At 44.8% G+C, this 71,036-nt stretch overlaps 5 protein-coding genes and 2 long non-coding RNA genes across 13 annotated transcripts; 5 read left to right on the top strand and 2 right to left on the bottom strand.

Annotated features, from left to right (window-relative positions):
- The first annotated feature begins 20,754 nt into the window (after window positions 1-20,754).
- Window positions 20,755-22,440, top strand: LOC125554098 (transcription factor RSL2-like). The gene is made up of 5 exons (XM_048717705.1): window positions 20,755-21,318; window positions 21,418-21,696; window positions 21,791-21,856; window positions 21,980-22,045; window positions 22,197-22,440. Exons 1-5 carry the CDS (start codon window positions 20,836-20,838, stop codon window positions 22,290-22,292), a joined length of 990 nt encoding a protein of 329 aa, XP_048573662.1. The 5' UTR covers window positions 20,755-20,835; the 3' UTR covers window positions 22,293-22,440.
- A 2,914-nt stretch (window positions 22,441-25,354) lies between these two features.
- Window positions 25,355-26,661, bottom strand: LOC125552575. Of its 3 annotated transcripts, none has more exons than XR_007303679.1 (3): window positions 26,605-26,661; window positions 26,212-26,384; window positions 25,355-25,779 (listed from the first exon to the last, which is right to left on the bottom strand). It is a non-coding gene; the product is annotated as an uncharacterized LOC125552575 (long non-coding RNA). The 3 variants fall into 3 exon arrangements; XR_007303678.1 differs by having other exon boundaries at window positions 26,212-26,509; window positions 26,605-26,660; XR_007303677.1 differs by lacking the exon at window positions 26,605-26,661 and having other exon boundaries at window positions 26,212-26,598.
- Window positions 26,662-28,377: 1,716 nt separating this feature from the next.
- On the bottom strand, window positions 28,378-31,409 carry LOC125552574. Of its 5 annotated transcripts, none has more exons than XR_007303672.1 (4): window positions 30,905-31,409; window positions 30,543-30,629; window positions 28,878-30,464; window positions 28,378-28,748 (listed from the first exon to the last, which is right to left on the bottom strand). It is a non-coding gene; the product is annotated as an uncharacterized LOC125552574 (long non-coding RNA). The 5 variants fall into 5 exon arrangements; XR_007303675.1 differs by having other exon boundaries at window positions 28,378-28,737; XR_007303674.1 differs by having other exon boundaries at window positions 28,378-29,416; window positions 29,497-30,464.
- A 4,991-nt stretch (window positions 31,410-36,400) lies between these two features.
- On the top strand, window positions 36,401-38,753 carry LOC125554096. The gene is made up of 5 exons (XM_048717704.1): window positions 36,401-36,701; window positions 37,115-37,237; window positions 37,318-37,390; window positions 37,483-37,548; window positions 38,379-38,753. Exons 2-5 carry the CDS (start codon window positions 37,206-37,208, stop codon window positions 38,445-38,447), a joined length of 240 nt encoding a protein of 79 aa, XP_048573661.1. The 5' UTR covers window positions 36,401-36,701; window positions 37,115-37,205; the 3' UTR covers window positions 38,448-38,753.
- Window positions 38,754-45,857: 7,104 nt separating this feature from the next.
- On the top strand, window positions 45,858-47,291 carry LOC125554095 (putative cyclin-dependent kinase F-2). The gene has a single exon (XM_048717703.1). The coding sequence runs from the start codon at window positions 46,128-46,130 to the stop codon at window positions 47,289-47,291; it is 1,164 nt and encodes a 387-aa protein (XP_048573660.1). The 5' UTR covers window positions 45,858-46,127.
- Window positions 47,292-53,298: 6,007 nt separating this feature from the next.
- LOC125554094 (putative cyclin-dependent kinase F-2) lies at window positions 53,299-54,542 on the top strand. Its single transcript, XM_048717702.1, has 3 exons — window positions 53,299-53,631; window positions 53,776-54,467; window positions 54,521-54,542. Exons 1-3 carry the CDS (start codon window positions 53,299-53,301, stop codon window positions 54,540-54,542), a joined length of 1,047 nt encoding a protein of 348 aa, XP_048573659.1.
- Window positions 54,543-65,295: 10,753 nt separating this feature from the next.
- Window positions 65,296-66,477, top strand: LOC125554093 (putative cyclin-dependent kinase F-2). The gene has a single exon (XM_048717701.1). It carries the CDS (start codon window positions 65,296-65,298, stop codon window positions 66,475-66,477), a length of 1,182 nt encoding a protein of 393 aa, XP_048573658.1.
- The last annotated feature ends 4,559 nt before the right edge of the window (window positions 66,478-71,036 follow it).

Genomic DNA, 71,036 nt, shown 5'->3' with positions numbered 1-71,036 from the left:
ATGGTTGTGTATATCATTATGATGCCGAAGCCGGGGTACACCTCTATTTCAAAAAAAAAATTTAACACGGACACGGCGTCCCAATTTCGTTTTTGTTTTCTGTTTTTGAGTCGTACCCGAGTTGATAACAAAACACACAGACACACACAGAGCCGTATCCGAGTAGAACTTACTCGCTGAGTACCTATCGAAAAAGACTTTCGCCCCGCTTTATAAATAAAGCAATGGCCGCATAAATAAAGGCGAGTACGTACCGAGAACCTCATTACAAAATAAACATACTCCCGTGTGCGTGCTCGATCCTGTACCCCGTATGCTGTAGCCAAAAACAAAAGGAAAAATCCGGAACATCGGAACCCACATCACATCCCAAGCGCTCCCGAACCTGCAACCATGGAGCGTGGCATGAAGATCACCTGCCGGCGCATCACGCCCAACTTATGCGTGGTCGTATCGGAGGATAATGTGCCCATCGAGTACGTTGATGTGCCGGCTCCGAACTGGCCGGAGCACTTCCGCGACCTGCTGCTGAGCGAGCTGGGCGCGGACGTGAGGTTCCGGGTGGGCGGCGAGACCTTCCCGGCGCACCGCTGCGTGCTCGCGGCGCGGTCGCCCGTCCTCAAGGCCCTGCTCTTCGGCCGCGGCGCCGTCGGCGAGGCTTGTCCCGACGTGCACGTCGTGGACGGCGTGAGGGCCGACGTCTTCCGCCAGCTGCTACATTTCATATACACCGACTCGTTGCCGTCGTCGGCCGAGGAGCAGGGCGAAAACGAGGAGGCCGCCATGGCTCGGCATCTGCTGGAAGCCGCTGACAGGTATGGGCTCGAGAGGCTCAGGCTCATGTGCGAGAAGACGTTGTGCGGCCACATCGATGCGACTACGGTGGTGGCTACCCTGACGTGGGCGGATCGCCACCGCTGCCACGGCCTCAAGATGGCGTGCTTCGGGTTTGTGAAGTCACTGGTGAGAACGGGCGCGGTCAGGGCGATAGAGGGTTTGGAGGACTTCATGAGAGGCCACCCATCGTTAATGATAGAGCTGCTGCACAGGATTGCCAATCTGCCGGTTCCTGGCGAAGTAGACGATCAAGAGATGGATGATGAATTAGCGGATGATGAACTGTAATCATTGTTGTTAATTTTGGGGAACCGAGTGAACTATTGCCAAAGTATTTATTTCATGTCACGCATACGCAGAGAAACATAGCGGGGATTTCAATCTCAGAACATGTGCTTCCTTTTTCAGCACAAATATTCGTGGTTGCGGATTTTCACAAAAAAAGGTTTTCTAGTTGAAATAATGCATTGTTTTGAGTTTGAAAACCTCTAGCAATACGTCGATAATGACTAGCATTGTAAAATTCGCTATCCTAAATTTAGAATCATCAATTTGATAGTAAGATGCTCAGCCATTCATCCGAATACAAAGAATAATCCAAATTAACAGTTAATTCAAAGATAGGGCTCCGCCTCCTCCTCCTTCAAAAAAGAAAGTTAGGGTTCATGCCTCTCGCCGGTGCCGGCGCAGGTCCGCCTCGTCTCCGGTGGCCCTAGGGCCATGGAGGCATGGTGGATCCTAGCAAGGGCCGGCGGGAGGGCTTTGTTTTTAGTCTTTTTTTCAATCTTGTTAGGGTTTGTGTCCTACTCAGGAAGGCGAGACGGCGGCGGCTCCCTGAAGATGGAATAAAGGTCTTGCCGTCTAGCTCCCGTTCCGGCGGTGCGTCTAGCATCGTTCGTGGGCGTGTGGAGGTGTGTCTCCGCCAGTTCTATCTTTGGTGGATTTGCTCGGGTCTCGTCGTTGTTTGTCTACGTTCGTGTGTCTTCGGTTTGGATCCTTTCAATCTACGTTATTTTTCATCGGTGGCGGTTGCTGTTCTGGGGTGCTGGTCCTATGGGGCCTTAGCACGACGACTTCCCGACTGTCTACTACAAAAAGTTGTGTCCGGCTCTGGCGATGGAAGGGTGATGACGGTGGCGCGCCTTCGGCTCGCTTCGGTGCTTGTAGTCGTCGCTAGGTGGTTTACGGATCTGGATGTAATTTTTATTTCTGGTGTTCGTTGTACTGCCATGATTGAAGATGAATAGATTGGAAGTTTTTTCGCAAAAAAATTCAAATGCAAAAAATCCAATGAAAAGAAAACTAAAATATGAATTTTTAAAAGTAAACACACTATCTCCCAGCTAGTTGCCAATGATACTGAATGAGATCCTCATGTGGCTGACCTTGAGAGGTTTGATCTTCAATCAGGCACATCTCGAGAAATGCACACAAGAGCAAGTCAAATTTCATGAGATGTTCGGTGCCGTGAGAGGAATGGTCCGAGAGAAGGTACTTCCTCCGTTCCTTCGGTCATTTTTACTCTGCGTATTAGATTTGAGTTAAATCAAACTTTACAAAGTTTGATTAAATATATATTAAAAAGTATTAATATGTACACTACCAAATATATATACTATGAAACTACATTTCATAATGAATTTAACAATATTGATTTGACATTGTGAATGTTATACATTTTTTCTATAATTTTGATCAAAGTAGAGATGCTTTGACTTTGGGAAAAAAAACCTTATATATGAAGACTAAAAAGGACCAGAGGGAGTACAACGAAGGTGAAACCACGGCCAATGCCTGACTGGGACCCCCCCCCCCCCCAAACAAAACCTCGAGGCAGGAGAGGGCTCTGTTCCAAAGGAGCTTTGTAGTTGTAGTGATAAGTGCAATTCCAACGCGGTTCACCAAAACAGACACCACCAAATATCCACAGACAAAAATAGGGGTGAGGCCATCCAACGTCCGACCATTTTCTATGAAAAATGAATAGAACCAAACCAAATGACCACCTCTATTCACTTTGGCAAATGTATCTAGATCCATAACAGTTCAACCAACCATACATTTAAATCTAAAAGCACTCCTCAAAAGATGTACTACATTCTAAAAGATGCTCAACAAGTTTCTTAATTTTATTGATCCCAAAAGCAGCCTTCGTTCAAGCTTCCTGCCCTCGATCTTGAACTTCTTCATAGGTTGGTTGTGTTGTCATGGACACTGAGCTTCATCCAACAATGCATCCTTGTGAAGGGCTTGCACTCCGTCATATGGTACAACCCACACGTGCGCCGGAGCTAGAAAATGATGTGGTCAACAAGTTGAAACATTAAGAAAATCAATGAAATGACCAAAACATAGAGCAACAAGAGGCAAAACTTACAAGCTCTTCGAGGGATGCGCCCCTTGGCTACCTTGTTCGCACTTGTGCATACGCAGTGCGATAGTTGCTGATGACATTTTGAATGGCATGCCATCGGTGGAGTAGTGACCTCACACCGCGATCATGGATCACTTATGTCACAGGGTGTGTAGTGCTTGTGCTCATTGAACCAAAGATGCACATGTTGCCAAAATGACGCATTATGCTTCAAGCCTTGAAACTCCACACCAATGCATCACACCACAATTCATCCTCCTTCACCGAGTATCGTGTTTCCTTCAAAGTCAACAACAACAATGTCAAAATATTTCATTGTGGCATTTGTCCAAACGCTTTTCGGGCGTGGCGACAACAGGGACAGGTATTACCTGGGTGTCAGCGGGATCCTTGGTGGAACGGCGGCATAGGGCAAGGTGGGCAGACATTTTGCTAGATTGGCAGAGGTTCGGTAAGGCATGGGCAACAGTCTGGGTGGTACAACGACGATGTTGGTCACTGAGGATGTGGATACAGAGCAAAGAAGAGGGCCGGAGTGGGAAAAATGGATTCGAGTGGGGTATTTGGATGGTCCGGTGATGTCTAAGGGTCTGATGTGGCGAATGCGCGGACTTCCCCAAACCACTAGGTTTCGCCAGTTTGTAACATTTTGGACATTCAGACCAGTCCTTACAAATTTAGTGGCCGGTGTTGGATGGCAAAAAAATGTCTGGACTCTTCGGGCCGAACATTTAGAAGCAATTTGGTGGACCGCGTTGGAGTTGCCCTAAGGTGTTGACAACTCTATGCAGATTTTGCCTGACCGTAAAGTATTCTCAAGATAAAATGTGTACTATCACATTTAAATTTGCCAGTTTATTAAAGTTGAAAACATCTAGATATTCCCTATGAAGGAAATATGACCTAGAGGCAATAATAAAGTTGTTATTTTATATTTTCTTATTCATGATAAAGGTTTATTATTCATGCTAGAATTGTATTGATCGGAAACCTAAATACATGTGTGAATACACAAATACCGTGTCCCTAGTAAGCCTCTACTAGACTAGCTCGTTGATCAAAGATGGTAAAGGTTTCCTAACCATAGACATGTGTTGTCATTTGATAACGGGATCACATTATTAGGAGAATGATGTGATGGACAAGACCCATCCGTTAGCTTAGCATATTGATCGTTCAGTTTATTGCTGTTGCTTTCTTCATGTCAAATACATATTCCTTTGACTATAAGAGTATGCAACTCCCGGATACCGGAGGAATACCTTGTGTGCTATCAAATGTCACAACGTAACTAGGTGATCACAAAGATGCTCTACAGGTATCTGCGAAGGTATTTGTTGAGTTGGCATAGATCGAGATTAGGATTTGTCACTATGAGTATCGGAGAGGTATCTCTGGGCCCTCTCGGTAATACACATCATAAGCTTGCAAGCAAATGACTAAGGAGTTAGTCATGAGGTGATGTATTACGGACCAAGTAAAGAGACTTGCAGGTAACGAGATTGAACTAGGTATGAAGATACTGACGATCGAATCTCGGGCAAATAACATACCGATGGACAAAGGGAATAACGTATGTTGTTATGCGGTTTGATCGATAAAGATCTTCATAGAATATGTAGGAACCAATATGAGCATCCAGATTCCGCTATTGGTTATTGACCGGAGATGAGTCTCAGTCATGTCTACATAGTTCTCGAACCTGTAGGGTCCGCACGCTTAACGTTCGATGACGATATGCATTATGAGTTATGTGATTTAATGTACGAAGGTTGTTCGGAGTCCCGGATGTGATCACGAACATGACAAGGAGTCTCTAAATGGTCGAGACATAAAGATTGATATATTGGACCATGTTATTCGGACACCGAAAGTGTTCCGGAGAGTTTCGGATAAAAACCCTCCTCCCCCCACCCCCGGGAAGTTAATGGGCCACCATGGGCCTTAGAGGAGATAGGGCCGGCCGGGAGGTGGAGCGCGCCCCCTAGTCCGAATTAGACAAGGGGTGGGGGCAGCGCCCCCCTCCTTCCTTCTCTCCCCTTCCTCCTTCCTTCCCCTCCTTGTTGGACTAGGAAAGGGGGGAACCTACTCCTAGTAGGAGTAGGATCCCCCTTGGGGCGTGCCCCTTGAGGCCGGCCGACCCCCTCCTTCCCTCCTTTATATACGAGGGAAGGGGGCACCTCATAGACACACAAATTGATTTCTTAGCTGTGTGCGGTGCCCCTCCACAGATTTCCACCTCGGTCATATTGTCGTAGTGCTTAGGCGAAGCCTGCGTCGGTAACTTCATCATCACCGTCAACACGCCGTCGTGCTGACGAAACTCTCCCTCGGCCTCAGCTGAATCTAGAGTTCGAGGGACGTCACCGAGCTGAACGTGTGCAGATCGCGGAGGTGCCATGCATTCGGTACTTGACCGGTTGGATCGCGAAGACGTTCGACTACATCAACCGCGTTACTCAACGCTTCCGCTTTCGGTCTATGAGAGTACGTAGACACACTCTCCCCTCTCGTTGGTATGCATCTCCTAAATAGATCTTGCGTGATTGTAGGAAAATTTTGAAATATTGCGTTCCCCAACAACAGGTATGGCAGAAGGTAGGATGATCCTCCGGGATACTCAGGGAAACATCATATTCAACACTTGCCGTGAACTCCGTACATGTGATAACGTGCTGGTCGCCGATCTCGCGTGAGAGGCCCCTGTGAACTTGGTTGTGGCTATATCTGGCCATGGGCCGGGCCTTAAAAAGCCCATGGCAGAAAACTGAGGCACATGCCCTCCCAGGCCCTACCATCGGGCCTACTTTTCAAGCCCAAGCCTGGCCCATCTGGTAAAAAGCCCTGAAAAGCCCTTAGGGCTTAGGGCCGTGGGCCGGGCCTCTTCCTTAAAATGCCAATATGCCAAGCCCAAGCCCGTCCAGGCCCTACTGGTGGGCTCAAAACTCAGGCCCAAGCCCAGCCCACGGGCAAGCCCATCGGGCCTAGGCCCTGGATTTTAGGGCCGACAGGGCCGGGCCGGAGATGGCCAGGACTAGTTGTGGCTGAGTGGCCCCATGAGTAATGAAAATCTCCTTTACCCCGCAAAAAAAGTAAAAGTAAATGAAAAAAATCAGTATTATTATCTAAAAAAGAAGTTAAACTCAGCAAAACTGAAAAGGAAATGTTGTGTTCGAGTCCGGCTCGGACGCCGCAGAGAAGTTGGCACCGTTTAGTGCTGCAAATCCGAAATCGCCAAGAAGAAAGTTCCGTGAGAATCACCGTATATATAGTTGGTGGAGATGGTCGACCGGTTTCAAGAATTTCTCGTTAGATAACATCGCCCGGGATCGCCGCTTCACACATACCGGACGGAGATAGCGTCGAGAAGCGAAGGCATGTCGAAGCGGCGCAGGTCCGACGACGAGGGCGGTCCAAGGTCCAGGCGGTCACACGGCCGGCGGCATCATCTGTACATCGCGGTGGACGACTGGACCGAGGGCTACAGCATATACAAGGTGGACGTCGCCGACTTCGATGGCGATTCTGGCGCCGACTTGGACTCGCAGGCCAGTCGCCTCCCCGTACCGCCGGTCCTTCGCCTGGAGTTCCCCCACGACTATTCCTCGCGCTTCGCCGCCATCGGCGGCAGAATCGTTGCCATGCGCTACAACCAGGAGGGGAACGCCGCCCCCGTCCTCCTGTACGACACGGCGACGGGAGGCCTCGCCCTCGGCCCGCGCACCCCCGCACAAGTACGGTATGTTTCCCACCTTGTGTCCGCCTGCGGCAGGCTATACGTCATGGGCGCTAGCGGGGTGTACAAGGGCGAGGATCACTTTGAGGTGCTCGCCGCCGACGAGAAAGGGGTCTGGGCCTGGAACGCCGTCCCCATGGCGCCCTTCACCATCAGCCAAGCCACCTGCCACGCCGCGCACCCGGACGGCCACACGATATTCTTCTCCGCTTTCAATCACGGCACCTACTCGTTCGACACCGAGACTTGCGAGTGGAGGCGCCACGGCGACTGGATGCTGCCTTTCGAAGGGCAGGCCTACTACGACGGCGAGGTGGATGCATGGGTGGGTCTCCACCGAGACTCTGCCGAGCCAGGTATCCTATGCTCCTGCGACGTCGTGTCTGCCGGTGACGACGAAGGACTGCCGGCCCCGGCATGGAAGCTTGCCAGGGAGAAGATGGTGTGCGAGGAGACGGAGAGGACCAAGACCGTCACGCTCACGCGCATGGGGCGCGGCAAGTTCTGCCTCGTCGAGCACCGGTCGCGGAAAGGTGTGCCCACGGACGTCCTTGACTCGCGTTACCTGTTCTATGCGACGACGTTTAAGCTCCGGTACGACAAGAACGGCGGTCTGCGAGCAACGGCGTGCCGGACTCGCTCTTACACGGTACCTAGGCAATCGAATGGCCTCAACTGGTGGGTGTTCGGGATCTGATCCTTGATCGATAGACTCGCCCGCCTCTGCTGCTATACAGCTTCTAGCCTTCTGCCGCCTAGCACGGCCACATATGTAGTATACTTACTAGTGGCTGGGGCGCGCCTCCTCTACGGTATTGTGCGTACTAATCTTGCTGGAGCATTTGGTAACGTGTTTATGCAGCGCAAATGAGTGTCAATTGTTAAAAGAGAATACATGAAGTAGAACTGCAGCAGCACAATATTAGCTCATAAAGCACGCATGTCAATTTTAACAGGGAGGTGACAGTCTTACAAGATGGATGACTGATCACAAAGCATGGCGATCTGTTGAAATCAAACTCAACATCCTCTAAAAGGTATCACAGAGCATGGCGATCGGTTGAAATCAAACTCTACCATCCTCTAAAAGGTGGGCGATCTCCAAAAGAGAGACATAGTTCACTGGATAATCAGAGCACAGGCATATTAAGTTTTAGAGAGAAACTAAGTACATAGTTCACTGGGTCATCAGAGCATAGACATATTAAGTCATAAGAGAGAAACTAAAGACCATACATGGATCATATGTATAGACGATAGATGCGGCTGACGGTGGTGTGTCTAGAGACGGTGCACATGAGAGAGAGAGGCAGCGCCCTTGCTTGTGCTTGAAAAGGAAGGTGCAGATGTCACCTTGCTGGATGTTTGGGTGGTGGCGAAACTATGATTAGTTCGTCGTGATGGTGGCCCTCTTGTCAGTTCCAAGCATGAAGCGATCGTCGTGATGGTGGTCCATCTCCAAGCTTGACTGGTAGGATATCATCGTCTCCGTGGATGTACTCCAAATTGTTCTCTGCGTATTCCACCTGAAAGTAGTACCGTTGACAAGAGGGAAAAGGAGTGAGGGCATGACAGAACACAATATCATGCCACCATTAGTCTTCTTCCTAGTGATTCAATCTAGCATCCTAAAGGTTTGCAAAGCAATGTTATGCATACCATCTATGCAGCCACTTCTAAACATGTCCTTCAGGGCTTCCCAAAACTTTCAAAAGCTATCCTACGCTGGTGCTTCACAAAAACTTCTCTTGTGTAAATAAATGACATGGTAACTACAACACACTACTTGAATCTACACAATAATTGTAGTAGCTGAAATTGATAAGCAATCATTCAGGGTTAGCCCTATAGCTGTGTGGTTCTCACACTCTCTACGCAGTGGGGGGAGGGAGGCAAACAATTACTCTTTGATCAATTTATCAATTACATTTAAAGGGGGATTCTTAGTTTTGTGATTGCAACTGACAACAGGCACCTCATTCGTATTTCCTTTTTAATTATAATGAAATGTATAAAGAAAATTTATTACGGAATATACCTAGAGCTCTGCATATTTACCTTATACACCTTCAAATTTCCCCCTTAATATTGAAAACCTTGTTGGAGAGGCTATGGCTTTTGCTTCTTGAATGGGCATAATACTCCCAGAGATGTAATTAAGAGTAAAAACAGATATATGCATTAAAATAAAATGGACATGCAGATCCCATATCTTGACTACTATTAAACTATCATCGAAAAAGAATTAAGCATCCTAATCTACAAAATTACCAAAAGATTGTAGAAGAGATACATCACTACTAAATAGGACAGCACCACACATCGCCAGAACGCCCTCTGAGCAGACCATCGCAAATCGAAATTGATTCGAGACTTGTTTGCCAAGTGATGTTCATCGTTGTGGTGTTGCACAGTGGCACGGGAGGTCATGCTTTTCTATAGATGGCATAGATGTATTAAGAATTCAACTACAATTTACAGATTCAGAAAACTGGCTGCCACTTGTGGACAAAGGTTAACTGAAATGTAAATAAGTTCAAGGCTGCAATATTTAGAATGCAAGACAGATCTGTTTGTGACGGTTGCACATGAATTAAATCTCAGAACTGCGAGACCTGAAAAACTAAAATCCCACAAACTCATAAGAAAAGCTTATGATGTGGAAAACTCAGCAAGTGATCACACATATGTGGAAAGCTAAAAGTTCAGGTGGTATTTTCCTTTCCTTCTGAGAAGCTCTGAACCTTTCTTTAAAGAAATGACCATGCAAAACTGGTTTTGGTCCAGAAGTACAGACCTAGCTTTATCCACTTGCACAGAAAAGTTCAAAATGAAAATTGCAACATTTTGTGTTCAGATTATCAATATTCAATGTAGCAGCTGGGTTAAATAAACGGTAGTACAATATATGATCTCATGGACCAACCTAGCTATTCAACATAAACTACACTGAACGATGGGCGAAGCAGAACGGGTAAGTGAGACTGCAAGGTCAACCTAAATTAAGACGGGGAGATTCACTTACATTTAGGTATGTGAAGGGTTTTTTTTCGCTTCCAATGCTTCCATGCAGCATCAACACGCTGAACATCAAGCAAAGGAAGAAATAATGAACAACACAACCAACAAATAAATCTAGTATCAGCTTGATATGAAAAAAGTCATACCATAAAAAATTTGTTCGACTATTGTACACATCAAGAGAAACCCGCTTGATACTGAACATAATGGAATAAGAATAGTAATTAGTGAACTCATAATTATAGGTGCGAGAGGGGAAAGAACAACACATCATCATTTTCAAGTATAATAGTGAAACTCATACTGTGCATATATACATCACTGAATTTTTCAGGTTTAGATAGCCCAAGCTTTATAATTGAAACAAGAAGCAGACGATGTTGTTGCCCGAGAGGCTCCTTGGATAGATTCAATTCGAATAGAAAAGATGTTTTACTTATTAATTCATAGAATGAATTTAATATTGTTCTATTGTTTAAACAAATTCATCATGAAGGTTGCCTCATTAACAACCCATGAGCAAGAAATTTGCATCCACCTCTAGCTTTCATCCTTGGTATAAAATACAGCAGAGTACATGCGGGAGTAGAAATAATCATGTCATGTGTCCTTGCCAGAAACCTGATTATTTACACGCATGGATGCATAACCCATCGGACAATCACCTAGTCATGGAAAACCAACATAAATCATCGCTGCCATGCAGAATCAATTAAGCAAGTGCATGCGAGCTAATAAGTCAACTCCACCGGCCACCACACCTTGGTGGGGTGCAGACTGCTGAAAGCCACGCGGCTTTCCAATAAGTTTTGGCATACAACACACAGTAGAATAGCAACACGAAATCGAGACCAGAGAGGAAGCATGATATCTCACCTGCTGACGGAGACGATAACGAGACGAGGAGGATGGGCATGGGCGATGAGCGCGTTGCTTTAGGGGAAGCTAAAATCACCTCGATTTGATAAGATAACACCCAGGAATCAAGAGGGAGGAGTTGGAAAAAGGAGGGGGCGGGTCTAAATAACTATCGTCTTTCTTTTCCTTGCAGAAATTGAGGAGAAAATTGGAAACTGCTGATTTTGGGCAGCAAGTAACACTTGTTGAGACCTTTAGTGTCATTTTCAGCTAAGTGAACCGACTTACTATTAACTGATACTTTTCCAATAAACATAGAACTGTGCTAAATTAAGAGTAATACGATCAAGCATGCCCTGGACAAAAATGAAAAGAAAATGTTCATCTTATTTTTCTGAACAGGGTAACTCCAAACGCTCGTTTCTTGGTCTTGGGTACAGGAAAGCTATGTTCGTATTTTTGCATGAACTGGAGTCTGAAGGGAAGAAAGCAAATCGGGTTCCAACTTGTGATTAGAGGATTTTTCTAAACTCTGATAAAAATAGATCCGCTGAGATAAAGTTAGAACGCCAATTCTGTACGAGACTTCCGCAAGAACTTGAATTAGAAAAGGGAATCGATACCAAAACCCATATCCACTTACGCCATGAATCAGGCGAGAAGCTCCGACCCTTGCCCTCGAGCCGCCGCCGCCTTCTCCTCCCACCCACTCCTCTCTCGAGGCAACGACGTTGGCGTGGCTGCATGCTCGTCGGCGTCGCCCCTGGGCTCCAGATCCGGCGAAGAAATCGGCTGGACCCATCCTGCTCGCCCCCTTGACTGCCCTCTGCTGCAGCCACAAGGGCCCCTGACGGAAGATGCGGAGGAGAGGAAGAGGTTGCATGTAGGGATGGAGAAGGTGGGGTTCATGCGTACAGAGGCCTTTTTTCCCTTCCCTCGTAAGCTTTCTCTTGGGTATATCAGCCACGACCAGCCAATAGAAAGCAGCACAACTTGCCCAATCGACGAGCACAGTGAATCCGACATGGCATAACGGAGAGAGCACCCTTTGCGCGACTGTTAATGGGTTTAATATAGCTTCTTGATCAAACTTGGAGAGGGGCGAAAAGTGCTCGTGATGGGTACAAGATTGGGTTAGTTTGGTTTCTTTCATGTCTTGTTGCTTATCAGTTCTTCGTGTACTCCCTCCGTCCTAAAATAAATGACTCAACTTTGTACTAACAAATTGAGTCACTTATTTTGGGACGGTGGGAGTGTTATATTATCTGTTCGGTACGTGGAAGGAGGAAGTATGCGAATCTTTGTATTATGTATTTGTTTCTAGTTTTGCTAAAGCACATGTGCTATAAGTATTGTACATTTATGTCCTATATCACTGATCTTACGTGAAGATTTGTGTGGGTATTTTCTTTTTCATTTTCATTTTTGGGTTTGTCTAGGGCCCTAGTTATTTGCACATCCAAGTGACACAATCAAGTATAAAAAAGAAACAAAAAGAAAAAAGGAAATAGCTACACGAATCTCCATGTAAAATCAAAGACATAGGACTTAGATGTGCAATACTTATGACACATTTAGATGTGCTTTAGCAAAACTGCTATATATATGGTCGGAGATACGACGATTCTCATTGAACTTTCTTCTTGGTGGTTTCGGATTTGCAGCACTAAACGGTGCCAACTTCTCTGCAGCGTCCGAGCCGGACTCGAACACAACATTTCCTTTTCAGTTTTACTGAGTTTAACTTCTCTTTTAGATAATAATACTGATTTTTTCTCATTTACTTTTACTCGAACACAACATTTCCTTTTAAGTTGTTTAGGTCTTCTGCTCTCATCTAGACCATTGACAACATTATTAAGTGACCGAATTTTATCTTTTTCTTATGTGGTTATTTTGTCTTTGTTTTCTTTCCCGATTTTCTTTGATTTTTCTATTTTATTTACCTTTATCATTGGTATTCGACATTTCTTTCTCGGTTTTCATATTTTTTGTTTTTTATTCATTTTTATTTGTTTCATTCTCGGTTTTCCTTTTTTTTGTTTTATTTCTTCGCTTTTTCCTGGTTTACATTGGGTTTCTTTGTTTCTTTCCCGGTTTCAATCTTTTGCATTGATTTCTTCTATTTTTCATTCTTTTGTTTCTATTTTTAGTTTTCATTAGTTTTCTTTTCCTGTCGATTTCGTCGGTTTCTTATTTATTCAACACGCATTAACTTTTTCCGGTACAGATTCAACATATGTCTTATACATCAGAAACATTTTTCATATACACATTTAACACTTTTGAGAATATATGATTAACATTTTATGAAAACTTAATTTTTTATGTCTATTTTTTTCATATGTATTTTACATTTTTGGCATGTATCTAATACATTTTTATACTACATGTTTAACATCTTTCAAATACAAGTTTAATAATTTTTAATACATGGTCAAGATTTTTCTAAAGACATTTAATATTCATTTCAAATGCTTGATTAACATTTTTCAAGTACAGCATTATTATTTTTTAATACATGGTCAAAAAAAATTCGGCAGACATTTATTTATTTTGAATGCTTGATTAACATTTTAAAATACAAGATTAACATTTTCTCAAATACAAGATTAATATTTCTTGAATACATGGTCAACATTTTATATACACTTTAACTTTTTTCAAATAATTGATTAACATGATTCAAATACTTATTTAACAATATTTTAAATTCTTGACTAACATTTTTTAAATACATGATTAGATTTTTCACACAAATTTTATATTTTTTGTATACATGAGAAACATTTTCTCTAAACACATTTAACATTTTTCAAATGCTTGTTAACATTTTTTCAAATATATTATGTAAAGCGTTTTGGTAGTATATTATTTAGAATATTTGGAAGTATAAAAAATAAAAAAAGAAGAAGCAAAAAACAAAAACAAAAAACGCAAAAAAAAACAAGACAAAATACGTGGTCATGGCTCTCGCGCGCCTGGGCTGGCCCAACTCTCGGCTCACTTCAGGCGAGCGTTCCCTGTCTCGCATGAAGCGAGACATAGGAGCGCCCCTGGAAACTATGCTGAGTTTCGGACTTCTCCGGTTGGCTGGGGTCAATCACCTTTTCTGGCTAGTGTCAAAGAAAACGTTTTTCAAGAGTGCGAGTTTAAGGGCTGATCGGCATCGATCGACACTAGTGTCATCTGACACCGGTGGTCACACATGAGCTCCGTCCCTAGATGTCGTGCATGGTGATTGACGAGGATGACGATGATGATGTACATTTGGAATGGTAGGTAGGGCTTGAAAATTGTTGTTGGCCTATATATCTTGATGATGTGATACATACTAACCTCTCATGGTGTTGGTGAACTTGCGGTGTTAGGATTACATCCTCTTTTTAGATGTGATGGTAGGATGACACCATAGTAGTTAGGACGAACTTGTGCCGCCTTTTGGGTATATGATCATGCATGTCTATGTTGTTTCTTTTTCAGATGTTGTGTTTCTTTGGATTGAAGGGCCATAGGACGTTCTTTAATAAGAAGTAAGGGGGGTACAAGAGGCAAGACAGTCTAGGCGCTCCAGAGCTGTCTGCTGACAGAGTATGAACTCTGAAGAAACAAAGAAAGCAGGCCCAACCTGAGCCCACACGAAGACTAGAAAAGAGAAGAAATTAAAAGAGATCGCTAACACAGCCAATAGCTCTCCAAGCCCTAATATCATATTTGATTAGATCCAACAACCTGTCAATGTTACACGCCACATGCTCAAAAACTCTGGCATTCTGTTCCTTCCAAATCCTCAAGTGCAGCAGTATGGTAATGGTGTCAAAATTGCGCCGATCGTTCTTGGGAACCTCCTTTCGCGCAGTCAGCCACCAGTCTTCTGTACTGATGAAACTATCATTCAGAATTCGAAAATCAGCGTGTGTCCATTCCCTGGATTTCATCCAAACCTGTTGTGTGTAGGCACAATGCACAAAAAGGTGTGTACAGTCTTCATGAGTCGAGAGGCACAGCGGGCAGTTTCCATTAGAAGGCCAACCCCTACGCTCCAGGTTATCAGCGGTCATGCACCTTCGATGTACCGCAAGGCACATAAAGAATTTGCATCTCGGAGGAGCCTTGGATCTCCAAATCGGCTTGTGGCAAGCAAAATGAACATTAGCAACAGAGAACATGCTATATGCACTGCTGACGAAGATGTTGTGTTTCTTTGTCTGGTACTTGAATCGTTGCTCTCCTATTAATCTGCAGATGAATTGGTAATATTGTGTATAAATGTGGGGTTTCATGAGTATACAATTTATGGTGAACATGCAATGAACAGGTCAAGGGTTACCCATGCTACTCCTTTCAAAGGAGGGTTTAAGACAATGCAACAGGTAGATGATGAGCATCACAAATTCCTACTCGAACAAAACAACAATGATGAAGTTCGCAAGGTTGCTGCTCAATTTACATTGTGTGGGCGGAAGAACGTCGTCATCGTGGTTAGGTTGCTGCTCAATTTAGGTTGTGTGAGCTGAAGAACTTTGTCATCATGGTCCAGTTCGTTGCGATTCTGATGGTGTTTTACTTTTGTGATCGTATGTAATGGAATAAACACGTGTTAGGATGGTAGATGGTAAGCTAACCACATAGGGTACAAGGTTAGTAAAAACCAGTCAAATGTGTGCAACCATAGAGCATGCAGCGCATCAGAACACCCATACGCAGACAACCAAACACGGGACAGAAATTGTTGCCTTGATGCAGGAACGCAATATGCAGACAACCAAATTATATGCAAAATATGCTTTCAAGCCAACATTAGCTCAGCACGTCTCATATGAACCACAAATACAAGGAGGAAAAAAAAATGTACGCAACCAAACAAAGCCTTTCAGCTCTAGTAGGATTATTAAGGGACGCCAAGTTCCATCTAGAAAAAAGGAGGCGCCGTTCAACAGATCACATATTCGAAAAGAAAAGAAGTTCAATATAGGTCGCATACTGTCGCTGCAGGTGAACAACTACTTGGACACTAATTGAAATGCATTGCTTCTCCGTGAAGGGTGTTTCGTTGCTCCCTGTGTCGGCCTTATTCCCGTTCGCGCCAAAAACGGAAAAAGAAAGATGCGGCCTGAAAGCACGAAGTCAGAAACCCACGTATCTACCCTCCCGCTGCAGATATTGTACGTGTACGTGTACGTCTACGTGCAACTGTACATGGCCGGTGGACAATTTTCTGCATCACGAATCAACCTGTAGTTGAGTTGGTTAGGTGGACAGTGGTATCTCCAACCCACAAGGATTTAAATCCGTGAGAGGAGACGTTTCCGTCGACGACGAGGCGCCTACGTAACTTCGTAAATCTCAAGATGATATACATCTTTCGGAGGTGCTCATAGGGATAGGGTGTACGTCTGATACTCAAAAAGACAATTTTCTGCATCGCGCAAGATGACAAGAATCTCGTCGGGAGTAGACCAAATATATGGCCCCAGTTTTCTTCCCATTCTTTTCTCTTATATGGTTGTTGGACGTGGCTATAACGTGGCACTATTTTCATATCTGGCTGCGGTCTTGTCGATCGTACGTTAACAAGTTAACTATGCGAAGACCAGGACGCAGTGCCAAGGCACTGCAGCTGTCGAACCCCAATTGGCTCCGAACCCTACCGAGAACTGTGGGAAAATATTCAGAGGATAAAGTACTGTACTGTCGCCGAAGTACAGATTTGCCAGCTCGAAAAGAAAGCAAGAAACAACAAGTTTATACATTTATCCCAACGAGAAAGCTATGCAAGTACAAATATTTCTGAAAACAAATACGTATGCGATCACATTTGGATTTACGGACTGATTAAAGTTGTAAACAAGTAGTCCCTCCGGGGACATCCGACTAAAAGAAGTTGTAAACAAGTAGAAGCATTCGCTTATTTTCTTCTTCTTAGCTGTTGCAATGGCAACTCGACTAAGCTCGAAAGTTCAGTCTGGTACAACTAGTTGACGGTGGGGGTTCGACAGCAATGTACTTGGCTATATATTGTGTTCTGTGTAATAGTGCAAGTAAGATATGCAGAAAAGGAAATATATTCACAAGGTGTTACAATTTTGTTTTCCAAAACAATGAATTGTAGGGAATATGAGCAATTTTCCATATATTATATTTATTTTAGAAACACAGTAGATAAAACATGATGAACATAGAAGCCATGATAATCGGACCGGCGAAAGTACTAAGAGCATCTACAACCTGACTGTACAAATGTGACCCCCTAAACGTCCGCGAGCATGCCCAGGCGCGTCTGTGGACAGCGCCAGCCCGCCCCTCATTTGTCATGCAAACACATGCCCAATTAATCACCAATTCAATAATTCAACAAACGAAGATAATCCACAATTCAACCATTCAATACATGCCAAAATGAAATCCATCAATTCATACATAGGCATACACGAATGAATCAAACGGCTCTCTTTTTGTGCTCATTGATCTCCTTCCTCTCGTTGTTGAACCACTTCTTGTTTTCCTTATCCAAGAGGCAAGTATCCTGCAACATGATCCTCGAATCCCCGTGTCCCTCACAAGCCTTGGTTTCTCTTTCTTGAGCTCAATTGATTCCAATGTCTTCGCCTTTTCAAGCTCCCATTTTACCCATTTTTCTTGCTTCTCTATGTCTATTTTCTCCCTCTCAATGCTCAACCTCTCCCGGACCCTCTCTCGGCCAAACAACATTCTCTTCCTTTGCACATCCAAGAAGAGCTTCTTCTTCTCCTTGGTGGAAAAATGTATGTCCATGTGACAGACATTTTTCTTGTCCCACCGTCACGCGCGGCCCTCTCCTTCTCCCACTTCTTTCCCATCACCCGTCGTTGCTCTTTGCCACGACCTCTTTCCCCCAGTCCCTCCACTTGGATCATCATGTCCATCCAATCCAATAAATTGATGGGAGCTTGAGCCATTGTTGTTCTTCATCTTCTTGGTGGGGTTCCTGAGCTCATCATAAGGGGTTTGCCACTTCAGTTTTCCAATCATAGTGAATGATTTGGTTTTCTCAATTTGTTGGTACAAAGTGGCGGCCAACCCCATCTAGCAAGCAACAATCACTCAAGATAATGCAAGAAGGGAAGCAAGCAATACAAATGATGACAACGTGAAGCAAGTCAAACTTACATGGCTTTGGATTCCAATGCCACTTTGGTTTTGTCCAACCACTTGTGCATAGAAACTGCAAAATTTGTTCATGCACTCTTGGATGGTGGCCCATCTATGTTGGAGAGAGCCCTCATTGTAGGTGGTATGGATGGATACCAATCAACTCCACATAGTGCTTGTGTTCATGATAATGTTTGTGGATTTTCCGCCAATACTTTATGCCCTTTTCATCGGTTCCACAAACATGATCCATCCTTATGGCCTACCAAGCTTCACACAACAACACATCTTCATGGTTTGTGCATGTCAGTCCTCTTGCCTCTTATGCCTTCCTTTTTTAGTACCCGGTGTTTGCCCAATATCAAACAAAAGGTCATTGGTATCAAGTCATAATGTGGAGCCTCTTGACCATCATTTATCATGTTCATCATGAATGTGTCCTAAAAGATGTATTACAACGAAGCAATCATCCAAAAATTGATCTGACGAATGTGTCCTTCAATGCAGCTTCCTTCTCCGCTGCTTCGAGGGCGGCTGCTGCACAACGCTCTCTCCGGGCAACGGTCTCCACCTTGCTCACGACGGTCATGACACCCACGGACTCGGCCAAGCCATCATCAATGGCGGTAGGGGATGTTGTAGTGGGCGTCGACATCTAGGACTGCAGCATGGACGAGGAGCAAGGGTGGAGGAGGACGATGACTCGTCGATAAAGAGAGGGCGGATGACTTGGTGAACTTGGTCAATTTGGAGTTATTTGGAGTAGGTCCGTCCTATCGGGTCCGATGTGGCGGTCGCACCCGGGCATGTCTGGGCGGCCCAAATCCGCCCCACATATGGGTTGGATTTGAGGGGTGCAAGGCAGCCCAGACGTTTAGGAGGGAAGGGGGTTCGGTTGTAGATGCTCAAAACAAATTAGACATGTAATCTAGTATGTAAAACAAATATAACAGGTCTAGTTCGATTGCTAGTACCAAAGTCCCAAAAGTGATTCCTAAAAGAAGTGATGATAGCATATACAATGTGGTGGATGATGATGTGTTTGTAGTGGCAGCAGCATCGGCTGTCAAGATGTCGTGGAGGAAGTAAGTGTCATTGAGGAGGTAGTTGTCCGCGACAATCTCGGAGGAGATGCAAGCAGTGGTCTCATAAGCCTGCTATCCCTCACGGTAGACATCGTGAAGCGGGATGGAAAAGTCTTAGGCGACATAAATCTTAGTAAACGAGGAGAGGTCTCATGTGCATTGTGTTTCGTGAGATGTGCAAAGGAGCAACGTGGAAGGAGATACGAGTAGTGGTTTCAAAGGCCTGCTCTCCCCCTTGCGGCGCACGTCGGGAACTGGGATGGAGAAGTATTAGGCAACATAAAGGTCAGTAAGCGATGGACGGTCTCATGCATGATGTGCTTCATGAGACGAACAGAGGAGTGACCTTGGGCAGAGAAGTCCCAGTTTGGTACAACTGGTGGGTGGGTGGGTAGGGGGAGGGGGATGTAGTCAGACTATATTGTGATTTGTGAATTAGGGCAAAGAAGAGATAAGAAACTCTATGAATCTAAATTCAATCCCTACCAGAGATCGGTTCGATACTAGAGAGAGGAAATCTCTAGGCGTGCCACGATGCCACTTCCTCTCTGCTGGTAGGTCATTGCTCCCTCCCCCCCCCCCCCCCCCCCCCCCCCCCCCCCCCCCCCAGCCAGTTCTGTTGGCACGGGAGTTTGACAGGTCTCGTTTTATGGCTTTTACATGAAATATCACGCAGATGTGAAAGAATTTACAATACTCCCTCCGATCCATATTACTTGTCGCGGAGGGAGTACCAAATATAGCACAACAATGTTTTTTTTTCCGAGTGTTTGGCACAACACAATGTTGTTTGTGGAGACACTGAACCAGTGGTCCAAAGTTGCTGTTCCTTTGCCATTGTGAACAGATAATGCATGGACATGAACAGAGAGACTACCAGACAAACCCACGAATGAGACCACACTAATCCAAAACTTTCACTAACCACGAACTGCCGACCAAATCATTTATTTATTCTCTCTTCCCTCCAATTTTAGCCAACAAACTAGTACTCAAAAACATCAAAGAAGAAAAAAAAATGCAAGTCCTGAACCCCCTGCAGGAGGAGGCAAAAGATCAGGATCAATGATTTGAAAGCAGCAAAAACAGAAAATTGCCCGCGGAGATTATAATGACAGGGAACTCTTCCGCACGATCTTTGCCAACCCCTGCACAACCATCGATCGCCTTTCTTTCTTTAATCCCCAAGTCCCCAACTACAGTCCTACCATCCGTGTTTCTCGTTTCGCCGAGTGCGTCGTCATCCGGTTCAAATCGCTCGTACGAGACGTCGAGACCACCCCCGCTGCACATTACTCTACCGGCGCTCACCCTAATCATGATCCTGATTGTTTACTCCCACCATTATTCTTATGATCATCATCCCGCACTCCTGTTCTCAGTTTCTCACTCATTGCACCCTTTCAATGGCCTCACGGACGGTCGATCGACGCCGTGCATATAGTATCTGCCCCGGTTTTTTCTATTCCGCGGTTGCGCGAAATTCAGCGGTCTCCGGTAGCTGTCCGGCATCTCCAACTGGAGCGAATGCTGCGTGTGTTAAACAATGGCGGCAAGCTGCCCTGATGTTGAAAGCGCAATGGTCAGACTTGTCCGCGCGCGGAACATTCCGTTTGTGTACCCCAAGATCACGAGTAGTCCCACATTCAGCTACTGGTATAAATGTCTGCACACGCGCATTGGCAATCTGGCATCTACAAGAGATACAACATACGTACTCTGCCAGCCGTCGAACAGCGTACGTCTTCGTCTAGTCGTCCGTAGTGCCAGGAGAGAGATCGATCGATCGAACAATGGAGGCCTCGGAGGCGAGCTGGCACTCGTTCGACCCGTCGGTGGCCGCGGAGGACTCCGAGGAGATGGCGCGGCTGCTCGGGGTGCAGTTCTTCGGCAACGACCAGAAGCAGCATCCGGCCGCGGCGCCGCCGTCGTCCATGTACTGGCCTGGCCAGGAGGCTGCCAACCAGTACTACACCTCGGCGCCGTACTGCATGCAGATGCAGGATCACGCCTCGGCCGGCGCGGGTTACTACAGCCACGGCTACTACGACGGCGATGCCACTGCCATGGCCGGTAACTTCTTCGTGGCGCCGGAGGAGCAGATCATGGCCGATCCGGCTGGATTCATGGTCGATCTGAACCTCCAGTTCGACGACCAGGACGACGGCGCCGGCACGTCGGCGGCGGCGTGCAAGAGGAAGTTCGGCGACCAGAACGGCACTCAGAGCGACGCGGTCACCGCCCCGAAGAAGAAGGCGCGCTCCACGGCACCACCGGTACGTGAAAACGTGTCCTGAGTTCCTGGCAGCTCTTGACATAATATGTCACGGGGTCAGGGTGCCTGACGGCGTTGAGTGTCTGTCTGATCGATGCAGGTGCAGAGGAAGGGCAAGAGCAGCGCGCAGCCCAAGAAGGCTTCGAAGGGCTCGTGCAGCCGAGGCGCCCAGGAAGAGAGCAATGGCGAGGCCACCAACCACGTGCAAAGCTCCAGCAACTACCTCTCCGACGAGGAGGGCTCGCTGGAGATGACCTCCTGCAGCAACATGAGCTCGGCGTCCAAGAAGACGTCGTCGTCGCGGGGTGACCACGGCGGCGGCGCCAAGGCGAGGGCCGGGCGCGGAGCGGCCACCGACCCGCAGAGCCTCTACGCCAGGGTAAGTTAATGGGTAGAAGTGCCAACGCAGTCGGCCACAACGTCTGTGATGAAGTCTGAATATTAATCTGAAATGTTTGTGTTGTCGTTAGCAGAAACGTAGAGAAAAGATCAACGAGCGGCTGAAGGTGCTGCAGAACCTCATCCCTAACGGAACCAAGGTAATTATTTTTAAATTTCAATCATTCGAGCTACGACTGGAACATTTGTTATACTAATGCAAATATCTGGGGAAATGATGATGTGGTTATAAATTTCTAATGCATGCGAGATTTGGCTTTCAGGTGGACATCAGCACGATGCTGGAAGAAGCAGTTCACTACATCAAGTTCATGCAGCTCCAGATCAAGGTCGGTTCTGGCGAAACTCCAACCATATATTAACCCTTTTATTAGAAATCTATGGATGTTTTTCAGGGCTGCACTTTTATCTTCAGAAGATTAATGACTAGTAGAAACTGTTTTGAGCAAATTGATCCTGACTGTTTCCTGTTGTGCACAGCTTTTGAGCTCGGATGACATGTGGATGTTCGCGCCGATCGCCTACAACGGCTTCAACGTCGGCCTCGACCTCAAGATCGCGCCGCCGCAGCAATGATCAGCTCTGGAGCCAACGAGGCTCGAGCAACTTTCTCGGCAGTTCATATGTGCATTCGTGCACAATGATTCTTAAGTGTTTAGATTATTCCTTCTTGAATTCATTTCAGTCATAAATTACAGACAAACGGCATATATAATACAAATTGAACGATATTTTTACCTTATTACGCTCATTTGTCCTCGAGATGAATCCTGTTTCGACGGACGCCAGTAGTTTTTCCCTCATTTTCTCGATATTAGTTACTCCCTCCGTCTCATAATATAAGATTAGTGTCAAAACACGTCTTATTTTATGAGACGGAGGGAATAACAGCCAATCAATAGGTCATAGGTGTAACTTAAGGTGTATAATTAAACATGACTAGTAAAACGTCCGTGCGTTGCTACGGGCTACAATGCATGCATATAAATGAGTCAAACAAATGATAAGGTCAAAGCTGGATTTAGTATATTAGGTGCACGTGCAATGCCATAAAACATCGCCCGAAAACCCTTGTCTTTGGAAGGTGTCCGTGCGCTGCCATAAAAAATCCAAAGGTCTTCAAGCTATTCTTTTTGGACGTCGACATAATTCATCTCCATCTCTCTCATACTCTGTGAAAACAAACATATATATAAAGACACCTTTTGTATTATCACGGGCCAAGAAAGATGATCCCTTCAGACTTCTCATGCCCTCTCAATAAAACAAGTTAAAATGTCCCTTCATGGTCCATTTCACTTCATGATCAAGCACAAATGTGCACATCCTTAATGTTTTTCAACAGTGGAAGATTATTTTTCTTTAAGTTTGACAACTTTGTTTAAATGATTATCATATCCTTTACAAGAACTGGAACCGGGAAATAAGAGGGTGGTTCCCCTTGACCTCTCAGGCCTGTCAATAAAACAAAATCGACCAAGTGTTCACGTGAATCTGCTTCTCGCCCCCGGTGCATCATCCTCGCCCTTCCAAAGCTTGCCATCAAATTCCGGCAATCATAAGTGACAACTGCCTCTAAAGTGCGGTACTCCGACTGGTTCTTCACGCCTTGAATATTTTTCATTGAATCTCTCCACCGCATGGGAGTGGGTGTCCAATTTTCTGCTAACTTCAGGCCCATCATTAATGCTTCAGCTTCCATCGGTGGAATGTCCAACCTTGACCACTTGTACCTGCATGAATCAACGTGTTGCAACACCCGAGCTCCAGTGCTCTCTATATTTAAACATTTTGAAATTTGTGTTTTGAATTTTTTTCCAAGGATACATATACACATTCCAAATACCCGTGGCAACTGTGGTAGTTATCTCGTTTTGTTTTTGGCTATAGAAAAAAACAAATTTCTAGTAGTATATAGGACAAAAGGGGAGTCATTCCTGTCAGAATTATATCTTTTTTATATCTAAATACAACGTATTTTTTTCAGGTTTTTACCGGGCCTTAAGAATGTGTGTATGTATTCACGTATTTGATTTAAGATTTTTCTAGCAACCTAAGTGTGTTTTTAAAAAAATTCAAATATCTAGAGCAGTGAAGCCCGGTAGTTGCAGGCACTTTTCGCAACGAAGCCCCCAAATGAGTCACGAAGAATAGCCCATATGCCCCGTTGCCTCCATCAGTGTGAAACGAAGTGTTCTTGTTGAGCTACACACTGCCGAACGTAGATAAAGTCCATTTATGAACTTGGCGTCGGCGCACGATCCTCCAGAGCAATGGAGTTTGCAACTACGTACCGTCCTCATGCTCATCGATGAGTGAGCAAGGGGATCATATTTTTTTCCTCATGAAAATATTTCAACACTCCCACCAGATAAACCAGAAGGAAACCATTAGAAGATCCTTGTTGTTGATTAGATTCCTTGCTTTTAGCAGCTTCCTCGTGTCAATTATCAAGTCCACCCACACTTATCCAAAGTACCAATAGAAAAAAAATGCAATGATATTTGCTTTGTTGGAAATGGCTTGGGGTTAGTATATAACCATTTTTTAATAAATAAATATGGTAATTTGGATTATTTTATTGAGATGAACAACTTCTGCTTTTCTTGATGCATGGCTAATTAGTCAGTGGTTTGTTACTTGAGATGATCAAGTGGATTATTAGTAGTTTCCAAACATATAAATGATGGCCATACCTAGTCTGTAGCATAGCTTCGGCCTAGATTTGGATATATCAGTATGTTTTATTTGGCCACAATTATGATTTGTAGATAGGCAACTGCATGATTCAAAGATCAAGCGATTGTCATTTTCAACAACATAAATGGGGGGGGGGGGGGGGGGGGGGGGGGGGGCACTAATATTCATGTCAAGAATATAACAATGGGAGGGGTGAAGCTGACTCTAACAATAAGGCGATGAAGTCTACTTGAAACAAGAGTACATTGTTCTTTCCCACACTAATTGCCACAAAATTTCAGCATGTTGGCTCACCTGATTTATAAAGCATTTTCACACCTGACTCCTTGATCATGTCATTCATGAATAAAAAAATACATAAGTAACTCTTCGCTTCAGAATTGTACTTGGCAATTTGCCATTTTCTAAAATCATATGCTATTATGATGAACTACAAAAGGTGAAACAAATGTCTGTCCTTATTTTAAGAACCCTACACTTGATAAAGTATAGGAAATATCGAGATAATCATAAATTTAACTGAAGTTCAGGGATGCATAGGCAGCAGTAAGAATCAAGTGTGTTAACTTGAGGATCCCCATGTCTCTAAAGTAATAAATTTTAAGGAAGCGCCCTAGTGGGGAAAAAGATGACAGATCCTAAATGGCTGACAATTTAGTGGCATTATTCTTTGACAAACTCAAGGTAGTAGTACTATTTTTTAGCAAGTTCATATGCAAAATCATTACAGTAGGTACCCTCGACATAGGTTGTAGGGAAAGTGCATATGTGAAATCATTACTGTACCTCCTTTTTTTGTTCATACTTCATATATGGCAATGTCCTTGCTGTTAGTTAACTATGCCTAAAGAAAAGTTCCTAAGATATGAATCAGATTACCTGAATTAGTAGCTGGAACAACTCTGCCATGTACTATATACAGCCTAATGTACCAGGTTGACACCTAAGAAATGGATATTTAGTGTCCATATTTCCCTATCTACAGTATAAGATAATACTAAATCAAATCAAAGGTCCCCGTGCGTTGCAATGGGATGAAAAAAATAGAAACATGGATCCTTTGCTAAAAGAGAACATTATGCTCTCATCTTCATACCTGCTACCATGCTTCGCTTTCCTCCGGTGCAGTCTCCCTCTTTTCTCTCAACATCGCATGCTTCGCAACGGAGAAACACCAGATTCCGAGTGCCCTCGCCGTGCATCAATGACAGGTGCAATTTGGTTGAGCGAGGCAACTTTCTGCTCAATGACACGGGCTTTGGCGGACACCTTGAAGCGTTTCGCGCCTATGATTCCGCAGTTGTGAGCCTGGTGACGAGCTAGTCAGGAAGAGCCAAGCTCAGAATCATGAGCGCCTCCTCAACTATTAGAAAGCCTTCTCAGTTATGTGCATAAAATGATATATAGAATGATAGAAGTGTCCATTACTAATAGACGTCAAGAGCATCAATTTCGCAAAGATGATACCCTCAAACTTTCGATAGATAAAAATCTGCAAATATTCCTTCAAGTCAAAGAAACTGTTATATTAAATTTTCTCATGGAGAGCTCACCACATGTTCTTCCATACTTGCTTCGAAAAGGCGTTTAATATGTAATCTGCATTAGACTAAATAATTTTCTATGTTGAGCTTCCAAGTCATCTCCTAAATTTAAAGCCTATACAATCTGTGAGATACTAAATGACTAAACTTCTTTGAACCTTGTACTCATACTACAGTAAAAAAAATTGCCCACATGATAAATTCTGACATTCGCTAGTGTGAAACGGAAAACAAAAGCTGCTGCTACATACCTTGACATACGGCAGCAACAACATCCAAACACAAACAGCGGGCACCTTCAGTGAGCAGAGCAAGCAGCGTCTGGTCAGGGGAAGTGAAGAAACTTCACCATCATACAACGTTGTTGATGTACACGAACCAAGCCTCACAGGTTGTTTGCTCTAGGTCCATCTCTTTTGTAGATCTGAAATTGAGTGTAATTGTTGATCTTGGTCAATGAGAGGCAAGATCCATGGAGGGAGATTGGATATGTGGGTTAGAACTTGGTCTTGAACATGGTGTCGGGATGCTGTGGACGCAGTCATGGCGCTGTTGGGAAACGTAGTAATTTCAAAAAAAATTCTACGCACACGCAAGATCATGGTGATGCATAGCAACGAGAGGGGAGAGTGTGATCTACGTACCCTTGTAGATCGACAACGGAAGCGTTAACTTGGTTGATGTAGTCGTACGTCTTCACGGCCCGACCGATCAAGCACCGAAACTACGGCACCTCCGAGTTCTAGCACACGTTCAGCTCGATGACGATCCCCGGACTCCGATCCAGCAAAGTGTCGGGGAAGAGTTCCGTCAGCACGACGGCGTGGTGACGATCTTGATGTACTACTGTCGCAGGGCTTCGCCTAAGCACCGCTACAATATTATCAAGGACTATGGTGGAAAGGGGCACCGCACACGGCTAATAATATGATCACGTGGATCAACTTGTGTCCTTAGGGGTGCCCCTTGCCTCCGTATATAAAGGTTCAAAGGGGGGGCCGGCCGGCCAAGAGGAGGCGCGCCAGGAGGAGTCCTACTCCCGGAGGGAGTAGGACTCCCCCCCTTTCCTAGTTGGAATAGGATTCGCGGAGGGGGGGGGAGAGGAGAGAGAGGAGGAAGGGGGGCCGACCCCCTCTCCTTGTCCTATTCGGACCAAGGGGGGGAGGGGCGCGCGGCCCATCTCTGACCACCTCTCCTCTCTTCCACTAAGGCCCATATACCTCCCGGGGGGTTCCGGTAACCTCCCGGTAATCCGGTAAAATCCTGATTTCACCCGGAACACTTCCGATATCCAAACGTAGGCTTTCAATATATCAATCTTTATGTCTCCACCCTTTCGAGACTCCTCGTCATGTCCGTGATCACATCCGGAACTCCGAACAACCTTCGGTACATCAAAACGCATAAACTCATAATATAACTGTCATCGAAACCTTAAGCGTGCGGACCCTACGGGTTCGAGAACAATATAGACATGACCGAGACACGTCTCCAGTCAATAACCAACAGCGGGACCTGGATGCCCATATTGGTTCCTACATATTCTACGAAGATCTTTTATCGGTCAGACCGCATAACAACATACGTTGTTCCTTTTGTCATCGGTATGTTACTTGCCCGAGATTCGATCGTCGGTATCCTATACCTAGTTCAATCTCGTTACCGGCAAGTCTCTTTACTCGTTCTGTAATACATCATCCCGCAACTAACTCATTAGTTGCAATGCTTGCAAGGCTTTTAGTGATGTGTATTACCGAGTGGGCCCAGAGATACCTCTCCGACAATCGGAGTGACAAATCCTAATCTTGAAATACGCCAACCCAACAAGTACCTTTGGAGACACCTGTAGAGCACCTTTATAATCACCCAGTTATATTGTGACGTTTAGTGGCACACAAAGTGTTCCTCCGATAAACGGGAGTTGCATAATCTCATAGTCATAGGAACATGTATAAGTCATGAAGAAAGAAATAGCAACAAACTAAACGATCAAGTGCTAAGCTAAAGGAATGGGTCATGTCAATCAGATCATTCAACTAATGATGTGATCCCGTTAATCAAATAACAACTCTTTGTCCATGGTTAGGAAACATAACCATCTTTGATTAACGAGCTAGTCAAGTAGAGGCATACTAGTGACACTCTGTTTGTCTATGTATTCACACATGTATTATATTTCCGGTTAATACAATTCTAGCATGAATAATAAACTTTTATCATGATATAAGGAAATAAATAATAACTTTATTATTGCCTCTAGGGCATATTTCCTTCAGGCGTAACTGGTAGAAAGTCAATGAGGAATCATCCGCCGAGTCCTTGTCCTATAGACCAATGATTATTAGTAAAAAAATATTTCAACAACTCATTTTCTAGTGTTAGATATATACCGCGGTAAGAAAAAATATGCATAGATGTGGAAGAATATCCAATCTAAAAACTTAGTTATTTTGTAAACTATTAGTTCTTACAACATGATGGGGTTGAAGTTCACGAAGTTGCTCGGCCTAAACGGCAAGCGGTATGGACAAGCGTGGATTTCTCGCCTAGGTTTCCTTTCCGAGCTCGGTGGCTGGAGGATCTCCATTAATCAATTGTCTCTAAGCGCAACCGGTTCGCCTCCCGGTCACAGTCATATGAAGATCAAGATTGATCTCAAAACTCCTCAGGCATCACCGTAAGTCATAACAGAAAGAACACCATCGTACTTGAGGGCGCTGGGTCCTCGGCGTCCTCGGTCTTCTCGGCCATGGGCGATGCCGACGGTGGGCTCCTTCCTGCCATAGCCCTTAGTGCGGCGGAAATAGGGTGATTGTGACAACATTTAATAGGTATTTAAAATAGAGAAGCATTTGAGAGTAGATAAAAAAAGTAACAATTGCTATGGTTAATTGATTGTTATACTAGTGATATATACCTGAAGTCCTGAACCAACTCATGATATTGGTTGATGTCAAAAAAAACATGATACGGTTAGTCTGCATCTTTGTTTCATTCCAAAAAGAAAGTTCAGATGCTTGTCTTTGTGACAACTTTGACATCTCCACAATGATGGATTTACCTTTTATGTGGCCAAAGCACTGTCAGAGTATGCATCATCTTATAATTGCACAAAAAGTATTGCGTATGTTAGAAGTTTGAATTAGGATTCAATCAAAGAACCTGGTAATAGCTGAACATAAATTAGGATAAAATTGCAATAATAATGGCCATCAATAATTGCAACAGGAAGAAGAGGCAGATCGACAGCATGTAGGTTTACCAATAACAATGTTCACCAATAATTATTATCACCAACCATAGATGTTTTCTGTTTGTAATAGGAATGTTTAGGAAATTAGAAGCACAAACTTACCTTCTAACGCACATGAACACACCTGCACATATGGTGCTTCCTTCTGGCCATTTTTTGGGTGGCTTGTTCTCATCCTCGAGGTACCAAGAATACGCACGGACCTTTTTAAATTCAGTCGCGCTCTTCATGAACTCTAGATCCCGATTTTGTCCAAAAGTGGATACGGGTGTAAAGGTAGTACCTGGGGTTGGGGCAACATCATATTCCTCCTCTGTCGTCTTCCCTAAACTCCTTTCTCTTGGCAAAATTTGGACTGTAGCACTGCTTTCAATTGTCTGAAACCAACAAAATGTTTGCACAACATTCCCATATGCCTGAAAATATTCTGGACGCGCACACTTAATTTCGCATCCAGTTTCACTGATGCACCTAGACACAACCAAGGACATTGATTTGAAGAACTCATCTTCAAACTTTTTGTATATCTCGCTTGTGTAAATTTCACAATCTTCAATCTCGAGATGCCCCCAATTGTTTTTTCATTGGTTTCTGTTTGCAAAAATTGATGAGGTGCTTTGAGATTCTTGATGAAAATCATAAGAACTGGATTGATCTCACTGTGTGAGTTCCACTGCCTCTTCTCTTCACAAATTGCAGACAGAGGGTGATTTTGCTCGTTGCTAAATATGCTCACATACCAACCTGCTTTGCATGGAGGAGACGCATCCTCGCCTTCGTTCTGTTTTGCACGAAGAAGAATTATCATTGTCCCTCTTAACCTGCACACCGAAAACCAAACAAGACAATGACAATGCTAGCTACAATATAAATACCAAGCAATTTCAAAGCATGGAAAAAATTCAAGCGCAAGACCATCATGGAGTGGCTGGGGAAACGACAAGAATATAGTTGTACTACAATTTCAAGCAAGACGCTATGTAACTGATCTAGCACCAGCACACAATTTTGTGCGTCAACTGGTAACGTGCATGCCCTCATCTCGGCTTTCCATGATGAATTCCAAAACCATCCTCCAAAGCAAATAGCTTATATTGTCCGTACGCTTCTTGGCATGAATCAAATGGCATGCCTTCTACAAGAGCAAAAGTGTCGGCCGAGTGCTTGCCTTCAGAGTTTAGAAGACATCTTCCAATCGAGTTCATCTTGCTTGGGGTTGCTCTGGTCGCAAGTCCAGTTTGAATCCAGTTCCTGAACCAAAGAATCAACCGTCAGATCGTGTTTGGAACTGAATTTTAGCAGGGAGGGAAAGGGGAGAGGAGCACTCACGATTGTCGAATCAGCAGCATTGCAAGGCAAGATATGCACTCAGTGTTTTGAAAATCTGCAGAACAGATCATGAAACATAAATGTACCCTGCATACAAAAGAAGACCAAGATCAATAAATGTGTAAAATTGAGAAGCACCAAATCTGATTCAAGCACAAAAGAACAAGGGAGAGCTTATGCTATCCTGCTGCTAGGCCACGGTCATCGCCGGCGAGCACCCCGTCAAGGACTACCGCAACACATCCGCAAACCTGGCCCTGTCGCTGTTCTCCATGTCCGGGCCAGTCGGGGGAAGGGAACAGAGATGGAGGAGGGAGAAGGGAGAGGAGAGAAGAGGGGGAAAGAGAAAGGGGTGGAGATACCTATGATAATGGGGAGGCGGGAGTGCGGGGCGGGAAGAGTCGCCGCCGGCGGGCAGGATGAAGAGCTGGCGGCTCCAACCCTAGCTTGCGCGTGAGAACTGCATCCGTCGCACACAACCAGGGCATCCATCGTCTGCCGTCGTGCTCCAGCGAGCCGGCGACCGAGGGTTGCCTGGAGCGGAGGTGGAGGCGACCAGAGCCGGCGGCGGCGCGACGCTGAGGTTGGTGCGACGGCGAGGCGGCGGGGCAGAAACTGTAGGAGACGGCGGCGGGGACCTCGAGGCCGAGCTCAGGTCATGGCTTCCCTGGCTCCAGAGGCCGTCGCGGCGCCGGACGCAGCGGCGGGGCGAGGAGGAGGCCGGCCGTCGGGGAGGCAGGAGCTCCTCGTCCCCTCGATCCAGATCGGGATCGAGGAGGGAGCAACAGGGGCGCGAGCGAGCGGGCGATAGGTTTAGGTTTTTTCTATCGCTGGTTAACTTTCGTATGTCTTTTTTCGTTGGTTAACCTTCGTAGGTCTATTTTTTGTATGTGGATGGGTGCGGGTTCGGGTCTCAGGAGAAGGTTTTTTTTGGTTTGTGGTGGCTTAGTCACAGGTGGGAGGAGATACCAAAATAAACCGTGGGAGGTGGGACTAAAAAAACTTGGAAGCGAGACTACGAACTGCTCCCTTAAAAGTAGAGATTCCAACTTAGCAGGACGGAAGCCAATGATGCTGCTCACTGTTGTGAAATGGAGCATTTAAATTCTTAGATATGTTCGTTGTAATCCCTGTTTTTCTGATTGACGATGTACAGTCGGATATCTTTCCGCCAAATGATGAATAAATTGGGATTCTCAACAAAGAAAAAAGAGATCTAATAAGAGCATCTACAACCGAACCCTTCAAATCCGTTTTAAACGCCTGGGCAGGCCGCCCAGTCACGAAATTTGAACCCAGACGGGCCTCTTAAACCGCCCTCAAACGTCCGGGGTGACCGACACCCCATGTTCAGCCTAAATATGGGACGGATATGGGGCGGTCCGGGCGCGCCCGCCACGTCGACTTGGCCCAGCCTGACCCACGGCTGCCCCACAAATATCGCCATCCGAAAAACCCTAGACTGCAATCAATCCGAACTCCACTTCACTCCCCTCTCCATTCACTCCACTTCTGATCCCCTCCAAACGCATTCGATGGCCGGCGACCGAAGCAGCGCTGCCTCCTGTGGGGACTCCGGCTCCGACGATGACTGGTCTAGCCTGCTGCGCAAAGCGGACCCCGGCGATGTGGAGGAGGTCGCCCTCCGCATCGCATTGAGGCGTTCGGTCGTCGACCAAGGCGGATCCACTTCGTCAGCGCTCGGTGCCCGTCGGCGCAGCGCCGACGACATCGCCGACCCTTCCCACCCGGCGCGCAGCTCCGGCCACTCCGCTCCGCTCCTCCAGGTACACCGCCCACCACCAGCACCCGCTGCTCCAGAGGTGGTGCTCGGCCACCGTTGGGTCCTCGTGTCCACGGTAGGGCCAGCGCACATTCAGACGCTCGAGTCGGAGGCACGAGCAGCCCGACATGAGTGGCAGCGGGCGAGGTAGAGGGCAGCGGCGTCCGAGTCGATGTCTGCGCGCCGTCCGCGCGCGAGCGCGCTGGTCGATCCTGGGGCAGCGCTCCTTGCTTCTGTCCTCCACCGCTCGCTCACGACGGGGGAGACGGTTGCGCGGCGTCTCCGCCGAAGAGTGCTAAGGCGCTCCGACTCGCCATTGAGTTGTCGGAGCACGAGGCAACAAAGGAGGCGACGGCGAAGGCGAAGGCGGCCCGCCTTGCCAATGAGTAGGACCGCCGGCTCCGTGGGCTCACGGGCATGAGGTGCAGCTCTGACTCCGATATGACAGACGGCTCCACCTCCAGCTTCGATGACGACGCGCCTCCGCACGCCGACACCTACACGGAGGAGGGGCATAGCCGCGCTGACATCCGGAAGGGGAAGGGTCCGGCGAGGAAATGGTGATTTCTTCGTCCCTTCCTCGTTCTGTTTATATTTTATATATGTCTATAGTATGGATTTGTACTGTCCGCCGTTGAACTCCGATGAATCATTTTCCTTTTTGTCCGGCTAATCCGATGAACTATGCTATGATCATGTGTTTTACGTAGCGTTGCATGAATTGCTTGGTTTTGAGATTTAAAATATGAGGAACGCGAATGTGGAAGACGAAATATGAGGCGTGCCCGGTCAATGCCTGCGACGCGTCCGTGGAAGTTTGAGAGGTCAGATACTCGGATTTGCCCGATGCCACTGTAGATGCTTAACAAGACTAACACAAAGGCACGAGCCTGAGCATGATGACCGATCCTGAGAACAGACAAGGCATATACTCAATAAAAAAGTTTTGAACTGGATGAGGTATGGTATATAGCAGGGACGGCCCGGTGGTGCGCCTCGGAAAAATATCTGGTGCACCGGAGCTTATGGTGCTATCGGTGCACCCAGCTTATATTGTGCTTTTAAAATGTTTACAAAATTCTGAAAAAAAAATTAGCACACTCACACAACATCAATGTAGCTTGTCACAAAATTTCAACTCAAAATTTAAAACATAACTCGAAAAACAAAAATGACAAATTCAAAACAGAACAGTACATAACATAACTTGGGCTTTAGATTTGACCCATTATCACACTGAAGTCTAATTTCTCATTTTTCTATCTCAAAAAATATTTCAAAGTTTTATACGAAATTTTGTGACATCATACATTGATGTTGTGTCAACGTGCTAGATTTTTTTTTTCAGAATTTTAAAAACATTCTATGACATGCGGTGCACCGGTAGCACAAGTGCGGGTGCACCGGATACATTCCCGGTGCGCCCCATCCCTACAGCATGTGGGGCCATCTTCGTCCCTGACGTTCTCCTTTTTAGATTTTCGGATTTTTAGATCTTCGTCCCTGACAAAAACATTCTTTGTCTTTTTGAACTGAGATCTTCGGATTTTTCTTTTTTTAGAATTTCTAGAGTTCAGAAAGGTGTCTGAAACAAACAACATAAAAACATGCAACTTTGACAACTCTCAATTTATTAGTAAGTTAGCCCCAACAATATGTTCGGTATTCCCCAAAAGAACAATATGTTGGGTTTTTTCTCCTTCATCGACTCGTTGAGCATGGCTAGTTGATTGGACTTTTATTGACTTGGCTTGACTTCGAGAATTCATCATGTGCATGCCATGTAGGAATTGATGGGACCCTCGGGTTAGATTAGCTATGCCACAGTAGATGTCAGATTTTTCTGTAATGGTCCATTAATGTAGGATGGAATGGTGATATCGGTATATAATTGAATTATCGCAAATGGAAAATAGTTCGTTGATTAACATGTACTAACAGTAAGGGAGGAAAAAATGATATGTAGTTAATCTGATCAATGTCACATAAGTGGCGTGTAAGATTGCATGTTCCCGCAAAAAAAGAAGATGTTGATAAGTTACAATTCAATTAATAAATAGATTCTCTTTTATAAGAGATCTACTAAAACCGATATTAGTATGTACATAAAATGTACTGAACACAATCAATATATTCTCATGAAGCAATTCAACAACATTGTCATCTGAATAGATTTATTCTATAATGAGGGGGAAATGCTCTAAATTTCATAGTTTTAGCACTTAAGTTGTCGAATTCATGATTTTGTGTGGATAAGAGACAGATAAGATGAGGATATGTTTATGCATATATAGGATGAAGTACCTAAAACAGCCCACATAGTGCCTTAGTAATGTGTGCATGTATTCTCAGATGCGTTAAGAAAAATGAGTGAATCATTTTGGGTAGGGAGAGTGCCCTAGATTAAAATTTGCAACGGCACATAAAATGCTGCATAGAATTTGATGATTTGAGAAAATATTGCAACTTTAAGTTGTGACCTACATGATTACCAATATTTTTGTAGCAAAAGAGTGGCGAAAATGAAAATGGATTTTTGGAACATGGTTCCTCGCACAACAATTAGAATAGAAAAAATAAAAAATACTAGAAAAAACTGAACATTTTGGGTATAAAACTTGATTGGCGATTCTACTCATGTGCGAAGTTTCGTGAAGAAATGAAATCCTTGGTGTTTTGAGCAAAAAAAGGTAAAAAAAATCAAAGCTATAAAAACATTGTTCGAATAAATAGTAAGGCTTCGGCTGTATTTTCTTCACTGTGTATACTACTGACATCATTCCTTCACGAACTTCACAAGTGAGTAGAATGACCGACCAAGTTTGATACCCCAAATTTCATATTTTTGTTTTATTTTTTCTAGTGTTTTTTCTTCTGATTTTACTATTCATGGGGTACGCGTGGAACCATGTTCATCTGTAATGAAAAAATACACAGATGAAAATGCAAAAATTGAGAGAAAACTGCTCGCTAGGAGGTTTCACTCATATCCATGCACCCCCACCCGCCAGGGCACCCCTCGGTTACTTGTACTCGCACCCAAAGATCAATGATAATGAAAACAAAGTACAAATAATAAAAGTGCAAGCAAACTTAGGGAAAAAGTTCAAGTTCCCCAAGGAAACATGGTCGACTTCATCAAAAACATCATTTAGAGATTAGGGCAAAAGTTTAAACTCCCCAAGGAAACACATTCGACTTCATTGAAAACATCATTCCTCTGGAGAATAACAGTGGAAGTTTAGCAAATTAGAAATGAGGTGAAGAATTTGGAGCATGCAGAACCACCCCTAGCCACCCCAGGAATTCATATATGCCGCTTATCGGGTCGTATAAGAGTTCTATAGGGCTTGTTGCCAGTGGGTCGAGCAAATAGAGACAACATGTCTTTTTTTGTAATTTTCTATTTCTTTTTATTTTCATTTCCTATACTTTTCTTTCTCTTTTATCTATCATTTTATTCATCATTTTCTTCTTCTTTCTAGACTTTATTTGGTATTCCTCTTTTATTTTTGCTTTGTTTTGTTTCTTTCCTTTAAAGAAAATACATGAATAATATTCTTACTAATGCATGAATATTATTTTTTAACATGTAGGAACAAAATTTTATTGGATATATGATTATTTTCCAAATATTTTTTTCTTTTATATGCATAAATAAATACTTCCTCTGTCCGGAAATACTTGTCGGAGGAATGGATGTATCTAGATGTATTTTAGTTCTAGATACAATCATTCCTCCGACAAGTATTTCTGGACGGAGGGAGTATTTAAATATGAGATAAATATTTTCTTTCACATGATAAGGTTTTACATGCAGGTATGTCAAATTTTTGATTTTCTATATAGAAATTAGCTATATATTATTAACTCTATTTCATTTGAAATTTTTAATAAAAATAGCGTTCATGTTTTTAATAATAATAAATAAAAAGAAAGTTAATTGGCCGCCTAACGCGGGCCGAAGTCTGACTCATTGCCGGTTGCCTCGTGGCCCAGCTACGGCCTCGTTACGCACAGGGCCAAACCGTAAAAAAAAAATGCCCAATAGGTCGGTACGGTGCTATTGGCTGCCGCTGCCATCCCTCAAAAAAAAAAAAAGAACAACTGCCGCTGCCGCATAGCCGCCACGGCCAACGCCCTCACACCGCACCGCCACGCCGCGCGCGAGCCAGCAAGAGGGCGACCGGCGTCGAGCAGGCCCCGGACGGTGGCACCGCGTCGTGCGAGCCGGCGACCGTGAGTGGACTAGCAGCGAGGAGCGGCCGCCGGATCGCGGGGCTCTGCGGACCGCGCGGCGCGGACGGCGACGGCAGCAGATTGCCCCCTTTAAGACATCAATCCGAGCCTTCTCTTTTGTTCAATTTCAGTGCCAGGTTTGTTGTGTCTCCTATCTCCTATTGTAATATACTTGGTGAAATTTGATTTATCTGGTATGAACTGCGTATGCCTCACCATACCTTACATCGTCAGCCATGTGAAATTATAAATACGGCACTAATTTTATTGGCCATATGAGCACTTGCTAATCGAAAAATTCTTCTTCTTTGCATAGCCATGTTTTCTCCTGAATCCCAATTGAATGGGTGTCTACAGCGTGTTTGTGTTTTTATCTGTTTATCAATCTGACATCATATTTGTGGGTATCCCCAAGACTCAGATTAGCTGTAACGGCAAATTATATCCTTTTTCATTCACACTTGTAAACACAAGCCTTTAACAGCAGTGGTGTGGAGGACAGCTTCTAGCTTGATTTGAAATGATTTCTAATCAGCCGAATAATTTGCAGGGAGCAGTATAGTTTTTCTTCTGTCAAGAGGGGTGGGCGTTCTCTCATTTCCTCAAGTAGAGGAGAAGCGGTATAAAGTTGTTTGGTGCTAATGGAACCAAAGCATTCTGCTGAAATGTCCAGGTGCAACATCTTGACTAACCTTTAGCAACAAATGAGCCCGAACAATTCAATTGATTATATAACATAGAAATGATCTGCAGGCATTTGGACAAGCAAAATCATGCCCTAATGGAAACATACCGAGTAATGTCCCATGAGTTGCATAAACTACAGGTGAGCCTCAGACACTACTAAGCTTTTATGTTAAGAAAGAATCTCATGGGTATTTCTTTAGTAATCAATTGCTGTCATTTTATTTTATATAGGTTGAAGAGGAAACAATCATGCGCAAGTTGTATGAGCTGATGTCTGCAGAAGGGCTTCTTCCAAAGGTACTTTGTTGGTGCTGCTGTTCTGCATTTGGACCGTTGGAGCTGTTGAGCTTAGCATCACATTTACCATTAAACCAACTGTAACTATATATATCTATACGGTAAAATAGAGGGCTCAGCCAGTTCAGGTTTACTAATAACTGAAATAAACAGTGCAGAAAATAAATGATAAATTCATAAGAGAATGAGAAATTTGATTTTAGGAGGAAATGACCTGTCATACTGCTAAGACTTTTCTGGTATTTCTAAATGGCAACCCTTACTTTTTTCTCTATACTGATTAAGCCTTTTTATTTTAAGTTGGACAAATAACTAGTAGAATAACATTCTTTGGTAATATGGCTCATCTAATAAAGTAGAATAAATTGTTACCGAACATTAGGTGATATAACTGAGGATACAGTAATTCTTAACTTGAATTGCTCGCAGTCATTTTTTGGGGTTTGCATTTTTTATTATTCAAACAACAGACAATTTGGCATTCACCTCTTAAGTTAAAGAGATGCTGATTGAACTAGCATATTCTCACGCAGCTTTTGCACCACGGGTTGAAGTAAAAGTAGAATTTTTTAGAAGCCGTTATAAATGTAAAGTTGAGCTAATCTCAAACCTATGTGCACATACGTCTGTTGTCACTTCAAGTGAGAGTCACTGATTCCTAAGAAAAGCCTCTACTTTCTCCACTTAGGTTTCATGCATTCATGAACTCAGGCCATAAAAGAAACGCTTATTTAGTCCACTTTTCTGTCTTAGGCACTTGAAACGTAAGACAATAACTTCATTTCATGCTGCTCTGCCTCCTTTAACCAATCTCCCAATAATTGATGCAGCACAAGGAAAAAAGGCAGCCGGAGAAAGCTGGGGAATCAAGCCAGGAAAACGAAGAACAGGAACCATAGAATGTTAACCGTGAATCTGCAGTATATGATGTTACATGGGGATGCAAGTTTGGCTGAATAGCAACAGATCTTTGGTATCCACTCCAATGGATATATTCTGTAGTGAAATTTTTGTCTCAGTTCCAGCAGTTAGTTTCCCTGTAATTTTCCAAACTGCACAATTTTATATTGAATCTGGCTATTGTTCTGTGGGGACTTTTGAGATGGGTTTCGAGCCTTGTTTGTTCCTAGACGCTTTGGAAAGCTTTGGGGCATGCATGACTAGCACATGAATTTTGTGAATCTTGAATGTGACTATCGTCCAAACTCGAATCTTGTCAGTGAGGAATGGGCAGCTGACTCTAGTCTATTTTACCTTACGCACATGTTGTGTATGAGAATCTTGTGTTTTCATCATTGCTAAATATTTTCCATTCCCTTTACTTGGAGCAGGTGAGACGATACTGACTACTCTGCATTGCAACGCTGGATGAATTCAGTGTCCATTGGGTAGTGGAACACAGTTCTCTGGTAGTGTATGCATAATCTTTCAAGCTTCAGCACGGTCAATGTATGGATGGAATTACCTGCTGATTCATGTTAGCATTCTGACAAAGCAAACTAACAGCACATCAGTTATCGTAGCTACAATCACAGGTGTGCCCATAATCGGGTCACAGCCACCATAACTTTGAGCTCGGCCTCTGAAATGATCCAGGTGTTGATCCATGTCAGATACGCGGTAGCATATATCCTCATCCAACGACTGGACTTCAATTACCATTTAGGTGCTTTTTACTGCTCTGTCTAGTTACTTTACTTTAGCTCTTTCATTACTGCTATTTGGACTGTAATGGCTATAAAAGCCATTGATCCCAGCTGCCCTAGGTATCAAGTTGCAATCGGGTTGTAACCCCTAGCAGGAAGAGAGATTAACACTAGGACAAGGCAGCCGATTATTTGGGTTACATGTCAGGTTGTAACCGACTAGCAGGAAGAGAGATTAACACTAGGGCAAGTCACCACTGTACTCCATGAGCCAGCAGGAAGAGAGTCTTATGGAAAACAATATGAGGGTTCCCTACAGACACCCATATTACGCTCAACATCAGCATGGTGCAAACAATATGCAGAAACAAGACAATGCTTAGTATAATTATGAGGATGATGATTGGAACATGGTCCGAAAGCAAATAGAGCAAGGTGTCAAAATCCTAATGACATAGGAAGAAACATTGGCACTGTCAAACCTGCTAAATACAATATACCCGAGTTTGAAGGAGACGATGATGCGGAACACTAGATGCAAACTATTGAGCAATACTTTGACACTTCCTTAACACCTTTAGAGCAAAGAACTGAATTTACAGTTTCTTATCCAAAGGGACCTGCGGTGTAGTGGTGGAGAGGCACCGGATACAATGTTCAGACACTTCCATGGCACATATTCTGCAGATATTTGAGAGACAGATTCTCTGAAACTTCTATCACTGAGAATGTGAGATCTTTCCATGCACTAAGTCAAATGGGAACCGTGGGAAAAATACATTGAAAAGTTTGAGTGAACATTGAACACGATGAGAAGAGATAACCCCTCACTCCTGATGATTATTTTGTAACTAGTTTCATGGCAGGCTTATCAGATTACAGCAAAGCTCATTTGGAATGTCGCAAACGCAAAGACTTGCAAACTGCCATGTGGTTGGCTAGACGAATGGAAGATGCAACCCCTCCTGAAAGGTCAGCATTCACTCCTTTTGCAATTAAAAGACAAGTCAATTTTGACGCTCCAAAACATGCTACTACCTTGCCACCAATTCAAGCTATGATACAACAAGCCAGGCAAAAAGGAATAAGTTGGAGATGCAAATAACCTTGGGCACCAGGACATAGACAAGTTTGCAAACCCAGTCAGAAAAATATGGTGCATGCGATGAAAGTGCAACCTTCTGAAAATTCAGACTTGATCTATATTATTAACAGTGAAGAAGATCTAGTAGAATTCCAAGCACAGCAAGAAGATGAGGTCCTGCAAATTTCTATGCATGCTGCAATGGGCACTGGAGCAACTAAAAATACATTCATTGTCAATATCCAGTTGAGCAATATTACTACCACTACACTGATTCACAGTGGGAGTACTTCCACTTTCATCTCCCCTGAAATTGCAGAAAAACTTCCTGACAAAGCAACTCCATGCAAGAAAAGGAAAGTTCCAGTGGCTAGTGGGGGTATACTCTGGAGTCAATTTATCTATCAGGATTGCTCTTACAGTATTCAAGGAGAAAAATTCCAAGATGACGTGTTACAGTTAAAGGGATATGACATTATATTGAGAGCTGATTGGCTGAGGAAATAGTCCAGTGGAACTAGACTACATCAATGCAAATGAGAATTACATATCGCAAAGGAGAACATGTGATCCTTCATCATGAGACCTCGCCTTCCAGTTCTGAAATCCCTGCAACTTTCAATATCTCCAAACTAATGGAGCAGTCTGATTCTAGTGCTTTCGTCTTGGTTTCTGTTGCTGCCCCTAATAGTGAAGAGACTACAATACTAGTTCCTGTTGAAATCCAGTCCCTTATTCAGGAATTTGTGGACATTTTTACAGAACCTACTACATCACCCCCAAAGAGATTTTGTGACAATGCCATTCCCCTCTTAAACGATGCTAAAGTGATAAACCAGAGATCTTGCAGACTACCTCATCACTATAACATGCTCTTGAGGAAATTATCAAGCAACTAATATGACTGGGGTAATTCAGCCTAGCTCAAGCCCATACTCCCCACTAGCTGTACTAGTCAAGAAAAAGGATGAGACTTGGAGGTTGTACAGAATACAGAAAACTCAGTGCCATGGCTATATAAAAAACCATACCCCTGTTATATAGGATATCATGGATGAATTACATGGAGTAATGTTCTTTCCCAAAATTGATTTGAGGAGTGGTTACCATGAAATCAGAATGAAACCTGAAGATATGGAAAAACTACTTTTTCAACACACCTTTGGACATTATGAGTACTTGGTTGTGCCATTTGGTCTCACTAATGCTCCAAAAACTTTTTGTAGGATCGAAAGTATGTCTAGAGGGGGGGGGGGTGATTAGACTACTTGACCAAATAAAAATCTAGCCTTTTCCCAATTTTAAGTCTTGGCAGATTTTAACAACTTAGCACAAGTCAAGCAATCAACCTACACATGCAAGTCTAAGAGTATAGCAGCGGAATGTAAAATATTGCACATGAAGGTAAAGGGAGGAGTTTGGAGGGAGCAAACGCAATGTAGACACGGATATTTTTAGCGTGGTTCTGATAGGTGGTTCTATCATACATCCACGTTGATGGAGACTTCAACCCACGAAGGGTAACGGTTGCGCGAGTCCACGGAGGGCTCCACCCACGAAGGGTCCACGAAGAAGCAACCTTGTCTATACCACCATGGCCATCGCCCACGAAGGACTTGCCTCACTAGGGTAGATCTTCACAAAGTAGGCGATCTCCTTGCCCGTACAAACTCCTTGGTTCAACTCCACAATCTTGACGGAGGCTCCCAAGTGACACCTAACCAATCTAGGAGACACCACTCTCCAAAAGGTAATAGACGGTGTGTTGATGATGAACTCCTTGCTCTTGTGCTTCAAATAATAGTCTCCTCAACACTCAACTCTCTCTCACAGATTTGGATTTGGTGGAAAGATGATTTGAGTGGAAAGCAACTTGGGGAAGGCTAGAGATCAAGATTCATATGGTTGGAATGGAATATCTTGGTCTCAACACATGAGTAGGTGGTTCTCTCTCAGAAAATGAATGTTGACAGTGTAGGCATGTTCTGATGGCTCTCCCCACGAGTGAAGAGTGGGTGGAGGGGTATTTATAGCCTCTACACAAAATCTAACCATTACACACAATTCACCAAACTCAGTAGGACCGAATCAGAAAACTCGGTAGGACCGATTCAGTTCAAAATGTGAATGTTAAGCTTTTCGGTGGGACCGACATGTCAACTCGGTGGGACCGATTTGATTAGGGTTAGGGCATAACGTAATCTCGGTGAGACCGATTACACAAACTCGGTGGGACCAATTTTGTTTATAAGCTAACCAGAGAGTTGGTCAGGCAAACTCGGTGGGACCGAATCGCTCATTTCGATGAGACCAAAACGTTACGAAAGGAAAACAAAGAGTTTGCATTGCGAACTCGGTGGGACCGATCGCTCATCTCGGTTGAACCAAAACGTTACGAAGGGAAACAGAGAGTTTGCAATCCCATCTCGGTGAGACCGAGATCCCTATCGGTACGACTGATATGACTAGGGTTTCTGGCAGTGGCTATGTCAAGTGACCTCGGTGGCGCCGGATAGAACAATTCGGTGGGGCCGAATTTGACTTTTGGTTTGGGACATATGTGAATATGAGAAAGTGGTTGAGGGTTTTTGGAGCATATCACTAAGCATTTTGAGCAAGTAAGCCATTAAGCAACACCTCATCCCCTTTTAATAGTATTGACTTTTTCCTTCAAAAAAATAGTATTGGCTTTTCCTATGGACTCAATGTGATCTTGGATCACTAAAATGAAAAAGATAGAGTCTTGAGCTTGAGCCAATATGTGTCCTTAGCATTTTGAAGGGTCCACATTCTTAATTCATGCCATGCCAATCATTAAACTTTCTGAAATGATCATCTTGAAATAGTATTAGTTCAATGAGCTATATGTTGTTAATAATTACCAAAACCACTCAGGGATAGTTGCACTTTCACTTTTCAGTCTCTCATGAACTCAAACTTGAAGCCATTTTAAAGAAATTTTGTGGTAGTATTCTTTGATGATATTCTAGTTTACAAGCAAGTGTTTAGTACACTTAGAGCTAACCAACTAGTGCACCTTTGGCCAGAAAAAAGTGGAGTATTTGGGACATATATACAATACAAGGAGGTGGAGTTGCTACTGACCCTATTAAAATACAAGTTATGGTTGATTGGCATGTTCCCAAAGATGTCACTCACTTGAGAGGATTTTTGGGGTTAACGAGCTATTACAAAAGATTTATAGAAAATCATGGCTAATTTATAGACCCCTATTTGACTCTTTCACAAAGGACTCCTTTGTATGGTCTGATACACAACAAGCAACATTTACCACACTTAAGAGAAGCTCACATCAACTCATGTTCTAGCTCTCGCAAACTTTTACAAACCCTGTGTATTGGAAGAAGATGCAAGTGGGTATGGTCTAAGAGCAATCCTAATGCAAGAGGGCAAGCCGACTGCCTACATGAGCAAGAGCATTGGACTTAAAGCACTAATAATGACAAAGAGGGACTAGCAATTATAGAAGCATTAAAAATGTGGAAGCACTATTTCGCGGCCTCTTCCCTCAGAATCAGAACTGACCAAGAGAGTTTAGAATACATGCAAGAGCAAAAGCTCACTAGGGGCATCCAACATATATTAATTATAAAATTGTTGGAATACAACTATAATGTTGAGTACAATACAAGAAGGGAAAATAGAGTAGCATATGCTCTCTCAAGGGTTAAACACATAGTGAACAGTTTGATTGCCAGTACAGTTTCTTCCTCTATGGATCATTGATGTGGTCAAGTCTTATCAAAATGACCAGAAATGCACTAACAATTGGCAATTAAGGCAGATAAAAAACCCATTTCACATTAAAAAATGGCATTCTTAGATACAAAATAAATTTTTTGGTTGGTAGCACTACTAATCTTAGACATGAGCTGATACAAGCTTTTCATAAGTCTGAACTAGGGGTACACTCTGGTGAAAATGCAACTTATCAGATATTACACCTATTGTTCCGTTGCGCAGGGTTGAAACAAGATGTAATTACATATGTCCAAGCTTCTCATTTATGCCAAATAAATAAAGCAAAGCATACCCGTTACCCTAGATTGTTGCAGTCACTTCCAATTCCTGACCTTGCTTGGTGCCATGTAAGCATGGACTTTTTGGAAGGGTTGCCTCTGTTTGAACATAAGGACCTGACTTTAGTGGTGGTGGGTAGATTCACTAAGTATTCTCATTCATCTCTATTAAAACCCCACTTCAATACAGTCCGTTGCAAAGGCCTTTCCAGGCAACATATTCAAATTGCATGGATTACCTGCTATGGTAGTAACTAGTGGATATAGAATCTTCACAAATCACTTGTGGCAATCCTTGTTTGAGATACTTGGAATCAAGTTTTATCTGAGTACTTCATATCATCCTCAATCTGACAACACGATAAAGAGAGTCAATCGGTGTCTGGAATCATATTTGAGGTCACAACTTTTGAAAATCCAAAAAAGTGGCACTCATGGCTATCTCTAGTAGAGTGATTCCTTAAAACTAACACATTTCCAGGCATTGTATGGATTTTCCCCGCCACTCATAGCAAAAACTAGTTGGCATGAATTCATTTCACTAGATTCAGCGAACTTAGTGCAAAACACATAAATGGCCCCTCAATTGCTTAAGGTTGTTAAGAGCATATGTCAGGATGAAACAGTTTGTTGACAAAAAAAGAATTCCTAGAGAATTTCTCATGGGTACAATGGTCCACTTAAAGATCCAACCTTATAGGCATACTTTAATGAGCTTTCACAGACATTTGAACTACACTTTAAGTTCTATCGCCCATTCAGAAGACTAAAGAAAATTGGAAAGTCCTCTTACAAACTGTTGTTGCCAGAAGGTTGTAAACTACACCCTACTTTTTATGTAAGTCAACTTAAGTAATACAGTGGCCCCGAAGTGATTTTTACTCCACACATGCCCTTGGTTGATGATCAAGGACACATCATAATGGAGCCAGAAGCGGTATTAGTAAGAAAACTCATTCCAAGGCCACAAGAAGATTTCAGTGTACCGGTAGTGATAGTACAATGGTTGGTGCAATGGGTTAATGTGACAACTAAGGAGGCAACGTGAAAGGACTCTGCTTTTATCTAGAAGATTTTTCCTGCTTTCCAGCTTTGAGGGCAAGTCTGATCTTCAGAGGGGGGTATTTTTCCTGCATCTACACTATGAAGATCTTCTTCAGTTAGATGTTCACTATCCGGGTTGTAACTCTAGCCGTCACTAAGTGGTTGGCACTATTCCCCTTTTCAAGCTATAGAACCCTATCTAGTTTCCTCTGAACTCGGGGCTATTTCTTGCAATCCGACTCTGAATTTGCATGATTTCCTGATCATGACACTAAGACAAACAAAAAAAGATGAGAGATCTTTAATTTGTTTATTACATTACATTGTGATGGGCAAGTGCAAAAGGCTGATATGAACCGAAGGGAAATGTAATCATGGTTCTCGATTGGGAATCGAAGATTGCAAGCCAAAACGCAACCGCCAAGGAAAAGGAAGAAAATAAGACATTCAGACCCCCAAACAGCATCGCGTCTGCTGTACACAGCTAACCGGCGCTTTGAAAACGCAGGCGGCAAGCCAACGAAATTCGCGACCGTAACTCGGATTGTCGTCTGTGGATACTCGATCGCCTAGGGCGTAATTTCGACTCGAATTTGAATCCGACTCCAATCGAGGCCGCTCCTGCGTATATTTCCACCCCGAATTTCGTCGACCGATCCATCCGCTCGACACCCACCTCCCCTCGTCCGGCGATCCCGCCTCCACCGCGCGCGGATCCCCTCTCCAGCAACCAAAGCGCGCGGCTCGCTGCGCCGAGCTAGCGCGATGCCCCCCCGCAAGCGGCCCGCCGCCGTCCTCGACGCCGGTCACGCCACCACGACGACGAGTAGACAATCGTCGGCGTCCTGCAAGAGGAGCCGCACCAGAATCCGAAGCACCGAGGAGTACGAGGAGGAGACCCGCCTCGGCGAGGGCGGCTTCGGCTGCGTCCTCCTGGCGCGCCACCGCGACACCCACAAGATCGTCGCCATCAAGTACCTCTACTGGCCGGACGGGTCCCAGCAGCCCCCCGACGCCGCCGAGCTTCTGCGGGAGGCCCGATTCCTCGAGGCCTGCGACGGGAACCCCTACGTCGTCGGCTTCGAGGGCCTGGTGCGCGACCCCGACAACGGCGCCTTCGGCCTCGTCATGGAGTACGTCGCCGCGCCGAGCCTCCACAAGTTCCTGCGGAACAGGCGCAGCGGCCAGCCGCTCCCGGAGTCCACCGTGCGCGCCATCATGTGGAAGCTCCTCACCGGTGCCAAGACGATGCACGGCCGCCACGTCGTCCACCGCGACATCAAGCCCGGCAACATCCTCGTCGGCCAAGACGGGGAGCTCGTCAAAATCTGCGACTTTGGGCTGGCGATCTCCATGTCCGAGCTGCCGCCGTACAACCAGGCCGGCACGCCGTTCTACGTGGCGCCCGAGGTGCTCCTGGGGAAGCGGGACTACGACGCGCTCGTGGACACGTGGTCTATCGGCTGCGTCATGGCCGAGATGCTCACCGGTAAGACGCTGTTCCTCGGCGATGATGACGACGACGCCGCAGACAATGAGATCGTCCAGCTCTGGAGCATCTTCCGCTTGCTCGGGACGCCGGACGAGAGGACGTGGCCGGAGTTCACGTCGCTGCCGCTCACCGCAAAGGCGCTGAAACTGCTACCGCGGGGGCACAAGCACGACAAGCTGCGGGAACTGTTCCCTCAAGAGAAGCTGTCCGAGCATGGGTTCCAGGTGTTGCAAGGCCTTCTCACGTGCAACCCCAACCAGCGACTGACGGCGGCCACGGCGCTCAAGCACCGATGGTTTGCTGCTCCTCGTACAGCCGCCGCCGCTCCAAAGGTCGAAAAGAAGGCACCAAGGACCAAGTTCATCCCGCCGGCCATGCCGCAGAAGAATCTACTCAAAATTCCACTCGCCGTGTGGAACGCAGCACAACAAGTGTAGTTGAACTCTCGTGAGCCATCTATGTAAATGCTAGGATAAACTCTCGTGATGTAACTGCGCTTGGATGAGCTATCTATGTAAATGCTAGGATAAACTCTCCAGATGTAACTGTGCTTGGATGAGCCATCAAGTAGAACTTGGTCGCCGGATCACCCATTAGTGTTGGCCTGCTTTTCTGAATTGTATGTGCCATTATGCACACGTTCAGAGAATCAGAGATGTGTAAATTGTGATGTACTAGTGTTGAGAGACCCATCACAGTGCTGTTGTTTACAGATGCTCAGTTGTTATTGAGTTACAGTGCTCAATTTGTGCGTTTTTTCTTCCAAAATCCTGAGTTGATGATAAATATGTACTGGTACAAATGTTCTAAGCAACAGAAATCTCGAGTGATGGATGAATTGATGGTTAAAATGTCCTGTTAGCTGGTGCAGATTTCATGAATACTTATAAATTTAATAATGGTACTAGTACAGCAATTGGACTTGTTCATGTACTTCAGTGTTTGTGTTTCCACCATCTTTTTCATATGCAAATTTCTATACTGTGAAATATTACCTCCATTCGGAAATAAGTAGCGTGGTTTTATTTCAATATTTGAACTAAACCACACCACTTATATTCGAACAGGGGAGTATATATAGGAAAAGGAAGTATATCAGATCTTCGATACGTCAAACTGTGGAAGAAGACCTGCAGGGAGAATGAACCAAATTCAAGAGCTTAGTTCCTTTCAGTTCAATCATGTTCATAGATAGAGCTAACATGGCTGCCCATTTGTGTCTGCGTGAAGCCCCAGTCTCATTGGTGCATGGATGATCAGAAATTCAGAACTCAATCATTACAAAAGTAAGTTTCAAGATAAAAACAACAAATATCGAAGTGGCATGGAAGAAGCCATCCTTTTCCCCAACCGTTCCTCTCCAAACCTTGGGAGAGGTGATTCATGGACGCATCGTGCCACCACCTCTCCTCCGCCAACAATTCGCGACTCCCTTTTCCTCCACGGGCTTTGTCGATGTGGGAGTGCAGAGAGGTCCATATCTACTGGATGAAGTTGTAGCTTTCCCTGATTTGAGGCTTTTAGGCAGGTTTTTGTTGTGCATTGCTTTGGCCCTTCCAGTGGTGGTGGTGGCGGTGCTCAATAAAGTCTCCTTTGGTGGCACCTTATTGGTGGTGGTGGTGGTGGCGCCAGTCCAGTGAATAAGGTTCACTCAAGTCTCCCCAACTGGACGGTGCCATTTGCAGTGGCGGAGCACAGGCTCCCGTAATGCGCGCGCGGGGCGCGTTGCAAGCGGGAGTGGGGCTAGGCGATTGAATAATCAATGATGGTCGAAGCAAAGTAGCTACTTGGCAAACCTCAAACTGTGAACATATGTGTTTTGACGCTTTGATAGAGAATATCTTGCCCGTTTCGAAAAGATAGAGAATATCTTACCGCGTGTTGTTGCTTATTTGTCCTTACTTTGTTTTTTTGCACTGATGCTGCTTAATTAATCCACTTTTTTGTCCTTGACACTTCACACATAAGAGCATCTACAGTCACGATAGGCAAATCTGGGTCCCTATACGTCCGCGGACAAGCCCGCAGACAGTTACCGGGCGGGTCTCAATTTTTTTCAACTGTAAACCCTATATTCAAAACACCTAATACATGGAAAGATAGGCACGTTGATCGTTTTGAATGTTTTAGTCCATGTTGGACCGGCGAGGTTGTGTAAACACCAAAAGGGTTGTTCATAGGATTTCCAGTATAGAAACATCCGTATTGGACCGCCCTGATTGGGGTTTTTTAGTCCCACCTCGTCACCGGAGGAAGGACGCGACCGGCTTAAATGGCCGCATTGGGCAAAAGTGTTAATCTACTCTCTCTTAATAGGTGCTATCAATACTCGCTCTGTGAAGGAGCTCATATCCTTCGCAAGACGTGCATTGATGGCCGCTACTAAGACTACGAGTGAGAAAGGTTTTTAAGTATGAGAACTTTTTTTTATTTATTCTCATCAAGCTCCTACGAAAAAATCATGACAAATACAATGTATCGAATACATAGAGGGCAAGGTGCATTCCGACGCAAGTGAAATCTGATAGGTCAGGGGGATTTGGTGCAATTTTTGCTGGGGTCAGGCTGTCAGTTCCAACATGACGGACACGCCTGGGCTGTCCGATATCGGCCCCATACTTGGGTTGGATACGAGGGATGTCGGCCAGCCCGGGTGTTTGAGGCCGCTTTGAAGCTTCTGTCTGGATGCTTTCTTTTACCAGTTACTGATCGGACCGTCTGCCCGGACGTTTGAGGGGGGTTTAAGGCACCCGGCTGTAAATGCTCTAAGGCAATCAACTTCATTTCATGCTGCTCTTCCATTTATGAATGCAGCACAAGAAACAAAAGGCGGTTGGAGAAAGCAGGGGAATCAAGTTAGGAAAACAAAGAACAAGAGCAGAACAAAAATATTACTCTTTCTGTTCCTAAATGTAAGTGTTTTTAGAGATTTCAATAAAAATATATATAGCAACAGGGGAATACATCGAAGCAGAAAATTGAGCGGTTCCGGCACCTAGCGGCAGATCGCTAGCCGCTCGTCATGTCCAAAGATTAGTGCAACGCTGTGCAATATAAAAAGCTAGTCATTTTGCTTTGAGAATATACACCTATCAAACATGTTAATTCAGTACGCGAGGTCCCATCAGAGTCGGCTTTTAGTTAGATGGTATAGGGGTTCACATGCATGTGTTGCCATTTTCTCTCTTCTCTCTTCCAAACTAATTCATCCATTTATTTCACCTTTAGTAACTTAAATCATTAATACCTCATAAACCAAAATTCTGATTTCAAAACTTTTTATATATTTGAACTCCTGCCGCAAAGACCTTTAAAACAAGACCAATTTTGGATATATTTTAAATCGGTTTAAAATTCATGAAACACATTTCACATAAATCATATCTATTTTGATATCACATTTTTGAAAAAATATTTCACTCCTCTAAAATAAATTGTTGCACATTTAAAAAATAATCAGTTTCATAAGATGACAATTCGGTTTCATATGTATTTTCAGAACCCACATATCACTTTTCATAAGCTTGTTTCCCAAAAATGATACCTATTACAATTCCACATTTTTGGAGCAACATATTTCTCTCTTTTGAAATAAACTATTACACATTTTTAAATAATCATTTTTATAAGTTAACATGTCAGTTACATATTATTTTCATTTTCAGAACCCCATTTCACTTTTCACTAGCTTGTTTCACAAAAATCACATCTATTTCAATTTCATATTTTTAAAATAACATGCTTCACTCATTTGAAATAAACAGTTACACATTTCCAACTAATCAGTTTCACAAGTTGACATTTCACTTCATATTATTGACATTTTCAAAAGCCACATTTCACAAAGATCACATATATTTCAGTTCCAGAATTTTAAAATAGCATAGTTTACTGTTTAAACAAATGTTACACATTTCAAAATAATCAGTTTCACAAGTTGACATTTCAGTTTCATATTGTTTCTTTACTTTCAGAACCTACATTTCACTTTTCACTGGTTTGTTTCCCAAAAATCACATCTATTTCAATTTCACATTATTGAAAAAGCATATTTTACTCTTTTAAAATAAATCATTACAGATTTCAAAAAAATTAATTTCACAAGTTGACATTCAGTTTCATATTTTTTTTTCACTTTCAGAACCTACATTTCACATTGGACTAGCTTGTTTCACAAAAATTACACCTATTTCAATATCATAATATTGAAAAAGCATATTTCACTCTTTTGAAGTAAGTCGTTACACATTTCATAATTTTCAATTTCACAAGTTGAAATTTTAGTTTCACATTTTTTTACTTTTAGTAGGTGCATTTTACTTTTCATTGGCTTCTTTCACAAAAATCACATCTATTTCAATTGCACATTTATGAAATAACTTATTTTACTCTTTTGAAATAAAAATGTTACACACTTCCAAATAATTAGTTTCACAAGTTGACATTTGAGTTTCATATTTGGGTTTAATACGTTTATGTGAAAAATGTTATTCACTTATTTCTAGTGAAATATGTTAGTTTCAGATTTTTTCTAGTGAAGTGGGTTTATTTCACGTATGAAATGTGAAACGTCAAAAATTTAATGTGTTTGAAATATATCCAAAATTGGTCTAGTTTTAAAGTTCTTGATGTCAGGAGTCTAAATATATAAAAACTTTCAAAAAAAAGAGTCTGTAGTTCAAAAGATTTGGTTGATTTAAATTGTCTAAGAGAAAATAAAGTCTATGGATCTGTTCCGCGGGTAGAGTGAAAGGAGAGTCTTGCATGCGTATCGTCCCTGACAAAATGTGTACTTTGAGGCCTATTATGTTGTCACTGATTTGACCAAAAATAAAGATGCAAGAAATATACTGGTGTTATACATCTAGGTGAGCCATACCGTTTAACGAATCTCAGGAAAAGTGGACGGCCTCAGATCTACCGGTCCATGACCCAATCGTGTAAGATGACTGAGGGGAGTACATGGGGATGCATGTTGGGTTGAAAATGGAATCTCCCATTGAAATGATTTAGTGTTGATCTTGATTTAGTGCAGTTGTCAGCATATGAGAGCGTCTCCAACAGGCGCGCAATCTCAACAGTGCGCTGGAAAAAAACGAATTTTTGCGCGTGTAGAGTCGAAACGGGTGCTCCAGCAGCCACGCAAAAAACGCGCACGCGGTATAATGGGTTCAGCGCACGAAGGAAAATGGCATCGCGCGGCGCTTATTTCGTGCGCCCACTCCCGCACGCTGGCAGTGATTACTCACGCGCGACTTCACCAACTACTAGATCCACGCGCTGGTGCCGCCGCCTGCACCTTTTCCATTTGCTCCGGCGACCCGTCGGCGCTTCCCCTGTCTATCCCCACGGCGGCTAAGAAAGATGCGGAGAGAGCTTTCGGGATTTTGCAAGCCCAATTTGCTATTGTGAGAGGACCGTCTAGATTTTGGGATCAAAAGATACTTTGGTACATTATGAACGCTCGTGTGATCATGCATATCATGATCATCGAGAATGAGTGTGTACAAAATTTAGACTATTCTCAGTATGAGCTCTTGGGACGTCCCGTGCGAGTGCGGAGAAGGGTTGCGAGGGTGGCGCGATTTATTGACTCATATCATGCTATTCGACGTGCCGAAACGTATGACGATCTTTAAAAGAATCTAATCGAGGAGTGGCGGGCATGAAATGACCGATAAACCTAGTGATGTTGCATGTTTGATATTGTATTGTTGAACTATTTGTCGCATTGAAAGATAAACTATTTGTTTGAGTTGTAATAAATTGGACTATTTATGTTGATTTATGTGTTTGATCTTTTTGTTCTATTTTAAGTGTGAAATGCTTTTGTGCTGGGCGCGAGCGCTGTATATTTACCGCGCTTGCTGTAGCTGTTTGCGCGTGTCATCTTTTGCAGCAGCCGCTGAAGTCAGCGCCGTTCTTGTGAAAAAAAGGCTATTTCGGCGCTGTAAAAAGTTTTATCGCACTGCGCGGTTACACACCTGTCGGAAATGCTCTGAAATGATTTAGTGTTTATACACAGAAAAGGATGATAAGCAAGCCCAAAAAGCTCATAGCAACAACCCCTGATCCACTTCCATCAAAGGCAAATGATGGCCGCCGGCGTAACGCGCAGGGAAACGAAACCGAGTTCCAAGCAAAAACGCGGGCGGCAAGGCAACGAAGCTCCACCGCAACTCGGATTGGATTCCGCCGTAACTCGGATTGAACTCCCTACGCATGTCAGCGCAGCGCGTCGGGAGTACTCAGTTCATCTCAACTTGAATCCGAATCCCATTGCGCCTTCCGCTAGCTCCTGTAGGTAAATACTACGGATCCACGCGCGCATCCATCCACACACGGAAGCTCCTCCCTCCCCCTTCTCCATCATCGATCTCTGCCTGTTGCTTAGTTCCGCCGCCCTCTCCGGCAACCAAGCAGCTCGTTCGCCGAGCTAGCGCCATGGCCGCCTGCAACCGCAAGCGACCTGCTGCTGTCCTCGACGCCGTCCACGCCACGACGGCTCAGCATCAACAATCGCCGGCGCGCTGCAAGAGGAGCCGCACCTTCATCGGGATCACCGACGACTACGAACAGGTGAACTGCCTAGGCCAAGGCGGCTTCGGCGTCGTCCTCAGGTTGCGCCACAAAGTCACCAAGAAGGACTTGGCCGTCAAGTTCCTCTCCTCGCCGGACGACACCGAGGAGGGCCCCGACGTCGAAGATCTTTATCGGGAGGCACGATTCCTCGAGGCCTGCCAAGGAAACCCTTACGTCGTCGGCTTCGAGGGCCTGGTGCGCAACCTGGACACAGGCGACGTCGGCCTCGCCATGGAGTACGTCGACGCGTCGAGCCTCGAGGATAGGCGCGCCGGCCCGCCGCTCCCGGAATCCATGGCGCGCGACTTCATGTGGAAGCTTCTGACCGGGGCCGAAAAGATGCACCACCGCCATGTCGTCCACCGCGACATCAAGCCCGCCAACATCCTCGTCGGGGACGGGGACAACGGGGAGCTCGTCAAGCTCTGCGACCTCGGGCTGGCCATCTCCTTGTCAGACAAGCCACCGTACAGCCAGGCCGGCACGGCGCCCTACATGGCGCCCGAGATGATCCTGGGCAAGCGAGACTACGACGCGCTCGTGGACACGTGGTCCATCGGCTGCGTCTTTGCCGAACTGCTCACCGGCAAGACCTTGTTCGCGTGCGACGGCGAAGATGAAGACGACGATGACAAGATAAAGGTTGACGTATACCAGCTGTGGAGCATCTTCCGAGTGCTCGGGGTGCCGGACGAGAGTACGTGGCCAGGGTTCACGTCGCTGCCGCACACCGCCGAGGCGCTGCGGCTGCTACCGGCGGGGCACAACCACAGCCGGCTGCGGGATTTGTTCCCTGAAGAGAAGCTGTCCGAGGAAGGATTTCAGGTGTTGCAAGGGCTCCTCACGTGCAACCCCGACAAGCGACTGACGGCAGCCGCCGCGCTGAAGCACCCATGGTTCGCTGCTCCTCGCTCTGCCGCCGATGCCGTTGAGAAGGTCGATGCTCTGTCCTTTCCGAAAAAGAAGACACCAAGGTTCAAGTTCATCCCGCCGGAGAAGAATCTACTCAAAATCCCACTGGCCGTGTGGAACGCAGCGCAACGAGTGTAATGAAACTCTCTACTAGATGTGACTGTGCTTGGATAAGCCATCTATGTAAATGCTAGCATAAACTCTCTTGATGCAAGTTGTAACTGTGCTTCGATGAGCCATCAAGTAGAACTTGATCGCCGGATCAGTCATTAGTGTTTGCCTGCTTTTCTGAATTCTATGCACATGTTCAGAGAATCAGAGATGTGTCTAGTGTTGACAGATCCTCAGTTGTTATTGAATTACGATGCACAATTTGTGTTTTTTTTCCAAAAATAATCCTGAAGCGATGATAAATATGTAGTGCGTACAAATGTTCCAAGCGAAAGAAATCTAGAGTGATGGATGAATTGGTGGTTAAAATGTCCTGCTGGTGCAGATTTTGTGAGCAGTTATAAGTTGGTACTGGTACAGCAATTGTTTCCGGCATCTTTTTTCGTATGCAAATTTCTGTACTAATATGAAATACTCCTGTATTTTTTTAAGTTTTTTTTTGAAAAAAAGAAAGACCCCCGACCTCTGCATTTGTATTTTTTTAAGTTAGCTACACATGGTAATGATAGTATGGCATGTGTCGGATCTTCAACACAGCGAGCTGTGGAAAAAGTCCTGCAGGGAGAATGAACCAAAATCAAGAGCTCTGTTCAGGCTGGACGCAGTAGGCAGTACGTGAAGCTCTAGACTGACAAAGTTCACGAATGGCACTACCATCTCGAGTAGAACTGGCCTTAGAAAGTTAGCGGAATAAGTTTCAGTAACAGTGTGACAACAACCAGGATCAACACCAACAATAACAATAAATTTGAAAAAACTTTTGGAATATCAATAGGAGGAAGCTAATTCTATCCAATGGCTCTGTTTGTTTATCATTCGGTGTCACCATATTAACTTAACATTTAGCATTTCTATCGCTGTTATACTACCGCTTTCCTCCATGCTGATGTATCTGTTTGTGTATTGCATTACCATCGTTATAGTTAAACCCGTGATATACTATGCTCGAACAATTATTGCTTCATAGTCCCTCCGTTTCTTTTTAGTCTGCATTTAATATTTGGTCAAAGTCAAACTTTGTAAAGTTTGATCAACTTTATAGCAAAAAATATCAACATCTACAATACTTAGCTATATGGTATGAAAATTAATTTCAGGATGCATCTAACAATATTGATTTCATATTGTGAATCTTGATATTTTTTTCTATAAACTTGATCAAAGTTAACAAAGTTTGACTTTGATCAAATCTTATATGCAGACTAAAAAGAAAGGGAGGGAGTACCTTGAAAGATTTATTCCTCGGTTGGGTGCTCAATTAGTTATTGGTCTACCTAATCTTTTCCGCTGCTAGGTTTGGGTTCGGTTCAAAACATTCGCAAGAATTTTGAATCTCCCATTCAACCCCCCTCTAATCGATATACTCTCGGTCCTAACAAGAATGTGTCAGAGTAGATCGTACTTGGAGTAGCTCGAACCGTTTATGAACGATTCTGGGAACCGTCCACGAATAGCCGCTCGAACTGAAGACCGAAGGCACGGCCTCTCTACTTGGTTGCAGGCGTACAATTTTCACGATCCACCGGCGCTTCACCATCCAGAGCTAATCGTCGCCGGAGAATTATAGGAAGGAGATTAGAACCACACTGGTCTTCTAATCATGAGGATTAGATGATTAGTCTAGCTCTAATTAGTCAACTAGGACCAACTAGAACTAGAACTAGAAGAACTAGATAAGGCACTACAAGAAATATGTCAACTAGTGACCTTCTGTCAGTGACCCTGGAAGAATTGGTCATAGATCTATGACCATTTCAGACCAATTGATCAAAAGCTGTCCGGGGGGCTCCAAACCCCAAACTATAACGACCATTTTGGTTAGAAAGGCTTGTGAGATCAGATCGCTGGTTGATGCAATGACCCAACTCCGTAGTTTTTGTTAATTATGTAGTTATATACATTGAGGGATGCCATTGTCTGTGAAAAAAGAAATTGCTTGCACTTGTCAGACGGATGAGGAGCCTAAAGTAGCTTGACAATTATAAGCCGGGTGTTTAGTGTTTTACTGCTTCAGTGATTTCCTTGCCATGATCTGCACCCGCTCGGATGCACCCCTAGAAGTGTCTTTCTGGGGAGATAGGTTACCTTGACCTGAGAATTTACCCTGACCGGAATTGTGGTTATTGCAGGCGAATTTGGGGCTGAGGAAAGAAGACGAGGAGCAACTTCTCTCTGTTCTGGTGGTTGGAACTTCAGGACAAGGTAGGTAGCATCCCCATCTCCCTTCCCCTCTTTCTCTGGTTACTAATGTCGCTAAATTAAGGAATATTCGATGCAAATCCTGGTTGTGTCAAGGAATTCAAGAGGGATTTGTATGAACAAGTCCATTTTTTTATTTAGTTAGTACCAAACAGAGAAGATGCGGTCCAGATTGGCCAATTTTGCTGCTACCACATGGATTTGTATCTATGCAACCATCTCCCTGCTGTTTGTGTTGTTTGGATTGCAAGAAATTCAGTTTTGGGTGACCTGCACTTAGTTTAACTTCTCTGAATAATCAACCGTATTGTTTTGCTGCTGTATTGTTTCTCACTCATGATTGATCTACTGCCAGGTGAAGGTTTTCAAATGTTGCAGGAGCAGGACAATAGGAACTTTTGTGATGTCTTGTCATCTATTTTCTTTTCTTTTCTGTAGAATAGTTTTGTTTGGCACTTACTGGTACCTTGGATGTAAAGATATGTACCGCTAGAACGAATGCATGTAAAGATATTTTGGGCTTCTATAACATTTCGTGTTGCTTTGAAAATGTATCGGAACTGGGCTAGGCCCAAGATAGCTTGTAGTGTGATGTGTTGTAATGTCAATGACATAATAAAAAAAGTTGGACTGGATCAATTATTTCGGCCCAGCCCAAGATTTTTTTTTTGAGAAGACGCCCAAGATATATTGAACAATTATTTTTTAGGAGAAAACTTGAGAGGCCCAGCAAAGAAATGGCCCAGAAAAATACAGAAAAAAAATTTGTCGTCAAAAGGGATGTGCAAAGAAATTAAGAAGGCCAAATTGTTGGGTCAGGCCCATGTAGCTAGCGAAAATTAACAGAAAATATATATATATTAAAAATGCTGAATTAATGGGCTCAGCCCATATAGACACCTAATCGGACCGGACTGAATCTAATCCACGCCAGTTTGCCACGCTGGATCCTACGTGGCTTGGGGAGGCTGCTAGTGACCAAAATTTTGGTTGAAGAACCAACGACCTTTTACAGAAGATCGTTAATTTCAGTTTACGACCGCCATCTTTTGACCTTCGGTTGGTCACAAAAAGGTCGCAAATGAAAAACTATGACCTTTCACCGGCCAATAGTGAGGGTCACAAGTTGACATATTTCTTGTAGTGAGGCTTCAAAACTTGTATGTCCAAAAGGGGCCAAGACCTCATGTATATACAGGTTGGAGGGGAGAAGGGGCAGCCAAGAGGAGGGGAAGGACTCCCCTCCCCTTGCGCCGGCCAAAGGGGGAAGGGGGAGTCCTTCCCCCACGCTAATTCGGCCTCCCACTATGGGAAGGGGGCACCTTCCCCTCTTGGGCCTCGGTGGCCCAATGCCCCCCCCCCCACATGTTGGCCTTTTAACATCCGTTGATGTTTAAATTAATATAAAAACCTTCTAATATTATTACTTATTAGACCCTTTTATATACAATTCAGCATCATCAGAAACATTTTCCACCTATATATTAATTATCACTAATATCCGGTATTACCCGATATTTTCCGAAACCCTTCTGGTAACCCCGAAACGCTTCCGGTTCCTCTTGAAACTGTTCCGAATATTAATGAAAGAATTCGATAAACCGATATTCCCGTCCTCCTAACACTCAGCGGATCATGATTGCCTTAATCTTGTGACACCGTAGGTTCGGTAACTCATAGACATGAACGAAACTCCTTCGTTCAATGACCGATAGAGGAACCGTGGATGTCCATATCGATCCCTATGAGTACATCAATGATATTTGAGTGACCTTTGGTTATCATGTGATGTTCCCTTTGCTCCACGATACTTCACAAAACCCGGGATCTACCAGTATCCTCCTGAGTCATCACATACTCACTATATTGTTATCCTCGTTACCAGTTTTGTTTTTCTTTCTCGTTATCGTGTTTCAGCATCCTCGTGACGAAGTCACCTGTGTGTGGCCAGATGATGATGGATGTCGTCACACTGAGAGGTCCCTAAGAATATCTCTCCATCGTTGGAGTAAGCAATCCCACTCTCGAGTTATCTAGTCTCTTGTTAAACTTCTGGATGAGGCTGTAAATTGTCGTTAATATCACCGTGTTACATGTGACGTTTGAGCAACCCCCAAAGTCCACCGTATGGTAAGAAGTGACTACGATACTCTCATGGTCTAAGGAGAAAAATCAGATGCTAACACTCTGTATTATTACAACTGATTACAGATGATATTAACTCAATTCATAACATACAAGATTGGGTCGATTCAATAGGATCATTCTTCCAATGACATAATCTCAATGTTGTTTTAGGACTATCGTTACACTTAACGATATTCTAAGATCCGGAAAACATGATCACCAACAACACTTGAGCTAGTCCTAGAGGCAAGATTAGAATTTTTTTTATTTTATCGTTTATCATTCCACATGTGCATATGGGTTTTCCACCGCATCGCATATTACAGGATCATAACAGTTATAACATAGAATAAAAACTCTTTAATTGTGAATATGAAAAAAATACAAATATTATTGCCTTTAAGGCATATGTGATAGCCTGACTTATTAGGGATGATAGACTATTCATATTAATAAGAAATTTCTTCTTTTCCAGGAGCTCATTCGGAAAGAATTTTAAAGTTAAGCGTGCTCAGCTTGGAGTAGTTTCAGGATGGATGACCGACCGGGAAGTTGCTCCCGGATGCACATGAGTGAGGACAAAGTGCGCAGAAAAGACTAATATTGATCTGTATGGCCAGTCTAGATCCCGCCAGGAGTAACGACCACCGGCGGGTGTGTCCGGGGCGTTACAAGTTGGTATCAGAGCCGACCCTCGCGGTTACACGGATGTTTGTGGACAGGTGCGTGGCACACGGGATGACACATGTACCAGACTGGATGCACAGACGTATGTGCCAAGAGGGAATGTTCTTGTGGCCTGACGAGGATGTCGGTTTCTCTGAGTGAGGGTGTATGTGATAGCCTGACTTATTAGGGATGACAGACTACTCATATTAATAAGGAATTCCTTATTTTCCGGGAGCTCATTCGGAAAGAACTCCAAAGTTAAGCATGTTCAGCTTGGAATAGTTTCAGGATGGGTGATCGACCGGGAAGTTGTTCCCGGGTGCAGACGAGTGAGGACAAAGTGCGCAAAATAGACTAGTATTGACCTGTGGGGCCAGTCTAGATCCCGCCAGGAGTAACGACCACCGGCAGGTGTGTCCAGAGCGTTACAACAAACACATCCGAACCGTGACGCTAACCGATACAGGATCGTGTTGGATGGATTATGTGGTCCAAACAGATGCGGGCAATTTGCAGGTCGCTATTGGAGATGCCCTAACAGGTCATCTTCAAGAACGGGCAATTATCAGTACCTGAACTATCTGAACCTGAACATTTTTGAAGAATTCAACAGTGACACTGACGAAATCCACATCCTGTCGAAGCGGTACACTGACTGGTGAATGAACCACTAAAATATGCTTATTAGGGCAACTCTAAGCGACCCCCTAAAAATAGTGGAGGAATCGACGGAGTAAACCCTTAGTGGAGTATTTTTACTCCACTAAGTTTTTGTCGGACATAACCGATGACTTATATATAAAGAATTAAAAACCAAATTTGCATCGATTTAAACTACCAAAATTTGACATAATGTACATGTACTCACCTGAAATTTGCATAAAGTTCAACATAGATTCTACTTAAATTAGACTTTGACTTAAACTCAACCTAACCATAAACTCTAATCACTCTTATAGAGTGTTATCCATTTGGCCCGCGCCATATCATCGATCTTGGGATCCGGCCTTGTGCCCTCATCGCCACAGTCGGGGAAGATGTGGCGCTATTCTTTGACGTCAATCTCCTCCGCGTCATCGGAGAGGATGACAACCGCCCCATCCACCGCCTCGTCGGTGAATCGCTTCCGCTGCGTCCACCAACTCGGGGTACTAGCGGCGGAGGTCCGCCATGTACTCGGCGGCGGCGGCGGCCTCCGCCCCGAAGCACTCCCTCGCCTCCCTGCTCTCCCTGTCCACCAACACAGTCACCGTTCCTAGCAGCAACGGCTAGAGCTCGATGAGCGCTATCACAAACGGGAAGTTGAGGCGCGCCGTGGAGCCATACAGCAGGACATCCTGGCGGTCGTACTCAAGCGCGGCGAGTTCGGCCGTGTGGAAGGATCTGAGTCAATGGCGTTGGTGGGTCTCTCTATCCGTGATCTCCGCCACCCAAGTCCCCCATCCTTGCCATCGGACGCCGTTGTACTTCCTCTACGGCTGTCGTAGCGCGGGAAGGTCGGGGAAGCTGAAGAGGCGGCATCGTCACGGCGGCGGCGGTTGCTTGAGGAGGATCCGACGGAGGACGCGTGACTCGCATGGCGGCGCAGATCCGCGATGTGGATCGGTGGTGGGGATCTCCGGCCACCGCGTCCGGCCATTGGGAGGAGAGGGGATGATGTGGACATAGATACCATAAATACATCTACAAATATTACACGAGATATCGCTAACACAGTTGCACCTGGACCTATGACTAGAGCGCGTGCGAGACAAATAAATAATCAGGTTATGTCGCTCCTTTGCACTTATAATTTAACTAATGAGAATATGATGTTACACTCATGTGTCAATTTTCTTGTACTCAGGAGAGAAAGTGATAAAGAGTTAGAAGATGAAAATCATTCTGTGTTGAATCTACAAGCAGCTGTGCTAATTGCATGCATGGGCTCAACCGAACCATCCATCATGCATGCTATGTCTACAGCTTTTTTTTTAGGGATGAAGGACTTTATTCATTCATCGAAAATCACAGTTTGTGAGATACAAAGAGGATTATGGGGGTTAATAAGCCACAGGTGGCGCCTCCTAGCTAAGGAAAGCGGAAATTTAGCCAAACTATGAGCATCTCCGTTCGAACGGCATCCTTCAAAAACTAACTGACAATTAAAACTCAAAATTCTAGACTTGATTTCTGAGATCACCATGCCATAAGGGCCCATGCTGTTGTTGGATATATCTTTGACCACTTGTCTTGCGTCAGACGCCACTATCAGATTATGAACTGACAAATCCTCAGCAAGTGCTAAAACTTCTCTGCATGCCAAACATTTAAGAATTGCCGCATCCTGCATTCCTTCAACCACCAATGCTGAACTTCCCAAATAGTTTCCCTGGTCATCACGGCACACGGCCACTACCGTCCCTCTCCCATGCGTTTAGATACCCCCGTATCGACATGGATTTTGACGAATCCTGCCGGCGGAGCTCTTGGCCTTACATTGCCCCTTGCTGCTATTCTGGTTGTCGCGCTTACTTAGCTACGTCTACAGCTAACAAGTGCAAGAGAAGCAAAGAAGGATTAGATTTCATGGACCAGAATAGGCCACGTGTCCCTGGACTTTTTTGGCTGCTTTGGAAGTACACCCCGGCCCATCGCATCAATTGGATTCGGCCTTACCTGAAGGAGTCCACATTGGACACGACAACGCACAGTACCGACCGTCAATAAATAGTTAGCATTTGTTAGGGTTTAGACTAGGGTTTTGTTTAGAAAAGTTTAGCTATTGCTATTTTTATTTGTCTTTACTTGTAGCGGCTAGTGCGACCGTCAAGATATTCTATCGAAACTTCAATTTATGAGATTTATTCATCTAGCATATCCATCATTTTTAAATTGATTGGCTATTATTTTCTTGCATGTTCTTCGATTTGTTTGCAGGAAAAATCCTTCGTGGATAGTCGATCGCGCCGTTGGCTCGGTCGATAACACCGTGGAGTTGGTTCAGCGATTGCCGTGGATATCAGTCGTGTACGGTTCTTCCTGTACGGTTGATAGCCGGATCGTGAGGGTCAAGTCTCACCCAAATTCGTAGTTCCTCTCATCGAAAGATCGGGCCCCAGTTCACATAAGGGGCGGGTGGGAACGGCAGAGGGGCGCGTCTGCGGCGATGATGGGGGAGGAGGAGAGGCAGAGGAGACAAAGAGGAAGAGGAGAAGAGGTGGTTCTTTTTTACTTGGCCATGAAGCGAATGAGTAAAAATAAAGGCGGCCGAGGCTGCTAAGAATCGGTTAAGAGCGGCGTTTTTGCTCCCGGGCTCAGATGAGCCTGGGCAAAATAAAAAAATCATTAAAAATAGAAAAAAAATAAAAAAATCTTTTTTTTGCAAGCAAGATGCTCATGCGCGTGATGTTCGCGCAAAAACTTGTTGAGTTTGGACATTCGAGGAGCGCGCGACAAAAAAGATAAAATTCAGCTCTGTGATTAAGGTTACTGTTCATGCATTATTTGTACCGTTTTTTTTTTGCCACGAGCTCCTCCGATGTCCAAATGGGATGAAATTTTGAAACGCACATACACACGCAAACATCTTCCATACAAAAAAATAGATTTTTTTGAATTTTTTTAGTTTTTTTTTGAATTTACTGTACCTCAGAAGCAGATGAGCCCGGACACTGAGTTGCATTTTCGGGGTTTTACTTGTTTAGCCGGTCATTGGGGAACGGTTAGAGTTGCTCTTAAAGGAGACCAACGACACTCAAGAAGACGGCAAGTTGAGAGTTTCATTTGCTACGTGCTCCGCTCATGCTTGCTTCACAACTGTAGTTAACTCCAATGAGTCTTGTCGTGCGCAATCATTCCTATATATATATATATATATATATATATATATATATATATATATATATATATATATATATATATATATATGCCCCCATTTGTGGACCGAGCTTCATTTTCGGGGGTGTTTGGTTTCAGGGACTTTTTTGTGTTGGGATTAGAAAAAATCCCTAGCAAACCAAACAGGGTGAGACTTTTTTAAGACTTTTTGCTAAAAGTCTTTAGAAGCACCTCCTTAAGAGTCCTTTTTAAAAAGTCCTAGGGACTAGAAAAAGTCCTAGCATTAGAGAACCAAGCACCACCTTTTTCCTCTCAAGTATTTGTAATGTGGCTCTAGAACCCTGGAAGTACGTACTTGGTAAACGTCGCGGTTTTTTACGTTCGCATTCCGTATGCAGTGCGAATCCGAGCCGACCATCATGCACGCTGTCCAATCAGTTAGGCCCATCGTTGTGTCAGCCATGCACCAGCTACAGGCTAGTAGATTCGTTTCTCTAGGTAGGTCCCGTGCATACTCTGTCCCTCCCATGCTCCTGTTTAGTGGCAGGCCAGCTTCATAATTATATCTGGTGTGGATAATTAACGTCGCTAGTTACTTTTTGTTGCAGGATAATGTCACTAGTTACTGTGGGATTATTACATGTTAACCCACAGCCTCACTAAAAAATCACGCGTGTGCAATTTTTATGAAGGCTTTGTCAGATTTTATGAAGGATGTGCCTGAACTTTGCCATGAAAATCAGAAGGACTTTTGGAGAAACCAATAAAAATGAAAAGTTTTATGAGTTTTGACAACAAAGTTCCAAAAACACAGTTAAAACGTTCTTTACCTATTTTTCAAAAATTGCAAGCTATGCCAGAGTTTTCCAAAAGTACTTCTATTTGTTATGGCAAAGTTCAGATATCAGTTTAACAAAGATTGGTTCTGTGTTTTCTTGCGGGATACAGTTTGGTTCTATTTATAACTATTTAAAGAACATTCTTTAAGAACAATTTCAATAACAGGATATTTTAATTTTGTAATGTTTAAATTAATTCCAACAAGATAGGCTAGAGAGATAATCATAGGAATTAATTTCACGGCCGGAGGGGTAAAGTGAATCTAGCAACAGCGTCATCTATTACTGGACAAGACTAGCCTGGGTCCTAGTGAGACCCTTCTCAGCTTTCTCACACGCGTTATGAATAGATTTGAGCGGTGGAGATACACGCTGTGAATGGAACGCGAATGTAAATGCCTTTTCCGGATGATCACTGAATCAGGGTACCTGTGTCTCTCAGTGAGGAATGCCCGAGATTTTGTGATCCATTTTGTGTGCTACCGATCGTTAGTCCTGCGAGCCGGCCTCGCGCCGGAGCTCCCTAGTGGCGTCGGCGGGGTCCTCGGTGCAGCGAAGGAACTTGATCGCCACGATCTGCCCGTGGCGCGGTGGCACACCTTGACGACGACGCCGGAGCCGCCCTGCTTGCCGGTGCCGCGCGTCTCCTCGTAGTCCTCGGTGCCGCTGATCCAACCGATGCGCCTCCTCTTGCGGCAGCCGGTCGTTTCTGGTCCTTGGCTGCTCGTAGCGTGGCCGGTGTCGTCGTGTCGAGGACGGCAGCAGGTCTCTTGCAGTTGCAGACGGCCATGGCGCTCGGCTCGATCGACGGCTTGGTTGGACGCGGGAAGGGGCGAGCTTTCCGTGTGGATCGTCTCGTCAGCATATATTGAAACCGAATCGGAAACGAAGAACCTGAATTCGAGTCGGAAACAAACGAACCGTGAATCCGCCATCGGGCGGACAACGCAGGCAGCAACGCGAACGAACTCGGACTGAAACTGAACTGAATTCCATGGCGACTCGGTGAGGCAACCTGTCGAAACAAATTGCCAACGCAGAGCATGGATCCATACGGAAGTTCCTCCCCCCCCTTCTCCATCATCCATCTCGCCGCCCTCTCCAGCAACCAAGGAAGTTCGCCATGGCTGCCCGCAAGCGACCTGCTGCCGTCCTCGACGCCGGCCACGGCCACGCCACGGCTCAACATCAACAATCGCCGACGTGCTGCAAGAGGAGCCGCGCCTCCATCGGGAGCACCGACGACTACGAGAAGGTGGCCCGCCTAGGCAAAGGCGGCTTCGGCGTCGTCCACAGGATGCGCCACCGCGTCACCAAAAAGAACGTGGCCGTCAAGTTCCTCTCCTCCCCCGACGTCGAAGATCTTGAGCGGGAGGCGCGGTTCCTCGAGGCCTGCGACGGAAACCCTTACGTCGTCGGCTTCGAGGGCCTGCTGTGCGACCCGGCCACCGGCGACACCGCCGGCCTCGTCATGGAGTACGTCGAGGCGTCGAGCCTCCACTCTTTATTGTGGGACAGGCGCAGCGACCCGCCGCTCCCGGAATCCACGGTGCGCGACTTCATGTGGAAGCTCCTGACCGGTGCGGAAAAGATGCACGGGCACGACCGCCACATCGTTCACCGTGACATCAAGCCAGCCAATATCCTCGTCGGGAGAAACGGGGAGCTCGTCAAGATTTGCGACCTCGGGCTGGCCATGTCCATGTCCGGCTGGCCGCCGTACAACCGGGCCGGCACGACGTCCTACATGGCGCCCGAGATGATCCTTGGCAAGAAGGACTACGCCGCGCAAGTGGACACGTGGTCCATCGGCTGCGTCTTTGCCGAACTGCTCACCGGCAAGACGATGTTCAAGGGCTACCTCGAAGATGACGACGAAGACAAGACGAAGAATGACATAAGGCAGCTGTGGAGCATCTTCTGTGTGCTCGGGATGCCGGACGAGAGGACGTGGCCAGGGTTCACCTCGCTGCCGCTCACCGCCGAGGCGCTGCGACGGCTGCCGGCGGGGTGCAAGTACAGCCGACTGCGGTATTCTTTCCCTGAAGAGAAGCTGTCCGATGAAGGATTTCAGGTGTTGCAAGGGCTCCTTACATGCAACCCCGAGAAGCGACTGACGGCAGCTGCCGCGCTGAAGCACCCATGGTTCGATGCTCCTCGTTCCGCCGCCGCCGCTGCGAAGGTCGACGCTCTGTCGTTTCCCAAAAAGAAGGCACCAAGGATCAAGTTCATCCCACCGGCCGTGCCCCAGAAGAATCTACTCAAAATTCCACTGGCCGTGTGGAACGCAGCGCAAAGAGTGTAATGAAACTCTCTACTGAGTAGATGTGACTGTGCTTGGATAAGCCATCTATGTAAATGCTAGCATACACTCTCTTGATGTAATTGTGCTTGGATGAGCCATCAACAATCATGAGCCCATTAGTGTTGATCCATCAAGTAGAAGTTGATCCTTGGCACCTTGATCGCCGGATCGCCCATTAGTGTTGGCCTGGTTTCCTGAATTCTATGTGTCATTGTCCACATGTTCAGAGGATGAGAGATGTGTAATTGTGAGGTTGTGTTCAGGGATCCATTTGAGTGCTGGCATGTTGTTACAGACGCTCAGTTGTTATTGAGTTATACTGCACAATTTGTGCTGTTTTTCCAAAACATTAAACTGATGATAAGTATGCAGTACAGATGTTGTAAGCAACAGAAATCTAGAGTGATGGATGAATTGGTGGTTAAATGTCCTGCTGGTGCAGATTTTGTGAGCACTTATAAACTGGTACTGGTACAGCAATTGTTTCCAGCATCTTTTTTCGTATGCAAATTTCCTTACTACTAGTACTTATGAAATACAGTAGATTAGATAGGAAAATAAAGTATGTCATTTTTCTTTGAGTTAGCTACACATGGTAGTATGGCACCTGTGGGATCTTCAACACATCGAGCTGTGGAAGAAGGCCTGCGGGGAGAATGAACCAAATTCAAGAGCTTAGTGGAGTCTCATAACAAGCTAATGACTAAGGATAACTTGTTAAAAAGAGGTATCACTAAACCACCTGAATGTATGTTTTGTAAGGAACAGGAGTCAATAGACCACCTGTTCTTTGGATGTGTGGTTGCCAAACAGATTTGGGCTGAAATGTCCAAGATCCTTTCCCATGATATAGGCAATGACTACATATCTATTGCTAGATTTTGGCCAGCACATAAACATAAGTTGGTCTTGAACTCGGTTTGTGCCTGTGTTATGTGGTGCATCTGGAAGTTCAGAAATTCCATGATCTTTAATAATGTGATGTGGACTGATCTTAAGCAGGTTTGGTGGCAGATCCATTTGACTCTCAAGAAGTGGATGATCTTGTTCAAAGAAACAGGTCTAGAAGAGCTGAAGCTGGTGTCACAGAAAGTGGCAATGACCCTCACCTCTCCTTTCCTACTGACCATGGGGTGAATGATGGCAATGATACTGCAGGTATCTTAAGCCTAGATTCACTCTCAAAAATGTCGTTGGGAAATGAGGGAGGGGGTGCAGGTCTACAGCCTCCTGTTCATTACACACCTCCTAACAGCCCTGATAGGAACTGCAAGCACGCATCGCTGCTGAGCCCTGCCACTCCGCTGGAGCTGCCGCTGACCCCAGTTCAAACCTTCAAGAGAATCAAGTGGGGGGGGGGGGTGCGTACTAGGCGAGCCAGAAGAAAGCTGGAGCTGTACTGATGGGCGCATGAAGAAGAATTGACTCTCTCAATAGGGTCGTCTTTAGTTTCTAATATGAACACTTTAGTTCCTGTGCTAGATTTTGAGTCTTGTAATAAGTTCTACTTTTTTCGAGCTCGTGAGCGCTCCAGCTTCCTTTTCTGTTATTGCAGATCAGGGAGGGGGTAGTCCTCAATTCCATCCTTTGAAAACCTTGATAGAAGGATGTCTTTCGTTGTACCTGGTTTCACGTTTTCTGCCCTCCTGTTAGTCTAAAAAAAAAGAGCTTAGTGGACCAGCGCAACCCGATGATGCACTTGCACTGAAACTGAAACCATGGTGTGGATCAGCTCTGTTCAGGCTAGACGCAGACTTGTCATCTTCATCGATGATACTAAACCGCGTGGTGGTTGGAGAGTTTGCGCATAGGGGTTTTGCCGGTTGCAGACTTGCAGCGGCATGCATCTTCATCGTCTTGGTCGCCGGAGTCCTTGTCATCAGTCATCACCATCGATCGGCACCATGCAATAAGTCTCAAACTATGGTGCGGAACTGCTTGTCTGCTTAGTTCAAAAACGGCAGGAGAAGGGCAGGCTCTGCGGATAACAAATTAAGTTTCAGAAACAAAGCAGCAAGAATCAGAGTGGCGCAGCGGAAGCGTGGTGGGCCCATAACCCACAGGTCCCAGGATCGAAACCTGGCTCTGATAAATTTTTCCAATTTATTATAGTTTGAATTTTGGGTAACCTTCGTTTGGACTTGCATTTCTTATTGAGCCGAATCTCTATTTATTTGATGCTTTTACCTTCATTCCTTTGCTCCATTTCTGCCAACTTCTGTGCTGGGTTTTTTTGTTTTATTTTTCGTCTTTGCTCAAGCGTCGTCTAGATTTGAACTTCAGAGTTTGCAGTAGCAGAGATGTCATTTTATATGCGCTCCAGCTTTTAGTGTTGTTCCTGGGCAGCAGGAGGAAAAGGCACCGCTGTTCTGGGCGAGCCAACATTGGCAGCAAAGCGGGTTGCAGCCACATGCGTGCAATGCAATTTACTACTGTACTCATCAACTGAACTTGGGATACAAACAAACTTCTGTATTAAGATAGGGGGAGAAAACAATACAAACTCCAGTACAGCTCTGTACATAACGTGCAACGCCTTTGGCGAGCATCCGCCGATCCACTGGTCCTAGCTAGCAACCAAAGGGCAAATTCAGTCCTAATTCTGAGTATCACAACCGATTCCACGGCCGCGATTCTTTTCAAAGACGCGGTCGTTCCTCTCCAGCCATATCATCCTCAAGGTGCGGCAAACCAAGGAGTTGAGCTGCTCTTTCCTCTGATCCCCCGTGACCGCCGAGCTGAGCCGAGGCCACCAGTTCTTGGTTTCACTTTCATCATCAGCACGCGGGGTGAAGCTGTGCAGTCTCCATGCCAACAACACAGAGAACCAGACCTGACGAGCAAAGGGGCAACCAAGAAGAAGATGGCTCGCAGACTCCTCCTCTTGGCAGCAGAGCAAACGCTCCGGGGGATGTTGCAAGTTACGGTTGGCAAGTCTATCAGCCGTACATGGGCGATTGTGCAACGCGAGCCAGGCAAAGATTTTGATTACCAGGAGGGAGTACTCATCAACTCAACTTGAGATACCTGACACATAACAAAGAACAGTCGAAGTGGCGGCAATAAAGGGCAGGAATGTAAATGTGTCTTCTTAGTAATAGAAGTTCGGCCAAGAGCCCTTGAAAAGGAGCAGAGTACACAAAGCAAAGAGCAGGCAAAAAACTAACCAAAGCAAACAAGACTAATTAAACTAAAACTGAAGAAAGGACCTTTTCCCTGACCCATACCATTCAGTCCACTTTGAGCGCCAGAGCGGAGGCTAAAACAGGACTAAACTAGAACTGGGACCTTTACTTGGCCATACCACAATACGCTTTCCACTTTGAGCGCCATGACGAGGCTGCATAAACTATAACGAACTACTCCTACTTACCAAACTTTGCCGGTCGCCCATGCGGCCATGCTAATGCTAATCGTATTACGTAAAATAAAACCAGGAGCGGGAGCTGAGAGAGAAGAGCTATATTCTTGCATCTTCCCTGGCAGTTCATTCCTCACCTTCAGAAGCTTGCAAAATGTTGACTATTAGATTGTGGAGTGAGCAATAGGTGTTACTTGAGCAGAGCTCACGGCTACCCGTTTGCAGGATGCAGAGCCCTGACGAGATGATGCACCAGAGAAGAGAGGACTGGACCTGGATCTTAACAAAGCAGATGAGAGAGACAACCGCAAGCAACCACAAGCAGGTGGATGTGATCTCCTTGGAGTTTTCTTTGCACACCACGACCCTCCAGCTGGCTGACCAAAAGCGTCAATTGCATTGCATAAAATAGATGTCCGCATGTGTGCTCATTCATGACCCTAGAAAAAAGATATCGAGAGGGTCTTTTATAAGGATGCCAATAAAATGTTCCATTGTTACTTCAATTAAAAGGTAGCTTATGCATCACAACCTGAAAACTGGGCATCCTCTCGATACATCAATATCAGAGCCAGAAGGCAGAAAGGGCGACCAATTGTGTGGGTGAGAATGATCGATTCAGCCACAGACAAACCATACTATTAGCTGTTGCATGAAAATCTAATACTCCCTCCGTCCCGAATTACTTGTCGCAAAAATGATAGAAATGGATGTATCTAGAACTAAAAATACGTCTAGATACATCCATTTCTGCAACAATTAATTCAGAACAGAGGGAGTATGTATGAAAATTGAACCTGGTTTTAGTCCAGACATTTTGTATGGTTTGTCGTGGTTTCGTTTCTATGAAATGGAGCCGGGGGAGCTCCCCTTTGATTGAAAAAAAAGAGAATAAGAATCGGAACGGAGCACTGTATAGGGTAACAAACATGCTGACCTGGAATTCACCACCAAGCAAGAGCAGGTTGTGAGCATTGACGTGGTAGATGGAGTAAAAAGGCTCAAGAGAAGGAGCACAAAACCCTGCTATCGTCTCCCACCCCAAGAAAGCAGAGCCCTCAATTCACCACAGCGAGAGAACAAAGAATGTGCAGTCCACATCGCATTCAGGTTGTTGAGACACTCAGTTGTAACACAATGCACTGCAAATAAAAGATATAAATATAAAGCTTAGTTTGCAATGCTAAAGCTCACATTG

Source organism: Triticum urartu, chromosome 4, assembly GCF_003073215.2.
Source record: "Triticum urartu cultivar G1812 chromosome 4, Tu2.1, whole genome shotgun sequence".
Taxonomy (NCBI): domain Eukaryota; kingdom Viridiplantae; phylum Streptophyta; class Magnoliopsida; order Poales; family Poaceae; genus Triticum; species Triticum urartu.
The sequence above is the reverse complement of the archived record's forward strand: the minus strand, read 5'-3'. Positions and strand labels throughout refer to the sequence as shown.

Coding starts and splice junctions, on each gene's coding strand:
- LOC125554096 (XM_048717704.1), top strand. CDS start 37,206: ATGGAACCAAAGCATTCTGCTGAAATGTCCAG. Junction 37,391..37,482: donor ATGAGTTGCATAAACTACAG/GTGAGCCTCAGA, acceptor TATTTTATATAG/GTTGAAGAGGAAACAATCAT. Junction 37,549..38,378: donor CAGAAGGGCTTCTTCCAAAG/GTACTTTGTTGG, acceptor TAATTGATGCAG/CACAAGGAAAAAAGGCAGCC.
- LOC125554094 (XM_048717702.1), top strand. CDS start 53,299: ATGGCCGCCTGCAACCGCAAGCGACCTGCTGCTGTCCTCGACGCCGTC. Junction 53,632..53,775: donor TCGTCGGCTTCGAGGGCCTG/GTGCGCAACCTG, acceptor GGGGCCGAAAAG/ATGCACCACCGCCATGTCGT. Junction 54,468..54,520: donor ATCCCACTGGCCGTGTGGAA/CGCAGCGCAACG, acceptor CTGTGCTTGGAT/AAGCCATCTATGTAAATGCT.
- LOC125554093 (XM_048717701.1), top strand. CDS start 65,296: ATGGCTGCCCGCAAGCGACCTGCTGCCGTCCTCGACGCCGGCCACGGC.
- LOC125554095 (XM_048717703.1), top strand. CDS start 46,128: ATGCCCCCCCGCAAGCGGCCCGCCGCCGTCCTCGACGCCGGTCACGCC.
- LOC125554098 (XM_048717705.1), top strand. CDS start 20,836: ATGGAGGCCTCGGAGGCGAGCTGGCACTCGTTCGACCCGTCGGTGGCC. Junction 21,697..21,790: donor CGCAGAGCCTCTACGCCAGG/GTAAGTTAATGG, acceptor TGTCGTTAGCAG/AAACGTAGAGAAAAGATCAA. Junction 22,046..22,196: donor TCATGCAGCTCCAGATCAAG/GTCGGTTCTGGC, acceptor TGTTGTGCACAG/CTTTTGAGCTCGGATGACAT.